The following is a 72,089-nucleotide window of genomic DNA, read 5'->3' as shown; positions in this document are numbered from 1 at the left end:
CCAGATTTCATCTGAGGATATTTCCTTTTTCACCATAGCCCTCTATGGCCTTCCAAATATCACTTTGCCAATTCCACAAGAACTGTCTTAGCGAAAGGCTTCTTGAGGAGAAAGCTGTAACTCTGTGAGATGATTTCACAGAACACAAAGAAGTTTCTCAGAAAGCTTCTTTCTCTTTGTTATCGGAGGATATTTCCTTTGGCCCTATAGTCTTCAATGGGATCCGAAATATCTGTTCTCAGATTCCAAAGAAATAAGGCTAGCAAAGAGATCCACGAAATGCAGATGTAACTCTGTGAGATGAATTAACAGAACACTCAGCAGTTTCTCAGAAAGCTTCTTTCCAGATTTCATCTGAGGATATTTCCTTTTTCACCATAGCCCTCTATGGGCTTCCAAATATCGCTTTGCCAATTCCACAAGAACTGTCTTAGCGAAAGGCTTCTTGAGGGGAGAGCTCTAACTCTGTGAGATGATTTCACAGAACACAAAGAAGTTTCTCAGAAGGCTTCTTTCTCTTTGTTATCGGACATTATTTCCTTTGGCCCTATAGTCTTCAAAGGGATCCGAAATATCTGTTCTCAGATTCCACAGAAATAAGGCTAGCAAAGAGATCCACGAAATACAGATGTAACTCTGTGAGATGAATTAACAGAACACTAAGCAGTTTCTCAGAAAGCTTCTTTCCAGATTTCATCTGAGGATATTTCCTTTTTCACCATAGCTCTCTATGGGCTTCCAAATATCACTTTGCCAATTCCACAAGAACTGTCTTAGCGAAAGGCTTCTTGAGGGGAAAGCTGTAACTCTGTGAGATGATTTCACAGAACACAAAGAAGTTTCTCAGAAAGCTTCTTTCTCTTTGTTATCGGAGGATATTTCCTTTGGCCCTAAAGTCTTCAAAGGGATCCGAAATATCTGTTCTCAGATTCCACAGAAATAAGTCTAGCAAAGAGATCCACGAAATGCAGATGTAACTCTGTGAGATGAATTAACAGAACACTAAGCAGTTTCACAGAAAGCTTCTTTCCAGATTTCATCTGAGGATATTTCTTTTTTCACCATAGCCCTCTATGGGCTTCCAAATATCTCTTTGCCAATTCCACAAGAACTGTCTTAGCGAAAGGCTTCTTGAGGGGAAAGCTGTAACTCTGTGACATGATTTCACAGAACACAAAGAAGTTTCTCAGAAAGCTTCTTTCTCTTTTTTATCGGAGGATATTTCCTTTGGCCCTATAGTCTTCAATGGGATCCGAAATATCTGGTCTCAGATTCCACAGAAATAAGGCTAGCAAAGAGATCCACGAAATACAGATGTAACTCTGTGAGATGAATTAACAGAACACTAAGCAGTTTCACAGAAAGCTTCTTTCCAGATTTCATCTGAGGATATTTCCTTTTTCACCATAGCCCTCTATGGCCTTCCAAATATCACTTTGCCAATTCCACAAGAACTGTCTTAGCGAAAGGCTTCTTGAGGAGAAAGCTGTAACTCTGTGAGATGATTTCACAGAACACAAAGAAGTTTCTCAGAAAGGTTCTTTCTCTTTGTTATCGGAGGATATTTCCTTTGGCCCTATAGTCTTCAATGGGATCCGAAATATCTGTTCTCAGATTCCAAAGAAATAAGGCTAGCAAAGAGATCCACGAAATGCAGATGTAACTCTGTGAGATGAATTAACAGAACACTCAGCAGTTTCTCAGAAAGCTTCTTTCCAGATTTCATCTGAGGATATTTCCTTTTTCACCATAGCCCTCTATGGCCTTCCAAATATCACTTTGCCAATTCCACAAGAACTGTCTTAGCGAAAGGCTTCTTGAGGAGAAAGCTGTAACTCTGTGAGATGATTTCACAGAACACAAAGAAGTTTCTCAGAAAGGTTCTTTCTCTTTGTTATCGGAGGATATTTCCTTTGGCCCTATAGTCTTCAATGGGATCCGAAATATCTGTTCTCAGATTCCAAAGAAATAAGGCTAGCAAAGAGATCCACGAAATGCAGATGTAACTCTGTGAGATGAATTAACAGAACACTAAGCAGTTTCTCAGAAAGCTTCTTTCCAGATTTCATCTGAGGATATTTCCTTTTTCACCATAGCCCTCTAGGGGTTCCAAATATCGCTTTGCCAATTCCACAAGAACTGTCTTAGCGAAAGGCTTCTTGAGGGAAAGATGTAACTCTGTGAGATGATTTCACAGAACACAAAGAAGTTTCTCAGAAAGCTTCTGTCTCTTTGTTATTGGAGGATATTTCCTTTGGCCCTATAGTCTTCAATGGGATCCGAAATATCTGTTCTCAGATTCCACAGGAATAAGGCTAGCAAAGAGATCCACGAAATACAGATGTAACTCTGTGAGATGAATTAACAGAACACTCAGCAGTTTCTCAGAAAGCTTCCTTCCAGATTTCATCTGAGGATATTTCCTTTTTCACCATAGCCCTCTATGGGCTTCCAAATATCACTTTGCCAATTCCACAAGAACTGTCTTAGCGAAAGGCTTCTTGAGGGGAAAGCTGTAACTCTGTGAGCTGATTTCACAGAACACAAAGAAGTTTCTCAGAAAGCTTCTTTCTCTTTGTTATCGGAGGATATTTCCTTTGGCCCTATAGTCTTCAAAGGGATCCGAAATATCTGTTCTCAGATTCCACAGAAAGAAGGCTAGCAAAGAGATCCACGAAATACAGATGTAACTCTGTGAGATGAATTAACAGAACACTAAGCAGTTTCTCAGAAAGCTTCCTTCCAGATTTCATCTGAGGATATTTCCTTTTTCACCATAGCCCTCTATGGGCTTCCAAATATCACCTTGCCAATTCCACAAGAACTGTCTTAGCGAAAGGCTTCTTGAGGGGAAAGCTGTAACTCTGTGAGATGATTTCACAGAACACAAAGAAGTTTCTCAGAAAGCTTCTTTCTCTTTGTTATCGGAGGATATTTCCTTTGTCCCTATAGTCTTCAATGGGATCCGAAATATCTGTTCTCAGATTCCACAGAGATAAGGCCAGCAAAGAGATCCACGAAATACAGATGTAACTCTGTGAGATGAATTAACAGAACACTCAGCAGTTTCTCAGTAAGTTTCTTTCCAGATTTCATCTGAGGATATTTCCTTTTTCACCATAGCCCTCTATGGGCTTCCAAATATCACTTGGCCAATTCCACAAGAACTGTCTTAGCGAAAGGCTTCTTGAGGGGAAAGCTGTAACTCTGTGAGATGATTTCACAGAACACAAAGAAGTTTCTCAGAAAGCTTCTTTCTCTTTGTTATCGGAGGATATTTCCTTTGGCCCTATAGTCTTCAAAGGGATCCGAAATATCTGTTCTCAGATTCCACAGTAATAAGTCTAGCAAAGAGATCCACGAAATACAGATGTAACTCCGTGAGATGAATTAACAGAACACTCAGCAGTTTCTCAGAAAGCTTCCTTCCAGATTTCATCTGAGGATATTTCCTTTTTCACCATAGCCCTCTTTGGGCTTCCAAATATCACTTTGCCAATTCCACAAGAACTGTCTTAGCGAAAGGCTTCTTGAGGGGAAAGCTGTAACTCTGTGAGATGATTTCACAGAACACAAAGAAGTTTCTCAGAAAGCTTCTTTCTCTTTGTTATGGGAGGATATTTCCTTTGGCCCTATAGTCCTCAATGGGATCCGAAATATCTGTTCTCAGATTCCAAAGTAATAAGGCTAGCAAAGAGATCCACGAAATACAGATTTAACTCTGTGAGTTGAATTAACAGAACACTAAGCAGTTTCTCAGAAAGCTTCTTTCCAGATTTCATCTGAGGATATTTCCTTTTTCACCATAGCCCTCTAAGGGCTTCCAAATATCACTTTGCCAATTCCACAGGAACTGTCTTAGCGAAAGGCTTCTGAGGGGAAAGCTGTAACTCTGTGAGATGATTTCACAGAACACAAAGAAGTTTCTCAGTAAGCTTCTTTCTCTTTGTTATCGGAGGATATTTCCTTTGGCCCTATAGTCTTCAATGGGATCCGAAATATCTGTTCTCAGATTCCACAGAAATAAGTCTAGCAAAGAGATCCACGAAATACAGATGTAACTCTGTGAGATGAATTAACAGAACGCTAAGCAGTTTCTCAGAAAGCTTCTTTCCAGATTTCATCTGAGGATATTTCCTTTTTCACCATAGCCCTCTATGGGCTTCCAAATATCGCTGCCAATTCCACAAGAACTGTCTTAGCGAAAGGCTTCTTGAGGGAAAGATGTAACTCTGTGAGATGATTTCACAGAACACAAAGAAGGTTCTCAGAAAGCTTCTGTCTCTTTGTTATTGGAGGATATTTCCTTTGGCCCTATAGTCTTCAATGGGATCCGAAATATCTGTTCTCAGATTCCACAGAAATAAGGCTAGCAAAGAGATCCACGAAATACAGATGTAACTCTGTGAGATGAATTAACAGAACACTCAGCAGTTTCTCAGAAAGCTTCCTTCCAGATTTCATCTGAGGATATTTCCTTTTTCACCGTAGCCTTCTATGGGCTTCCAAATATCACTTTGCCAATTCCACAAGAACTGTCTTAGCGAAAGGCTTCTTGAGGGGAAAGCTGTAACTCTGTGAGATGATTTCACAGAACACAAAGAAGTTTCTCAGAAAGCTTCTTTCTCTTTGTTATCGGAGGATATTTCCTTTGGCCCTATAGTCTTCAATGGGATCCGAAATATCTGTTCTCAGATTCCAAAGAAATAAGGCTAGCAAAGAGATCCACGAAATACAGATGTAACTCTGTGAGATGAATTAACAGAACACTAAGCAGTTTCTCAGAAAGCTTCTTTCCAGATTTCATCTGAGGATATTTCCTTTTTCAGCATAGCCCTCTAAGGGCTTCCAAATATCACTTTGCCAATTCGACAAGAACTGTCTTTGCGAAAGGCTTCTTGAGGGGAAAGCTGTAACTCTGTGAGATGATTTCACAGAACACAAAGAAGTTTCTCAGAAAGCTTCTTTCTCTTTGTTATCGGAGGATATTTCCTTTGGCCCTGTAGTCTTCAAAGGGATCCGAAATATCTGTTCTCAGATTCCACAGAAATAAGTCTAGCAAAGAGATCCACGAAATACAGATGTAACTCTGTGAGATGAATTAACAGAACACTAAGCAATTTCACAGAAAGCTTCTTTCCAGATTTCATCTGAGGATATTTCCTTTTTCACCATAGCCCTCTATGGGCTTCCAAATATCACTTTGCCAATTCCACAAGAACTGTCTTAGCGAAAGGCTTCTTGAGGGGAAAGCTGTAACTCTGTGAGATGATTTCACAGAACACAAAGAAGTTTCTCAGAAAGCTTCTTTCTCTTTTTTATCGGAGGATATTTCCTTTGGCCCTATAGTCTTCAATGGGTTCCGAAATATCTGTTCTCAGATTCCACAGAAATAAGGCCAGCAAAGAGATCCACGAAATACAGATGTAACTCTGTGAGATGAATTAACAGAACGCTAAGCAGTTTCTCAGAAAGCTTCTTTCCAGATTTCATCTGAGGATATTTCCTTTTTCACACTAGCCCTCTATGGGCTTCCAAATATCACTTTGCCAATTCCACAAGAACTGGCTTAGCGAAAGGCTTCTTGAGGGGAAAGCTGTAACTCTGTGACATGATTTCACAGAACACAAAGAAGTTTCTCTGAAAGCTTCTTTCTCTTTTTTATCGGAGGGTATTTCCTTTGGCCCTATAGTCCTCAAAGGGATCTGAAATATCTGTTCTCAGATTCCGCAGAAATAAGTCTAGCAAAGTGATCCACGAAATACAGATGTAACTCGGTGAGATGAATTAACAGAACACTCAGCAGTTTCTCAGAAAGCTTCTTTCCAGATTTCATCTGAGGATATTTCCTTTTTCACCATAACCCTCTATGGGCTTCCAAATATCACTTGGCCAATTCCACAAGAACTGTCTTAGCGAAAGGCTTCTTGACGGGAAAGCTGTAACTCTGTGAGATGATTTCACAGAACACAAAGAAGTTTCTCAGAAAGCTTCTTTCTCTTTTTTATCGGAGGGTATTTCCTTTGGCCCTATAGTCTTCAATGGGATCCGAAATATCTGGTCTCAGATTCCACAGAAATAAGGCTAGCAAAGAGATCCATGAAATACAGATGTAACTCTGTGAGATGAATTAACAGAACACTAAGCAGTTTCACAGAAAGCTTCTTTCCAGATTTCATCTGAGGATATTTCCTTTTTCACCATAGCCCTCTATGGCCTTCCAAATATCACTTTGCCAATTCCACAAGAACTGTCTTAGCGAAAGGCTTCTTGAGGGGAAAGCTGTAACTCTGTGAGATGATTTCACAGAACACAAAGAAGTTTCTCAGAAAGCTTCTTTCTCTTTGTTATCGGAGGATATTTCCTTTGGCCCTATAGTCTTCAATGGGATCCGAAATATCTGTTCTCAGATTCCAAAGAAATAAGGCTAGCAAAGAGATCCACGAAATACAGATGTAACTCTGTGAGATGAATTAACAGAACACTAAGCAGTTTCTCAGAAAGCTTCTTTCCAGATTTCATCTGAGGATATTTCCTTTTTCAGCATAGCCCTCTAAGGGCTTCCAAATATCACTTTGCCAATTCCACAAGAACTGTCTTTGCGAAAGGCTTCTTGAGGGGAAAGCTGTAACTCTGTGAGATGATTTCACAGAACACAAAGAAGTTTCTCAGAAAGCTTCTTTCTCTTTGTTATCGGAGGATATTTCCTTTGGCCCTGTAGTCTTCAAAGGGATCCGAAATATCTGTTCTCAGATTCCACAGAAATAAGTCTAGCAAAGAGATCCACGAAATACAGATGTAACTCTGTGAGATGAATTAACAGAACACTAAGCAATTTCACAGAAAGCTTCTTTCCAGATTTCATCTGAGAATATTTCCTTTTTCACCATAGCCCTCTATGGGCTTCCAAATATCACTTTGCCAATTCCACAAGAACTGTCTTAGCGAAAGGCTTCTTGAGGGGAAAGCTGTAACTCTGTGAGATGATTTCACAGAACACAAAGAAGTTTCTCAGAAAGCTTCTTTCTCTTTTTTATCGGAGGATATTTCCTTTGGCCCTATAGTCTTCAATGGGTTCCGAAATATCTGTTCTCAGATTCCACAGAAATAAGGCCAGCAAAGAGATCCACGAAATACAGATGTAACTCTGTGAGATGAATTAACAGAACACTCAGCAGTTTCTCAGAGAGCTTCTTTCCAGATTTCATCTGAGGATATTTCCTTTTTCACCATAGCCCTCTATGGGCTTCCAAATATCACTTTGCCAATTCCACAAGAACTGTCTTAGCGAAAGGCTTCTTGAGGGTAAAGCTGTAACTCTGTGAGATGATTTCACAAAATACAAAGAAGTTTCTCAGAAAGCTTCTTTCTCTTTGTTATGGGAGGATATTTCCTTTGGCCCTATAGTCTTCAAAGGGATCCGAAATATCTGTTCTCAGATTCCACAGAAATAAGGCTAGCAAAGAGATCCACGAAATACAGATGTAACTCTGTGAGATGAATTAACAGAACGCTAAGCAGTTTCTCAGAAAGCTTCTTTCCAGATTTCATCTGAGGATATTTCCTTTTTCACACTAGCCCTCTATGGGCTTCCAAATATCACTTTGCCAATTCCACAAGAACTGGCTTAGCGAAAGGCTTCTTGAGGGGAAAGCTGTAACTCTGTGACATGATTTCACAGAACACAAAGAAGTTTCTCTGAAAGCTTCTTTCTCTTTTTTATCGGAGGGTATTTCCTTTGGCCCTATAGTCCTCAAAGGGATCTGAAATATCTGTTCTCAGATTCCGCAGAAATAAGTCTAGCAAAGTGATCCACGAAATACAGATGTAACTCGGTGAGATGAATTAACAGAACACTCAGCAGTTTCTCAGAAAGCTTCTTTCCAGATTTCATCTGAGGATATTTCCTTTTTCACCATAACCCTCTATGGGCTTCCAAATATCACTTGGCCAATTCCACAAGAACTGTCTTAGCGAAAGGCTTCTTGACGGGAAAGCTGTAACTCTGTGAGATGATTTCACAGAACACAAAGAAGTTTCTCAGAAAGCTTCTTTCTCTTTTTTATCGGAGGGTATTTCCTTTGGCCCTATAGTCTTCAATGGGATCCGAAATATCTGGTCTCAGATTCCACAGAAATAAGGCTAGCAAAGAGATCCATGAAATACAGATGTAACTCTGTGAGATGAATTAACAGAACACTAAGCAGTTTCACAGAAAGCTTCTTTCCAGATTTCATCTGAGGATATTTCCTTTTTCACCATAGCCCTCTATGGCCTTCCAAATATCACTTTGCCAATTCCACAAGAACTGTCTTAGCGAAAGGCTTCTTGAGGAGAAAGCTGTAACTCTGTGAGATGATTTCACAGAACACAAAGAAGTTTCTCAGAAAGCTTCTTTCTCTTTGTTATCGGAGGATATTTCCTTTGGCCCTATAGTCTTCAATGGGATCCGAAATATCTGTTCTCAGATTCCAAAGAAATAAGGCTAGCAAAGAGATCCACGAAATGCAGATGTAACTCTGTGAGATGAATTAACAGAACACTCAGCAGTTTCTCAGAAAGCTTCTTTCCAGATTTCATCTGAGGATATTTCCTTTTTCACCATAGCCCTCTATGGGCTTCCAAATATCGCTTTGCCAATTCCACAAGAACTGTCTTAGCGAAAGGCTTCTTGAGGGGAGAGCTCTAACTCTGTGAGATGATTTCACAGAACACAAAGAAGTTTCTCAGAAGGCTTCTTTCTCTTTGTTATCGGACATTATTTCCTTTGGCCCTATAGTCTTCAAAGGGATCCGAAATATCTGTTCTCAGATTCCACAGAAATAAGGCTAGCAAAGAGATCCACGAAATACAGATGTAACTCTGTGAGATGAATTAACAGAACACTAAGCAGTTTCTCAGAAAGCTTCTTTCCAGATTTCATCTGAGGATATTTCCTTTTTCACCATAGCTCTCTATGGGCTTCCAAATATCACTTTGCCAATTCCACAAGAACTGTCTTAGCGAAAGGCTTCTTGAGGGGAAAGCTGTAACTCTGTGAGATGATTTCACAGAACACAAAGAAGTTTCTCAGAAAGCTTCTTTCTCTTTGTTATCGGAGGATATTTCCTTTGGCCCTAAAGTCTTCAAAGGGATCCGAAATATCTGTTCTCAGATTCCACAGAAATAAGTCTAGCAAAGAGATCCACGAAATGCAGATGTAACTCTGTGAGATGAATTAACAGAACACTAAGCAGTTTCACAGAAAGCTTCTTTCCAGATTTCATCTGAGGATATTTCTTTTTTCACCATAGCCCTCTATGGGCTTCCAAATATCTCTTTGCCAATTCCACAAGAACTGTCTTAGCGAAAGGCTTCTTGAGGGGAAAGCTGTAACTCTGTGACATGATTTCACAGAACACAAAGAAGTTTCTCAGAAAGCTTCTTTCTCTTTTTTATCGGAGGATATTTCCTTTGGCCCTATAGTCTTCAATGGGATCCGAAATATCTGGTCTCAGATTCCACAGAAATAAGGCTAGCAAAGAGATCCACGAAATACAGATGTAACTCTGTGAGATGAATTAACAGAACACTAAGCAGTTTCACAGAAAGCTTCTTTCCAGATTTCATCTGAGGATATTTCCTTTTTCACCATAGCCCTCTATGGCCTTCCAAATATCACTTTGCCAATTCCACAAGAACTGTCTTAGCGAAAGGCTTCTTGAGGAGAAAGCTGTAACTCTGTGAGATGATTTCACAGAACACAAAGAAGTTTCTCAGAAAGGTTCTTTCTCTTTGTTATCGGAGGATATTTCCTTTGGCCCTATAGTCTTCAATGGGATCCGAAATATCTGTTCTCAGATTCCAAAGAAATAAGGCTAGCAAAGAGATCCACGAAATGCAGATGTAACTCTGTGAGATGAATTAACAGAACACTCAGCAGTTTCTCAGAAAGCTTCTTTCCAGATTTCATCTGAGGATATTTCCTTTTTCACCATAGCCCTCTATGGCCTTCCAAATATCACTTTGCCAATTCCACAAGAACTGTCTTAGCGAAAGGCTTCTTGAGGAGAAAGCTGTAACTCTGTGAGATGATTTCACAGAACACAAAGAAGTTTCTCAGAAAGGTTCTTTCTCTTTGTTATCGGAGGATATTTCCTTTGGCCCTATAGTCTTCAATGGGATCCGAAATATCTGTTCTCAGATTCCAAAGAAATAAGGCTAGCAAAGAGATCCACGAAATGCAGATGTAACTCTGTGAGATGAATTAACAGAACACTAAGCAGTTTCTCAGAAAGCTTCTTTCCAGATTTCATCTGAGGATATTTCCTTTTTCACCATAGCCCTCTAGGGGTTCCAAATATCGCTTTGCCAATTCCACAAGAACTGTCTTAGCGAAAGGCTTCTTGAGGGAAAGATGTAACTCTGTGAGATGATTTCACAGAACACAAAGAAGTTTCTCAGAAAGCTTCTGTCTCTTTGTTATTGGAGGATATTTCCTTTGGCCCTATAGTCTTCAATGGGATCCGAAATATCTGTTCTCAGATTCCACAGGAATAAGGCTAGCAAAGAGATCCACGAAATACAGATGTAACTCTGTGAGATGAATTAACAGAACACTCAGCAGTTTCTCAGAAAGCTTCCTTCCAGATTTCATCTGAGGATATTTCCTTTTTCACCATAGCCCTCTATGGGCTTCCAAATATCACTTTGCCAATTCCACAAGAACTGTCTTAGCGAAAGGCTTCTTGAGGGGAAAGCTGTAACTCTGTGAGCTGATTTCACAGAACACAAAGAAGTTTCTCAGAAAGCTTCTTTCTCTTTGTTATCGGAGGATATTTCCTTTGGCCCTATAGTCTTCAAAGGGATCCGAAATATCTGTTCTCAGATTCCACAGAAAGAAGGCTAGCAAAGAGATCCACGAAATACAGATGTAACTCTGTGAGATGAATTAACAGAACACTAAGCAGTTTCTCAGAAAGCTTCCTTCCAGATTTCATCTGAGGATATTTCCTTTTTCACCATAGCCCTCTATGGGCTTCCAAATATCACCTTGCCAATTCCACAAGAACTGTCTTAGCGAAAGGCTTCTTGAGGGGAAAGCTGTAACTCTGTGAGATGATTTCACAGAACACAAAGAAGTTTCTCAGAAAGCTTCTTTCTCTTTGTTATCGGAGGATATTTCCTTTGTCCCTATAGTCTTCAATGGGATCCGAAATATCTGTTCTCAGATTCCACAGAGATAAGGCCAGCAAAGAGATCCACGAAATACAGATGTAACTCTGTGAGATGAATTAACAGAACACTCAGCAGTTTCTCAGTAAGTTTCTTTCCAGATTTCATCTGAGGATATTTCCTTTTTCACCATAGCCCTCTATGGGCTTCCAAATATCACTTGGCCAATTCCACAAGAACTGTCTTAGCGAAAGGCTTCTTGACGGGAAAGCTGTAACTCTGTGAGATGATTTCACAGAACACAAAGAAGTTTCTCAGAAAGCTTCTTTCTCTTTGTTATCGGAGGATATTTCCTTTGGCCCTATAGTCTTCAAAGGGATCCGAAATATCTGTTCTCAGATTCCACAGTAATAAGTCTAGCAAAGAGATCCACGAAATACAGATGTAACTCCGTGAGATGAATTAACAGAACACTCAGCAGTTTCTCAGAAAGCTTCCTTCCAGATTTCATCTGAGGATATTTCCTTTTTCACCATAGCCCTCTATGGGCTTCCAAATATCACTTTGCCAATTCCACAAGAACTGTCTTAGCGAAAGGCTTCTTGAGGGGAAAGCTGTAACTCTGTGAGATGATTTCACAGAACACAAAGAAGTTTCTCAGAAAGCTTCTTTCTCTTTGTTATGGGAGGATATTTCCTTTGGCCCTATAGTCCTCAATGGGATCCGAAATATCTGTTCTCAGATTCCAAAGAAATAAGGCTAGCAAAGAGATCCACGAAATACAGATTTAACTCTGTGAGTTGAATTAACAGAACACTAAGCAGTTTCTCAGAAAGCTTCTTTCCAGATTTCATCTGAGGATATTTCCTTTTTCACCATAGCCCTCTAAGGGCTTCCAAATATCACTTTGCCAATTCCACAGGAACTGTCTTAGCGAAAGGCTTCTTGAGGGGAAAGCTGTAACTCTGTGAGATGATTTCACAGAACACAAAGAAGTTTCTCAGTAAGCTTCTTTCTCTTTGTTATCGGAGGATATTTCCTTTGGCCCTATAGTCTTCAATGGGATCCGAAATATCTGTTCTCAGATTCCACAGAAATAAGTCTAGCAAAGAGATCCACGAAATACAGATGTAACTCTGTGAGATGAATTAACAGAACGCTAAGCAGTTTCTCAGAAAGCTTCTTTCCAGATTTCATCTGAGGATATTTCCTTTTTCACCATAGCCCTCTATGGGCTTCCAAATATCGCTGCCAATTCCACAAGAACTGTCTTAGCGAAAGGCTTCTTGAGGGAAAGATGTAACTCTGTGAGATGATTTCACAGAACACAAAGAAGGTTCTCAGAAAGCTTCTGTCTCTTTGTTATTGGAGGATATTTCCTTTGGCCCTATAGTCTTCAATGGGATCCGAAATATCTGTTCTCAGATTCCACAGAAATAAGGCTAGCAAAGAGATCCACGAAATACAGATGTAACTCTGTGAGATGAATTAACAGAACACTCAGCAGTTTCTCAGAAAGCTTCCTTCCAGATTTCATCTGAGGATATTTCCTTTTTCACCGTAGCCTTCTATGGGCTTCCAAATATCACTTTGCCAATTCCACAAGAACTGTCTTAGCGAAAGGCTTCTTGAGGGGAAAGCTGTAACTCTGTGAGATGATTTCACAGAACACAAAGAAGTTTCTCAGAAAGCTTCTTTCTCTTTGTTATCGGAGGATATTTCCTTTGGCCCTATAGTCTTCAATGGGATCCGAAATATCTGTTCTCAGATTCCAAAGAAATAAGGCTAGCAAAGAGATCCACGAAATACAGATGTAACTCTGTGAGATGAATTAACAGAACACTAAGCAGTTTCTCAGAAAGCTTCTTTCCAGATTTCATCTGAGGATATTTCCTTTTTCAGCATAGCCCTCTAAGGGCTTCCAAATATCACTTTGCCAATTCGACAAGAACTGTCTTTGCGAAAGGCTTCTTGAGGGGAAAGCTGTAACTCTGTGAGATGATTTCACAGAACACAAAGAAGTTTCTCAGAAAGCTTCTTTCTCTTTGTTATCGGAGGATATTTCCTTTGGCCCTGTAGTCTTCAAAGGGATCCGAAATATCTGTTCTCAGATTCCACAGAAATAAGTCTAGCAAAGAGATCCACGAAATACAGATGTAACTCTGTGAGATGAATTAACAGAACACTAAGCAATTTCACAGAAAGCTTCTTTCCAGATTTCATCTGAGAATATTTCCTTTTTCACCATAGCCCTCTATGGGCTTCCAAATATCACTTTGCCAATTCCACAAGAACTGTCTTAGCGAAAGGCTTCTTGAGGGGAAAGCTGTAACTCTGTGAGATGATTTCACAGAACACAAAGAAGTTTCTCAGAAAGCTTCTTTCTCTTTTTTATCGGAGGATATTTCCTTTGGCCCTATAGTCTTCAATGGGTTCCGAAATATCTGTTCTCAGATTCCACAGAAATAAGGCCAGCAAAGAGATCCACGAAATACAGATGTAACTCTGTGAGATGAATTAACAGAACACTCAGCAGTTTCTCAGAGAGCTTCTTTCCAGATTTCATCTGAGGATATTTCCTTTTTCACCATAGCCCTCTATGGGCTTCCAAATATCACTTTGCCAATTCCACAAGAACTGTCTTAGCGAAAGGCTTCTTGAGGGTAAAGCTGTAACTCTGTGAGATGATTTCACAAAATACAAAGAAGTTTCTCAGAAAGCTTCTTTCTCTTTGTTATGGGAGGATATTTCCTTTGGCCCTATAGTCTTCAAAGGGATCCGAAATATCTGTTCTCAGATTCCACAGAAATAAGTCTAGCAAAGAGATCCACGAAATACAGATGTAACTCTGTGAGATGAATTAACAGAACGCTAAGCAGTTTCTCAGAAAGCTTCTTTCCAGATTTCATCTGAGGATATTTCCTTTTTCACACTAGCCCTCTATGGGCTTCCAAATATCACTTTGCCAATTCCACAAGAACTGGCTTAGCGAAAGGCTTCTTGAGGGGAAAGCTGTAACTCTGTGACATGATTTCACAGAACACAAAGAAGTTTCTCTGAAAGCTTCTTTCTCTTTTTTATCGGAGGGTATTTCCTTTGGCCCTATAGTCCTCAAAGGGATCTGAAATATCTGTTCTCAGATTCCGCAGAAATAAGTCTAGCAAAGTGATCCACGAAATACAGATGTAACTCGGTGAGATGAATTAACAGAACACTCAGCAGTTTCTCAGAAAGCTTCTTTCCAGATTTCATCTGAGGATATTTCCTTTTTCACCATAACCCTCTATGGGCTTCCAAATATCACTTGGCCAATTCCACAAGAACTGTCTTAGCGAAAGGCTTCTTGACGGGAAAGCTGTAACTCTGTGAGATGATTTCACAGAACACAAAGAAGTTTCTCAGAAAGCTTCTTTCTCTTTTTTATCGGAGGGTATTTCCTTTGGCCCTATAGTCTTCAATGGGATCCGAAATATCTGGTCTCAGATTCCACAGAAATAAGGCTAGCAAAGAGATCCATGAAATACAGATGTAACTCTGTGAGATGAATTAACAGAACACTAAGCAGTTTCACAGAAAGCTTCTTTCCAGATTTCATCTGAGGATATTTCCTTTTTCACCATAGCCCTCTATGGCCTTCCAAATATCACTTTGCCAATTCCACAAGAACTGTCTTAGCGAAAGGCTTCTTGAGGAGAAAGCTGTAACTCTGTGAGATGATTTCACAGAACACAAAGAAGTTTCTCAGAAAGCTTCTTTCTCTTTGTTATCGGAGGATATTTCCTTTGGCCCTATAGTCTTCAATGGGATCCGAAATATCTGTTCTCAGATTCCAAAGAAATAAGGCTAGCAAAGAGATCCACGAAATGCAGATGTAACTCTGTGAGATGAATTAACAGAACACTCAGCAGTTTCTCAGAAAGCTTCTTTCCAGATTTCATCTGAGGATATTTCCTTTTTCACCATAGCCCTCTATGGGCTTCCAAATATCGCTTTGCCAATTCCACAAGAACTGTCTTAGCGAAAGGCTTCTTGAGGGGAGAGCTCTAACTCTGTGAGATGATTTCACAGAACACAAAGAAGTTTCTCAGAAGGCTTCTTTCTCTTTGTTATCGGACATTATTTCCTTTGGCCCCATAGTCTTCAAAGGGATCCGAAATATCTGTTCTCAGATTCCACAGAAATAAGGCTAGCAAAGAGATCCACGAAATACAGATGTAACTCTGTGAGATGAATTAACAGAACACTAAGCAGTTTCTCAGAAAGCTTCTTTCCAGATTTCATCTGAGGATATTTCCTTTTTCACCATAGCTCTCTATGGGCTTCCAAATATCACTTTGCCAATTCCACAAGAACTGTCTTAGCGAAAGGCTTCTTGAGGGGAAAGCTGTAACTCTGTGAGATGATTTCACAGAACACAAAGAAGTTTCTCAGAAAGCTTCTTTCTCTTTGTTATCGGAGGATATTTCCTTTGGCCCTAAAGTCTTCAAAGGGATCCGAAATATCTGTTCTCAGATTCCACAGAAATAAGTCTAGCAAAGAGATCCACGAAATGCAGATGTAACTCTGTGAGATGAATTAACAGAACACTAAGCAGTTTCACAGAAAGCTTCTTTCCAGATTTCATCTGAGGATATTTCCTTTTTCACCATAGCCCTCTATGGGCTTCCAAATATCTCTTTGCCAATTCCACAAGAACTGTCTTAGCGAAAGGCTTCTTGAGGGGAAAGCTGTAACTCTGTGACATGATTTCACAGAACACAAAGAAGTTTCTCAGAAAGCTTCTTTCTCTTTTTTATCGGAGGATATTTCCTTTGGCCCTATAGTCTTCAATGGGATCCGAAATATCTGGTCTCAGATTCCACAGAAATAAGGCTAGCAAAGAGATCCATGAAATACAGATGTAACTCTGTGAGATGAATTAACAGAACACTAAGCAGTTTCACAGAAAGCTTCTTTCCAGATTTCATCTGAGGATATTTCCTTTTTCACCATAGCCCTCTATGGCCTTCCAAATATCACTTTGCCAATTCCACAAGAACTGTCTTAGCGAAAGGCTTCTTGAGGAGAAAGCTGTAACTCTGTGAGATGATTTCACAGAACACAAAGAAGTTTCTCAGAAAGGTTCTTTCTCTTTGTTATCGGAGGATATTTCCTTTGGCCCTATAGTCTTCAATGGGATCCGAAATATCTGTTCTCAGATTCCAAAGAAATAAGGCTAGCAAAGAGATCCACGAAATGCAGATGTAACTCTGTGAGATGAATTAACAGAACACTCAGCAGTTTCTCAGAAAGCTTCTTTCCAGATTTCATCTGAGGATATTTCCTTTTTCACCATAGCCCTCTATGGGCTTCCAAATATCGCTTTGCCAATTCCACAAGAACTGTCTTAGCGAAAGGCTTCTTGAGGGGAGAGCTCTAACTCTGTGAGATGATTTCACAGAACACAAAGAAGTTTCTCAGAAGGCTTCTTTCTCTTTGTTATCGGACATTATTTCCTTTGGCCCTATAGTCTTCAAAGGGATCCGAAATATCTGTTCTCAGATTCCACAGAAATAAGGCTAGCAAAGAGATCCACGAAATACAGATTTAACTCTGTGAGTTGAATTAACAGAACACTAAGCAGTTTCTCAGAAAGCTTCTTTCCAGATTTCATCTGAGGATATTTCCTTTTTCACCATAGCCCTCTAAGGGCTTCCAAATATCACTTTGCCAATTCCACAGGAACTGTCTTAGCGAAAGGCTTCTTGAGGGGAAAGCTGTAACTCTGTGAGATGATTTCACAGAACACAAAGAAGTTTCTCAGTAAGCTTCTTTCTCTTTGTTATCGGAGGATATTTCCTTTGGCCCTATAGTCTTCAATGGGATCCGAAATATCTGTTCTCAGATTCCACAGAAATAAGTCTAGCAAAGAGATCCACGAAATACAGATGTAATTCTGTGAGATGAATTAACAGAACGCTAAGCAGTTTCTCAGAAAGCTTCTTTCCAGATTTCATCTGAGGATATTTCCTTTTTCACCATAGCCCTCTATGGGCTTCCAAATATCGCTGCCAATTCCACAAGAACTGTCTTAGCGAAAGGCTTCTTGAGGGAAAGATGTAACTCTGTGAGATGATTTCACAGAACACAAAGAAGGTTCTCAGAAAGCTTCTGTCTCTTTGTTATTGGAGGATATTTCCTTTGGCCCTATAGTCTTCAATGGGATCCGAAATATCTGTTCTCAGATTCCACAGAAATAAGGCTAGCAAAGAGATCCACGAAATACAGATGTAACTCTGTGAGATGAATTAACAGAACACTCAGCAGTTTCTCAGAAAGCTTCCTTCCAGATTTCATCTGAGGATATTTCCTTTTTCACCGTAGCCTTCTATGGGCTTCCAAATATCACTTTGCCAATTCCACAAGAACTGTCTTAGCGAAAGGCTTCTTGAGGGGAAAGCTGTAACTCTGTGAGATGATTTCACAGAACACAAAGAAGTTTCTCAGAAAGCTTCTTTCTCTTTGTTATCGGAGGATATTTCCTTTGGCCCTATAGTCTTCAATGGGATCCGAAATATCTGTTCTCAGATTCCAAAGAAATAAGGCTAGCAAAGAGATCCACGAAATACAGATGTAACTCTGTGAGATGAATTAACAGAACACTAAGCAGTTTCTCAGAAAGCTTCTTTCCAGATTTCATCTGAGGATATTTCCTTTTTCAGCATAGCCCTCTAAGGGCTTCCAAATATCACTTTGCCAATTCGACAAGAACTGTCTTTGCGAAAGGCTTCTTGAGGGGAAAGCTGTAACTCTGTGAGATGATTTCACAGAACACAAAGAAGTTTCTCAGAAAGCTTCTTTCTCTTTGTTATCGGAGGATATTTCCTTTGGCCCTGTAGTCTTCAAAGGGATCCGAAATATCTGTTCTCAGATTCCACAGAAATAAGTCTAGCAAAGAGATCCACGAAATACAGATGTAACTCTGTGAGATGAATTAACAGAACACTAAGCAATTTCACAGAAAGCTTCTTTCCAGATTTCATCTGAGAATATTTCCTTTTTCACCATAGCCCTCTATGGGCTTCCAAATATCACTTTGCCAATTCCACAAGAACTGTCTTAGCGAAAGGCTTCTTGAGGGGAAAGCTGTAACTCTGTGAGATGATTTCACAGAACACAAAGAAGTTTCTCAGAAAGCTTCTTTCTCTTTTTTATCGGAGGATATTTCCTTTGGCCCTATAGTCTTCAATGGGTTCCGAAATATCTGTTCTCAGATTCCACAGAAATAAGGCCAGCAAAGAGATCCACGAAATACAGATGTAACTCTGTGAGATGAATTAACAGAACACTCAGCAGTTTCTCAGAGAGCTTCTTTCCAGATTTCATCTGAGGATATTTCCTTTTTCACCATAGCCCTCTATGGGCTTCCAAATATCACTTTGCCAATTCCACAAGAACTGTCTTAGCGAAAGGCTTCTTGAGGGTAAAGCTGTAACTCTGTGAGATGATTTCACAAAATACAAAGAAGTTTCTCAGAAAGCTTCTTTCTCTTTGTTATGGGAGGATATTTCCTTTGGCCCTATAGTCTTCAAAGGGATCCGAAATATCTGTTCTCAGATTCCACAGAAATAAGGCTAGCAAAGAGATCCACGAAATACAGATGTAACTCTGTGAGATGAATTAACAGAACGCTAAGCAGTTTCTCAGAAAGCTTCTTTCCAGATTTCATCTGAGGATATTTCCTTTTTCACACTAGCCCTCTATGGGCTTCCAAATATCACTTTGCCAATTCCACAAGAACTGGCTTAGCGAAAGGCTTCTTGAGGGGAAAGCTGTAACTCTGTGACATGATTTCACAGAACACAAAGAAGTTTCTCTGAAAGCTTCTTTCTCTTTTTTATCGGAGGGTATTTCCTTTGGCCCTATAGTCCTCAAAGGGATCTGAAATATCTGTTCTCAGATTCCGCAGAAATAAGTCTAGCAAAGAGATCCACGAAATACAGATGTAACTCTGTGAGATGAATTAACAGAACACTAAGCAGTTTCTCAGAAAGCTTCTTTCCAGATTTCATCTGAAGATATTTCATTTTTCACCATAGCCCTCTAAGGGCTTCGAAATATCACTTTGCCAATTCCACAAGAACTGTCTTAGCGAAAGGCTTCTTGAAGGGAAAGCTGTAACTCTGTGAGATGATTTCACAGTACACAAAGAAGTTTCTCAGAAAGCTTCTTTCTCTTTGTTATCGGAGGATATTTCCTTTGCCCCTGTAGTCTTTAATGGGATCCGAAATATCTGTTCTGAGATTCCACAGAAATAAGGCTAGCAAAGAGATCCACGAAATACAGATGTAACTCTGTGAGATGAATTAACAGAACACTCAGCAGTTTCTCAGAAAGCTTCCTTCCAGATTTCATCTGAGGATATTTCCTTTTTCACCATAGCCCTCTATGGGCTTCCAAATATCACTTTGCCAATTCCACAAGAACTGTCTTAGCGAAAGGCTTCTTGAGGGGAAAGCTGTAACTCTGTGAGATGATTTCACAGAACACAAAGAAGTTTCTCAGAAAGCTTCTTTCTCTTTGTTATCGGAGGATATTTCCTTTGGCCCTATAGTCTTCAATAGGATCCGAAATATCTTTTCTCAGATTCCACAGAAATAAGTCTAGCAAAGAGATCCATGAAATACAGATTTAACTCTGTGAGATGAATTAACAGAACACTAAGCAGTTTCTCAGAAAGCTTCTTTCCAGATTTCATCTGAGGATATTTCCTTTTTCACCATAGCCCTCTATCGGCTTCCAAATATCACTTTGCCAATTCCACAAGAACTGTCTTAGCGAAAGGCTTCTTGAGGGGAAAGCTGTAACTCTGTGAGATGATTTCACAGAACACAAAGAAGTTTCTCAGAAAGCTTCTTTCTCTTTGTTAACGGAGGATATTTCCTTTGGCCCTATAGTCTTCAAAGGGATCCGAAATATCTGTTCTCAGATTCCACAGAAATAAGTCTAGGAAAGAGATCCACGAAATACAGATGTAACTCTGTGAGATGAATTAACAGAACACTAAGCAGTTTCTCAGAAAGCTTCTTTCCAGATTTCATCCGAGGATATTTCCTTTTTCACCATAGCCCTCTAAGGGCTTCGAAATATCACTTTGCCAATTCCACAAGAACTGTCTTAGCGAAAGGCTTCTTGAGGGGAAAGCTGTAACTCTGTGAGATGATTTCAGAGAACACAAAGAAGTTTCTCAGAAAGCTTCTTTCTCTTTGTTATCGGAGGATATTTCCTTTGGCCCTATAGTCGTCAAAGGGATCCGAAATATCTGTTCTGAGATTCCACAGAAATAAGGCTAGCAAAGAGATCCACGAAATACAGATGTAACTCTGTGAGATGAATTAACAGAACACTCAGCAGTTTCTCAGAAAGCTTCCTTCCAGATTTCATCTGAGGATATTTCCTTTTTCACCATAGCCCTCTATGGGCTTCCAAATATCACTTTGCCAATTCCACAAGAACTGTCTTAGCGAAAGGCTTCTTGAGGGGAAAGCTGTAACTCTGTGAGATGATTTCACAGAACACAAAGAAGTTTCTCAGAAAGCTTCTTTCTCTTTGTTATCGGACATTATTTCCTTTGGCCCTATAGTCTTCAATGGGATCCGAAATATCTGTTCTCAGATTCCAAAGAAATAAGGCTAGCAAAGAGATCCACGAAATACAGATGTAACTCTGTGAGATGAATTAACAGAACACTAAGCAGTTTCTCAGAAAGCTTCTTTCCAGATTTCATCTGAGGATATTTCCTTTTACACCATAGCCCTCTAAGGGCTTCCAAATATCACTTTGCCAATTCCACAGGAACTGTCTTAGCGAAAGGCTTCTTGAGGGGAAAGCTGTAACTCTGTGGGATGATTTCACAGAACACAAAGAAGTTTCTCAGAAAGCTTCTTTCTCTTTGTTATCGGAGGATATTTCCTTTGGCCCTATAGTTTTCAATGGGATCCGAAATATCTGTTCTCAGATTCCACAGAAATAAGGCTAGCAAAGAGATCCACGAAATACAGATGTAACTCTGTGAGATGAATTAACAGAACACTCAGCAGTTTCTCAGAAAGCTTCTTTCCAGATTTCATCTGAGGATACTTTCTTTTTCACCATAGCCCTCTATGGGCTTCCAAATATCACTTTGCCAATTCCACAAGAACTGTCTTAGCGAAAGGCTTCTTGAGGGGAAAGCTGTAACTCTGTGAGTTGATTTCACATAACACAAAGAAGTTTCTCAGAAAGCTTCTTTCTCTTTGTTATCGGAGGATATTTCCTTTGGCCCTATAGTCTTCAAAGGGATCCGAAATATCTGTTCTCAGATTCCACAGAAATAAGTCTAGCAAAGAGATCCACGAAATACAGATGTAACTCTGTGAGATGAATTAACAGAACACAGCAATTTCTCAGAAAGCTTCTTTCCAGATTTCATCTGAGGATATATCCTTTTTCACCATAGCCCTCTATAGGCTTCCAAATATCACTTTGCCAATTCCACAAGAACTGTCTTAGCGAAAGGCTTCTTGAGGGGAGAGCTCTAACTCTGTGAGATGATTTCACAGAACACAAAGAAGTTTCTCAGAAAGCTTCTTTCTCTTTGTTATCGGACATTATTTCCTTTGGCCCTATAGTCTTCAATGGGATCCGAAATATCTGTTCTCAGATTCCACAGAAATAAGGCTAGCAAAGAGATCCACGAAATACAGATGTCACTCTGTGAGATGAATTAACAGAACACTCATCAGTTTCTCAGAAAGCTTCTTTCCAGATTTCATCTGAGGATATTTCCTTTTTCACCATAGCCCTCTATGGGCTTCCAAATATCACTTTGCCAATTCCACAGGAACTGTCTTAGCGAAAGGCTTCTTGAGGGGAAAGCTGTAACTCTGTGAGATGATTTCACAGAACACAAAGAAGTTTCTCAGTAAGCTTCTTTCTCTTTCTTATCGGAGGATATTTCCTTTGGCCCTATAGTCTTCAATGGGATCCGAAATATCTGTTCTCAGATTCCACAGAAATAAGTCTAGCAAAGAGATCCACGAAATACAGATGTAACTCTGTGAGATGAATTAACAGAACGCTAAGCAGTTTCTCAGAAAGCTTCTTTCCAGATTTCATCTGAGGATATTTCGTTTTTCACCATAGCCCTCTATGGGCTTCCAAATATCACTTTGCCAATTCCACAAGAACTGTCTTAGCGAAAGGCTTCTTGAGGGGAAAGCTGTAACTCTGTGACATGATTTCACAGAACACAAAGAAGTTTCTCTGAAAGCTTCTTTCTCTTTTTTATCGGAGGGTATTTCCTTTGGCCCTATAGTCCTCAAAGGGATCCGATATATCTGTTCTCAGATTCCACAGAAATAAGTCTAGCAAAGAGATCCACGAAATACAGATGTAACTCTGTGAGATGAATTAACAGAACCCTAAGCAGTTTCTCAGAAAGCTTCTTTCCAGATTTCATCTGAGGATATTTCCTTTTTCACCATAGCCCTCTAAGGGCTTCGAAATATCACTTTGCCAATTCCACAAGAACTGTCTTAGCGAAAGGCTTCTTGAGGGGAAAGCTGTAACTCTGTGAGATGATTTCACAGAACACAAAGAAGTTTCTCAGAAAGCTTCTTTCTCTTTGTTATCGGAGGATATTTCCTTTGCCCCTATAGTCTTCAATGGGATCCGAAATATCTGTTCTCAGATTCCACAGAAATAAGGCTAGCAAAGAGATCCACGAAATACAGATGTAACTCTGTGAGATGAATTAACAGAACACTAAGCAGTTTCTCAGAAAACTTCCTTACAGATTTCATCTGAGGATATTTCCTTTTTCACCCTAGCCCTCTATGGGCTTCCAAATATCACTTTGCCAATTCCACGAGAACTGTCTTAGCGAAAGGCTTCTTGAGGGGAAAGCTGTAACTCTGTGAGATGATTTCACAGAACACAATGAAGTTTCTCAGAAAGCTCCTTTCTCTTTGTTATCGGAGGATATTTCCTTTGGCCCTATAGTCTTGAATAGGATCCGAAATATCTGTTCTCAGATTCCACAGAAATAAGTCTAGCAAAGAGATCCACGAAATACAGGTGTAACTCTTTGAGATGAATTAACAGAACATTAAGCAGTTTCTCAGAAAGCTTCTTTCCAGATTTCATCTGAGGATATTTCCTTTTTCACCATAGCCCTCTAAGGGCTTCCAAATATCACTTTGCCAATTCCACAAGAACTGTCTTAGCGAAAGGCTTCTTGAGGGGAAAGCTGTAACTCTGTGAGATGATTTCACCGAACACAAAGAAGTTTCTCAGAAAGCTTCTTTCTCTTTGTTATCGGAGGATATTTCCTTTGGCCCTATAGTCTTCAATGGGATCCGAAATATCTGTTCTCAGATTCCAAAGAAATAAGGCTAGCAAAGAGATCCACGAAATACACATGTAACTCTGTGAGATGAATTAACAGAACACTAAGCAGTTTCTCAGAAAGCTTCTTTCCAGATTTCATCTGAGGATATTTCCTTTTTCACCATAGCCCTCTATGGGCTTCCAAATATCACTTTGCCAATTCCACAAGAACTGTCTTAGCGAAAGGCTTCTTGAGGGGAAAACTGTAACTCTGTGAGATGATTTCACAGAACACAAAGAAGTTTCTCAGAAAGCTTCTTTCTCTTTTTTATCGGAGGATATTTCCTTTGGCCCTATAGTCTTCAATGGGATCCGAAATATCTGTTCTCAGATTCCACAGAAATAAGGCCAGCAAAGAGATCCACGAAATACAGATGTAACTCTGTGAGACGAATTAACAGAACACTCAGCAGTTTCTCAGAAAGCTTCTTTCCAGATTTCATCTGAGGATATTTCCTTTTTCACCATAGCCCTCTATGGGCTTCGAAATATCACTTTGCCAATTCCACAAGAACTGTCTTTGCGAAAGGCTTCTTGAGGGGAAAGCTGTAACTCTGTGAGATGATTTCACAGAACACAAAGAAGTTTCTCAGAAAGCTTCTTTCTCTTTGTTATCGGAGGATATTTCCTTTGGCCCTATAGTCTTCAATGGGATCCGAAATATCTGTTCTCAGATACCAAAGAAATAAGGCTAGCAAAGAGATCCACGAAATACAGATGTAACTCTGTGAGATGAATTAACAGAACACTAAGTAGTTTCACAGAAAGCTTCTTTCCAGATTTCATCTGAGGATATTTCCTTTTTCACCATAGCCCTCTATGGGCTTCCAAATATCACTTTGCCAATTCCACAGGAACTGTCTTAGCGAAAGGCTTCTTGAGGGGAAAGCTGTAACTCTGTGAGATGATTTCACAGAACACAAAGAAGTTTCTCAGTAAGCTTCTTTCTCTTTGTTATGGGAGGATATTTCCTTTGGCCCTATAGTCCTCAATGGGATCCGAAATATCTGTTCTCAGATTCCAAAGAAATAAGGCTAGCAAAGAGATCCACGAAATACAGATGTAACTCTGTGAGATGAATTAACAGAACACTAAGCAGTTTCTCAGAAAGCTTCTTTCCAGATTTCTTCTGAGGATATTTCCTTTTTCACCGTAGTCCTCTATGGGCTTCCAAATATCGCTTTGCCAATTCCACAAGAACTGTCTTAGCGAAAGGCTTCTTGAGGGGAAAGCTGTAACTCTGTGAGATGATTTCACAGAACACAAAGAAGTTTCTCAGAAAGCTTCTTTCTCTTTGTTATCGGAGGATATTTCCTTTGTCCCTATAGTCTTCAATGGGATCCGAAATATCTGTTCTCAGATTCCACAGAAATAAGGCTAGCAAAGAGATCCACTATATACAGATGTAACTCTGTGAGATGAATTAACAGAACACTAAGCAGTTTCTCAGAAAGCTTCTTTCCAGATTTCATCTGAGGATATTTCCTTTTTCACCATAGCCCTCTATGGGCTTCCAAATATCACTTTGCCAATTCCACAAGAACTGTCTTAGCGAAAGGCTTCTTGAGGGGAAAGCTGTAACTCTGTGAGATGATTTCACAGAACACAAAGAAGTTTCTCAGAAAGCTTCTTTCTCTTTTTTATCGGAGGATATTTCCTTTGGCCCTGTAGTCTTCAATGGGATCCGAAATATCTGTTCTCAGATTCCACAGAAATAAGTCTATCAAAGAGATCCACGAAATACAGATGTAACTCTGTGAGATGAATTAACAGAACACTAAGTAGTTTCACAGAAAGCTTCTTTCCAGATTTCATCTGAGGATATTTCCTTTTTCACCATAGCCCTCTATGGGCTTCCAAATATCACTTTGCCAATTCCACAAGAACTGTCTTAGCGAAAGGCTTGTTGAGGGGAAAGCTATAACTCTGTGAGATGATTTCACAGAACACAAAGAAGTTTCTCAGAAAGCTTCTTTCTCTTTCTTATCGGAGGATATTTCCTTTGCCCCTATAGTCTTCATAGGAATCCGAAATATCTGTTCTCAGATTCCACAGAAATAAGGCTAGCAAAGAGATCCACGAAATACAGATGTAACTCTGTGAGATGAATTAACAGAACACTAAGCAGTTTCTCAGAAAGCTTCTTTCCAGATTTCAACTGAGGATATTTCGTTTTTCACCGTAGCCCTCTAAGGGCTTCCAAATATCACTTTGCCAATTCCACAAGAACTGTCTTAGAGAAAGGCTTCTTGAGGGGAAAGCTGTAACTCTGTGAGATGATTTCACAGAACACAAAGAAGTTTCTCAGAAAGCTTCTTTCTCTTTGTTATCGGAGGATATTTCCTTTGGCCCTATAGTCTTCAAAGGGATCCGAAATATCTGTTCTCAGATTCCACAGAAATAAGGCTAGCAAAAAGATCCACGAAATACAGATGTAACTCTGTGAGATGAATTAACAGAACGCTAAGCAGTTTCTCAGAAAGCTTCTTTCCAGATTTCATCTGAGGATATTTCGTTTTTCACCATAGCCCTCTATGGGCTTCCAAATATCACTTTGCCAATTCCACAAGAACTGTCTTAGCGAAAGGCTGCTTGAGGGGAAAGCTGTAACTCTGTGACATGATTTCACAGACACAAAGAAGTTTCTCTGAAAGCTTCTTTCTCTTTTTTATCGGAGGGTATTTCCTTTGGCCCTATAGTCCTCAAAGGGATCCGAAATATCTGTTCTCAGATTCCACAGAAATAAGTCTAGCAAAGAGATCCACGAAATACAGATGTAACTCTGTGAGATGAATTAACAGAACCCTAAGCAGTTTCTCAGAAAGCTTCTTTCCAGATTTCATCTGAGGATATTTCCTTTTTCACCATAGCTCTCTAAGGGCTTCCAAATATCACTTTTCCAATTCCACAGGAACTGTCTTAGCGAAAGGCTTCTTGAGGGGAACGCTGTAACTCTGTGAGATGATTTCACAGAACACAAAGAAGTTTCTCAGAAAGCTTCTTTCTCTTTGTTATCGGCGGATATTTCCTTTGTCCCTGTAGTCTTCAATGGGATCCGAAATATCTGTTCTCAGATTCCACAGAAATAAGGCTAGCAAAGAGATCCACTATATACAGATGTAACTCTGTGAGATGAATTAACAGAACACTAAGCAGTTTCTCAGAAAGCTTCTTTCCAGATTTCATCTGAGGATATTTCCTTTTTCACCATAGCCCTCTATGGGCTTCCAAATATCACTTTGCCAATTCCACAAGAACTGTCTTAGCGAAAGGCTTCTTGAGGGGAAAGCTGTAATTCTGTGAGATGATTTCACAGAACACAAAGAAGTTTCTCAGAAAGCTTCTTTCTCTTTGTTATCGGAGGATATTTCCTTTGGCCCTATAGTCTTCAATGGGATCCGAAATATCTGTTCTCAGATTCCAAAGAAATAAGGCTAGCAAAGAGATCCACGAAATACACATGTAACTCTGTGAGATGAATTAACAGAACACTAAGCAGTTTCTCAGAAAGCTTCTTTCCAGATTTCATCTGAGGATATTTCCTTTTTCACCATAGCCCTCTATGGGCTTCCAAATATCACTTTGCCAATTCCACAAGAACTGTCTTAGCGAAAGGCTTTTTGAGGGGAAAACTGTAACTCTGTGAGATGATTTCACAGAACACAAAGAAGTTTCTCAGAAAGCTTCTTTCTCTTTGTTATCGGAGGATATTTCCTTTGGCCCTATAGTCTTCAATGGGATCCGAAATATCTGTTCTCAGATTCCACAGGAATAAGGCTAGCAAAGAGATCCACGAAATACAGATGTAACTCTGTGAGATGAATTAACAGAACACTCAGCAGTTTCTCAGAAAGCCTACTTCCAGATTTCATCTGAGGATATTTCCTTTTTCACCATAGCCCTCTATGTTCTTCCAAATATCACTTTGCCAATTCCACAAGAACTGTCTTAGCGAAAGGCTTTTTGAGGGGAAAGCTGTAACTCTGTGAGATGATTTCACAGAACACAAAGAAGTTTCTCAGAAAGCTTCTTTCTCTTTGTTATCGGAGGATATTATCTTTGGCCCTATAGTCTTCAATGGGATCCGAAATATCTGTTCTCAGGTTCCACAGAAATAAGGGTAGCAAAGAGATCCACGAAATACAGATGTAACTCGGTGAGATGAATTAACAGAACACTAAGCAGTTTCTCAGAAAGCTTCTTTCCAGATTTCATCTGAGGATATTTCCTTTTTCACCATAACCCTCTATGGGCTTCCAAATATCACTTGGCCAATTCCACAAGAACTGTCTTAGCGAAAGGCTTCTTGACGGGAAAGCTGTAACTCTGTGAGATGATTTCACAGAACACAAAGAAGTTTCTCAGAAAGCTTCTTTCTCTTTTTTATCGGAGGGTATTTCCTTTGGCCCTATAGTCTTCAATGGGATCCGAAATATCTGGTCTCAGATTCCACAGAAATAAGGCTAGCAAAGAGATCCATGAAATACAGATGTAACTCTGTGAGATGAATTAACAGAACACTAAGCAGTTTCACAGAAAGCTTCTTTCCAGATTTCATCTGAGGATATTTCCTTTTTCACCATAGCCCTCTATGGCCTTCCAAATATCACTTTGCCAATTCCACAAGAACTGTCTTAGCGAAAGGCTTCTTGAGGAGAAAGCTGTAACTCTGTGAGATGATTTCACAGAACACAAAGAAGTTTCTCAGAAAGCTTCTTTCTCTTTGTTATCGGAGGATATTTCCTTTGGCCCTATAGTCTTCAATGGGATCCGAAATATCTGTTCTCAGATTCCAAAGAAATAAGGCTAGCAAAGAGATCCACGAAATGCAGATGTAACTCTGTGAGATGAATTAACAGAACACTCAGCAGTTTCTCAGAAAGCTTCTTTCCAGATTTCATCTGAGGATATTTCCTTTTTCACCATAGCCCTCTATGGGCTTCCAAATATCGCTTTGCCAATTCCACAAGAACTGTCTTAGCGAAAGGCTTCTTGAGGGGAGAGCTCTAACTCTGTGAGATGATTTCACAGAACACAAAGAAGTTTCTCAGAAGGCTTCTTTCTCTTTGTTATCGGACATTATTTCCTTTGGCCCTATAGTCTTCAAAGGGATCCGAAATATCTGTTCTCAGATTCCACAGAAATAAGGCTAGCAAAGAGATCCACGAAATACAGATGTAACTCTGTGAGATGAATTAACAGAACACTAAGCAGTTTCTCAGAAAGCTTCTTTCCAGATTTCATCTGAGGATATTTCCTTTTTCACCATAGCTCTCTATGGGCTTCCAAATATCACTTTGCCAATTCCACAAGAACTGTCTTAGCGAAAGGCTTCTTGAGGGGAAAGCTGTAACTCTGTGAGATGATTTCACAGAACACAAAGAAGTTTCTCAGAAAGCTTCTTTCTCTTTGTTATCGGAGGATATTTCCTTTGGCCCTAAAGTCTTCAAAGGGATCCGAAATATCTGTTCTCAGATTCCACAGAAATAAGTCTAGCAAAGAGATCCACGAAATGCAGATGTAACTCTGTGAGATGAATTAACAGAACACTAAGCAGTTTCACAGAAAGCTTCTTTCCAGATTTCATCTGAGGATATTTCCTTTTTCACCATAGCCCTCTATGGGCTTCCAAATATCTCTTTGCCAATTCCACAAGAACTGTCTTAGCGAAAGGCTTCTTGAGGGGAAAGCTGTAACTCTGTGACATGATTTCACAGAACACAAAGAAGTTTCTCAGAAAGCTTCTTTCTCTTTTTTATCGGAGGATATTTCCTTTGGCCCTATAGTCTTCAATGGGATCCGAAATATCTGGTCTCAGATTCCACAGAAATAAGGCTAGCAAAGAGATCCATGAAATACAGATGTAACTCTGTGAGATGAATTAACAGAACACTAAGCAGTTTCACAGAAAGCTTCTTTCCAGATTTCATCTGAGGATATTTCCTTTTTCACCATAGCCCTCTATGGCCTTCCAAATATCACTTTGCCAATTCCACAAGAACTGTCTTAGCGAAAGGCTTCTTGAGGAGAAAGCTGTAACTCTGTGAGATGATTTCACAGAACACAAAGAAGTTTCTCAGAAAGGTTCTTTCTCTTTGTTATCGGAGGATATTTCCTTTGGCCCTATAGTATTCAATGGGATCCGAAATATCTGTTCTCACATTCCAAAGAAATAAGGCTAGCAAAGAGATCCACGAAATGCAGATGTAACTCTGTGAGATGAATTAACAGAACACTAAGCAGTTTCTCAGAAAGCTTCTTTCCAGATTTCATCTGAGGATATTTCCTTTTTCACCATAGCCCTCTAGGGGTTCCAAATATCGCTTTGCCAATTCCACAAGAACTGTCTTAGCGAAAGGCTTCTTGAGGGAAAGATGTAACTCTGTGAGATGATTTCACAGAACACAAAGAAGTTTCTCAGAAAGCTTCTGTCTCTTTGTTATTGGAGGATATTTCCTTTGGCCCTATAGTCTTCAATGGGATCCGAAATATCTGTTCTCAGATTCCACAGGAATAAGGCTAGCAAAGAGATCCACGAAATACAGATGTAACTCTGTGAGATGAATTAACAGAACACTCAGCAGTTTCTCAGAAAGCTTCCTTCCAGATTTCATCTGAGGATATTTCCTTTTTCACCATAGCCCTCTATGGGCTTCCAAATATCACTTTGCCAATTCCACAAGAACTGTCTTAGCGAAAGGCTTCTTGAGGGGAAAGCTGTAACTCTGTGAGCTGATTTCACAGAACACAAAGAAGTTTCTCAGAAAGCTTCTTTCTCTTTGTTATCGGAGGATATTTCCTTTGGCCCTATAGTCTTCAAAGGGATCCGAAATATCTGTTCTCAGATTCCACAGAAAGAAGGCTAGCAAAGAGATCCACGAAATACAGATGTAACTCTGTGAGATGAATTAAGAGAACACTAAGCAGTTTCTCAGAAAGCTTCCTTCCAGATTTCATCTGAGGATATTTCCTTTTTCACCATAGCCCTCTATGGGCTTCCAAATATCACCTTGCCAATTCCACAAGAACTGTCTTAGCGAAAGGCTTCTTGAGGGGAAAGCTGTAACTCTGTGAGATGATTTCACAGAACACAAAGAAGTTTCTCAGAAAGCTTCTTTCTCTTTGTTATCGGAGGATATTTCCTTTGTCCCTATAGTCTTCAATGGGATCCGAAATATCTGTTCTCAGATTCCACAGAGATAAGGCCAGCAAAGAGATCCACGAAATACAGATGTAACTCTGTGAGATGAATTAACAGAACACTCAGCAGTTTCTCAGTAAGTTTCTTTCCAGATTTCATCTGAGGATATTTCCTTTTTCACCATAGCCCTCTATGGGCTTCCAAATATCACTTGGCCAATTCCACAAGAACTGTCTTAGCGAAAGGCTTCTTGACGGGAAAGCTGTAACTCTGTGAGATGATTTCACAGAACACAAAGAAGTTTCTCAGAAAGCTTCTTTCTCTTTGTTATCGGAGGATATTTCCTTTGGCCCTATAGTCTTCAAAGGGATCCGAAATATCTGTTCTCAGATTCCACAGTAATAAGTCTAGCAAAGAGATCCACGAAATACAGATGTAACTCTGTGAGATGAATTAACAGAACACTCAGCAGTTTCTCAGAAAGCTTCCTTCCAGATTTCATCTGAGGATATTTCCTTTTTCACCATAGCCCTCTATGGGCTTCCAAATATCACTTTGCCAATTCCACAAGAACTGTCTTAGCGAAAGGCTTCTTGAGGGGAAAGCTGTAACTCTGTGAGATGATTTCACAGAACACAAAGAAGTTTCTCAGAAAGCTTCTTTCTCTTTGTTATGGGAGGATATTTCCTTTGGCCCTATAGTCCTCAATGGGATCCGAAATATCTGTTCTCAGATTCCAAAGAAATAAGGCTAGCAAAGAGATCCACGAAATACAGATTTAACTCTGTGAGTTGAATTAACAGAACACTAAGCAGTTTCTCAGAAAGCTTCTTTCCAGATTTCATCTGAGGATATTTCCTTTTTCACCATAGCCCTCTAAGGGCTTCCAAATATCACTTTGCCAATTCCACAGGAACTGTCTTAGCGAAAGGCTTCTTGAGGGGAAAGCTGTAACTCTGTGAGATGATTTCACAGAACACAAAGAAGTTTCTCAGTAAGCTTCTTTCTCTTTGTTATCGGAGGATATTTCCTTTGGCCCTATAGTCTTCAATGGGATCCGAAATATCTGTTCTCAGATTCCACAGAAATAAGTCTAGCAAAGAGATCCACGAAATACAGATGTAACTCTGTGAGATGAATTAACAGAACGCTAAGCAGTTTCTCAGAAAGCTTCTTTCCAGATTTCATCTGAGGATATTTCCTTTTTCACCATAGCCCTCTATGGGCTTCCAAATATCGCTGCCAATTCCACAAGAACTGTCTTAGCGAAAGGCTTCTTGAGGGAAAGATGTAACTCTGTGAGATGATTTCACAGAACACAAAGAAGGTTCTCAGAAAGCTTCTGTCTCTTTGTTATTGGAGGATATTTCCTTTGGCCCTATAGTCTTCAATGGGATCCGAAATATCTGTTCTCAGATTCCACAGAAATAAGGCTAGCAAAGAGATCCACGAAATACAGATGTAACTCTGTGAGATGAATTAACAGAACACTCAGCAGTTTCTCAGAAAGCTTCCTTCCAGATTTCATCTGAGGATATTTCCTTTTTCACCGTAGCCTTCTATGGGCTTCCAAATATCACTTTGCCAATTCCACAAGAACTGTCTTAGCGAAAGGCTTCTTGAGGGGAAAGCTGTAACTCTGTGAGATGATTTCACAGAACACAAAGAAGTTTCTCAGAAAGCTTCTTTCTCTTTGTTGTCGGAGGATATTTCCTTTGGCCCTATACTCTTCAATGGGATCCGAAATATCTGTTCTCAGATTCCAAAGAAATAAGGCTAGCAAAGAGATCCACGAAATACAGATGTAAATCTGTGAGATGAATTAACAGAACACTAAGCAGTTTCTCAGAAAGCTTCTTTCCAGATTTCATCTGAGGATATTTCCTTTTTCAGCATAGCCCTCTAAGGGCTTCCAAATATCACTTTGCCAATTCGACAAGAACTGTCTTTGCGAAAGGCTTCTTGAGGGGAAAGCTGTAACTCTGTGAGATGATTTCACAGAACACAAAGAAGTTTCTCAGAAAGCTTCTTTCTCTTTGTTATCGGAGGATATTTCCTTTGGCCCTGTAGTCTTCAAAGGGATCCGAAATATCTGTTCTCAGATTCCACAGAAATAAGTCTAGCAAAGAGATCCACGAAATACAGATGTAACTCTGTGAGATGAAATAACAGAACACTAAGCAATTTCACAGAAAGCTTCTTTCCAGATTTCATCTGAGAATATTTCCTTTTTCACCATAGCCCTCTATGGGCTTCCAAATATCACTTTGCCAATTCCACAAGAACTGTCTGAGCGAAAGGCTTCTTGAGGGGAAAGCTGTAACTCTGTGAGATGATTTCACAGAACACAAAGAAGTTTCTCAGAAAGCTTCTTTCTCTTTTTTATCGGAGGATATTTCCTTTGGCCCTATAGTCTTCAATGGGTTCCGAAATATCTGTTCTCAGATTCCACAGAAATAAGGCCAGCAAAGAGATCCACGAAATACAGATGTAACTCTGTGAGATGAATTAACAGAACACTCAGCAGTTTCTCAGAGAGCTTCTTTCCAGATTTCATCTGAGGATATTTCCTTTTTCACCATAGCCCTCTATGGGCTTCCAAATATCACTTTGCCAATTCCACAAGAACTGTCTTAGCGAAAGGCTTCTTGAGGGTAAAGCTGTAACTCTGTGAGATGATTTCACAAAATACAAAGAAGTTTCTCAGAAAGCTTCTTTCTCTTTGTTATGGGAGGATATTTCCTTTGGCCCTATAGTCTTCAAAGGGATCCGAAATATCTGTTCTCAGATTCCACAGAAATAAGGCTAGCAAAGAGATCCACGAAATACAGATGTAACTCTGTGAGATGAATTAACAGAACGCTAAGCAGTTTCTCAGAAAGCTTCTTTCCAGATTTCATCTGAGGATATTTCCTTTTTCACACTAGCCCTCTATGGGCTTCCAAATATCACTTTGCCAATTCCACAAGAACTGGCTTAGCGAAAGGCTTCTTGAGGGGAAAGCTGTAACTCTGTGACATGATTTCACAGAACACAAAGAAGTTTCTCTGAAAGCTTCTTTCTCTTTTTTATCGGAGGGTATTTCCTTTGGCCCTATAGTCCTCAAAGGGATCTGAAATATCTGTTCTCAGATTCCGCAGAAATAAGTCTAGCAAAGAGATCCACGAAATACAGATGTAACTCTGTGAGATGAATTAACAGAACACTAAGCAGTTTCTCAGAAAGCTTCTTTCCAGATTTCATCTGAAGATATTTCATTTTTCACCATAGCCCTCTAAGGGCTTCGAAATATCACTTTGCCAATTCCACAAGAACTGTCTTAGCGAAAGGCTTCTTGAAGGGAAAGCTGTAACTCTGTGAGATGATTTCACAGAACACAAAGAAGTTTCTCAGAAAGCTTCTTTCTCTTTGTTATCGGAGGATATTTCCTTTGCCCCTGTAGTCTTTAATGGGATCCGAAATATCTGTTCTGAGATTCCACAGAAATAAGGCTAGCAAAGAGATCCACGAAATACAGATGTAACTCTGTGAGATGAATTAACAGAACACTCAGCAGTTTCTCAGAAAGCTTCCTTCCAGATTTCATCTGAGGATATTTCCTTTTTCACCATAGCCCTCTATGGGCTTCCAAATATCACTTTGCCAATTCCACAAGAACTGTCTTAGCGAAAGGCTTCTTGAGGGGAAAGCTGTAACTCTGTGAGATGATTTCACAGAACACAAAGAAGTTTCTCAGAAAGCTTCTTTCTCTTTGTTATCGGAGGATATTTCCTTTGGCCCTATAGTCTTCAATGGGATCCGAAATATCTGTTCTCAGATTCCACAGAGATAAGGCCAGCAAAGAGATCCACGAAATACAGATGTAACTCTGTGAGATGAATTAACAGAACACTCAGCAGTTTCTCAGTAAGTTTCTTTCCAGATTTCATCTGAGGATATTTCCTTTTTCACCATAGCCCTCTATGGGCTTCCAAATATCACTTGGCCAATTCCACAAGAACTGTCTTAGCGAAAGGCTTCTTGACGGGAAAGCTGTAACTCTGTGAGATGATTTCACAGAACACAAAGAAGTTTCTCAGAAAGCTTCTTTCTCTTTGTTATCGGAGGATATTTCCTTTGGCCCTATAGTCTTCAAAGGGATCCGAAATATCTGTTCTCAGATTCCACAGTAATAAGTCTAGCAAAGAGATCCACGAAATACAGATGTAACTCTGTGAGATGAATTAACAGAACACTCAGCAGTTTCTCAGAAAGCTTCCTTCCAGATTTCATCTGAGGATATTTCCTTTTTCACCATAGCCCTCTATGGGCTTCCAAATATCACTTTGCCAATTCCACAAGAACTGTCTTAGCGAAAGGCTTCTTGAGGGGAAAGCTGTAACTCTGTGAGATGATTTCACAGAACACAAAGAAGTTTCTCAGAAAGCTTCTTTCTCTTTGTTATGGGAGGATATTTCCTTTGGCCCTATAGTCCTCAATGGGATCCGAAATATCTGTTCTCAGATTCCAAAGAAATAAGGCTAGCAAAGAGATCCACGAAATACAGATTTAACTCTGTGAGTTGAATTAACAGAACACTAAGCAGTTTCTCAGAAAGCTTCTTTCCAGATTTCATCTGAGGATATTTCCTTTTTCACCATAGCCCTCTAAGGGCTTCCAAATATCACTTTGCCAATTCCACAGGAACTGTCTTAGCGAAAGGCTTCTTGAGGGGAAAGCTGTAACTCTGTGAGATGATTTCACAGAACACAAAGAAGTTTCTCAGTAAGCTTCTTTCTCTTTGTTATCGGAGGATATTTCCTTTGGCCCTATAGTCTTCAATGGGATCCGAAATATCTGTTCTCAGATTCCACAGAAATAAGTCTAGCAAAGAGATCCACGAAATACAGATGTAACTCTGTGAGATGAATTAACAGAACGCTAAGCAGTTTCTCAGAAAGCTTCTTTCCAGATTTCATCTGAGGATATTTCCTTTTTCACCATAGCCCTCTATGGGCTTCCAAATATCGCTGCCAATTCCACAAGAACTGTCTTAGCGAAAGGCTTCTTGAGGGAAAGATGTAACTCTGTGAGATGATTTCACAGAACACAAAGAAGGTTCTCAGAAAGCTTCTGTCTCTTTGTTATTGGAGGATATTTCCTTTGGCCCTATAGTCTTCAATGGGATCCGAAATATCTGTTCTCAGATTCCACAGAAATAAGGCTAGCAAAGAGATCCACGAAATACAGATGTAACTCTGTGAGATGAGTTAACAGAACACTCAGCAGTTTCTCAGAAAGCTTCCTTCCAGATTTCATCTGAGGATATTTCCTTTTTCAGCATAGCCCTCTAAGGGCTTCCAAATATCACTTTGCCAATTCGACAAGAACCGTCTTTGCGAAAGGCTTCTTGAGGGGAAAGCTGTAACTCTGTGAGATGATTTCACAGAACACAAAGAAGTTTCTCAGAAAGCTTCTTTCTCTTTGTTATCGGAGGATATTTCCTTTGGCCCTGTAGTCTTCAAAGGGATCCGAAATATCTGTTCTCAGATTCCACAGAAATAAGTCTAGCAAAGAGATCCACGAAATACAGATGTAACTCTGTGAGATGAATTAACAGAACACTAAGCAATTTCACAGAAAGCTTCTTTCCAGATTTCATCTGAGAATATTTCCTTTTTCACCATAGCCCTCTATGGGCTTCCAAATATCACTTTGCCAATTCCACAAGAACTGTCTTAGCGAAAGGCTTCTTGAGGGGAAAGCTGTAACTCTGTGAGATGATTTCACAGAACACAAAGAAGTTTCTCAGAAAGCTTCTTTCTCTTTTTTATCGGAGGATATTTCCTTTGGCCCTATAGTCTTCAATGGGTTCCGAAATATCCGTTCTCAGATTCCACAGAAATAAGGCCAGCAAAGAGATCCACGAAATACAGATGTAACTCTGTGAGATGAATTAACAGAACACTCAGCAGTTTCTCAGAGAGCTTCTTTCCAGATTTCATCTGAGGATATTTCCTTTTTCACCATAGCCCTCTATGGGCTTCCAAATATCACTTTGCCAATTCCACAAGAACTGTCTTAGCGAAAGGCTTCTTGAGGGTAAAGCTGTAACTCTGTGAGATGATTTCACAAAATACAAAGAAGTTTCTCAGAAAGCTTCTTTCTCTTTGTTATGGGAGGATATTTCCTTTGGCCCTATAGTCTTCAAAGGGATCCGAAATATCTGTTCTCAGATTCCACAGAAATAAGGCTAGCAAAGAGATCCACGAAATACAGATGTAACTCTGTGAGATGAATTAACAGAACGCTAAGCAGTTTCTCAGAAAGCTTCTTTCCAGATTTCATCTGAGGATATTTCCTTTTTCACACTAGCCCTCTATGGGCTTCCAAATATCACTTTGCCAATTCCACAAGAACTGGCTTAGCGAAAGGCTTCTTGAGGGGAAAGCTGTAACTCTGTGACATGATTTCACAGAACACAAAGAAGTTTCTCTGAAAGCTTCTTTCTCTTTTTTATCGGAGGGTATTTCCTTTGGCCCTATAGTCCTCAAAGGGATCTGAAATATCTGTTCTCAGATTCCGCAGAAATAAGTCTAGCAAAGAGATCCACGAAATACAGATGTAACTCTGTGAGATGAATTAACAGAACACTAAGCAGTTTCTCAGAAAGCTTCTTTCCAGATTTCATCTGAAGATATTTCATTTTTCACCATAGCCCTCTAAGGGCTTCGAAATATCACTTTGCCAATTCCACAAGAACTGTCTTAGCGAAAGGCTTCTTGAAGGGAAAGCTGTAACTCTGTGAGATGATTTCACAGAACACAAAGAAGTTTCTCAGAAAGCTTCTTTCTCTTTGTTATCGGAGGATATTTCCTTTGCCCCTGTAGTCTTTAATGGGATCCGAAATATCTGTTCTGAGATTCCACAGAAAAAAGGCTAGCAAAGAGATCCACGAAATACAGATGTAACTCTGTGAGATGAATTAACAGAACACTCAGCAGTTTCTCAGAAAGCTTCCTTCCAGATTTCATCTGAGGATATTTCCTTTTTCACCATAGCCCTCTATGGGCTTCCAAATATCACTTTGCCAATTCCACAAGAACTGTCTTAGCGAAAGGCTTCTTGAGGGGAAAGCTGTAACTCTGTGAGATGATTTCACAGAACACAAAGAAGTTTCTCAGAAAGCTTCTTTCTCTTTGTTATCGGAGGATATTTCCTTTGGCCCTATAGTCTTCAATAGGATCCGAAATATCTGTTCTCAGATTCCACAGAAATAAGTCTAGCAAAGAGATCCATGAAATACAGGTTTAACTCTGTGAGATGAATTAACAGAACACTAAGCAGTTTCTCAGAAAGCTTCTTTCCAGATTTCATCTGAGGATATTTCCTTTTTCACCATAGCCCTCTATCGGCTTCCAAATATCACTTTGCCAATTCCACAAGAACTGTCTTAGCGAAAGGCTTCTTGAGGGGAAAGCTGTAACTCTGTGAGATGATTTCACAGAACACAAAGAAGTTTCTCAGAAAGCTTCTTTCTCTTTGTTAACGGAGGATATTTCCTTTGGCCCTATAGTCTTCAAAGGGATCCGAAATATCTGTTCTCAGATTCCACAGAAATAAGTCTAGGAAAGAGATCCACGAAATACAGATGTAACTCTGTGAGATGAATTAACAGAACACTAAGCAGTTTCTCAGAAAGCTTCTTTCCAGATTTCATTCGAGGATATTTCCTTTTTCAACATAGCCCTCTAAGGGCTTCGAAATATCACTTTGCCAATTCCACAAGAACTGTCTTAGCGAAAGGCTTCTTGAGGGGAAAGCTGTAACTCTGTGAGATGATTTCACAGAACACAAAGAAGTTTCTCAGAAAGCTTCTTTCTCTTTGTTATCGGAGGATATTTCCTTTGGCCCTATAGTCTTCAAAGGGATCCGAAATATCTGTTCTGAGATTCCACAGAAATAAGGCTAGCAAAGAGATCCACGAAATACAGATGTAACTCTGTGAGATGAATTAACAGAACACTCAGCAGTTTCTCAGAAAGCTTCCTTCGAGATTTCATCTGAGGATATTTCCTTTTTCACCATAGCCCTCTATGGGCTTCCAAATATCACTTTGCCAATTCCACAAGAACTGTCTTAGCGAAAGGCTTCTTGAGGGTAAAGCTGTAACTCTGTGAGATGATTTCACAGAACACAAAGAAGTTTCTCAGAAAGCTTCTTTCTCTTTGTTATCGGACATTATTTCCTTTGGCCCTATAGTCTTCAATGGGATCCGAAATATCTGTTCTCAGATTCCAAAGAAATAAGGCTAGCAAAGAGATCCACGAAATACAGATGTAACTCTGTGAGATGAATTAACAGAACACTAAGCAGTTTCTCAGAAAGCTTCTTTCCAGATTTCATCTGAGGATATTTCCTTTTTCACCATAGCCCTCTATGGGCTTCCAAATATCACTTTGCCAATTCCACAAGAACTGTCTTAGCGAAAGGCTTCTTGAGGGGAAAACTGTAACTCTGTGAGATGATTTCACAGAACACAAAGAAGTTTCTCAGAAAGCTTCTTTCTCTTTTTTATCGGAGGATATTTCCTTTGGCCCTATAGTCTTCAATGGGATCCGAAATATCTGTTCTCAGATTCCACAGAAATAAGGCCAGCAAAGAGATCCACGAAATACAGATGTAACTCTGTGAGACGAATTAACAGAACACTCAGCAGTTTCTCAGAAAGCTTCTTTCCAGATTTCATCTGAGGATATTTCCTTTTTCACCATAGCCCTCTATGGGCTTCGAAATATCACTTGGCCAATTCCACAAGAACTGTCTTTGCGAAAGGCTTCTTGAGGGGAAAGCTGTAACTCTGTGAGATGATTTCACAGAACACAAAGAAGTTTCTCAGAAAGCTTCTTTCTCTTTGTTATCGGAGGATATTTCCTTTGGCCCTATAGTCTTCAATGGGATCCGAAATATCTGTTCTCAGATTCCAAAGAAATAAGGCTAGCAAAGAGATCCACGAAATACAGATGTAACTCTGTGAGATGAATTAACAGAACACTAAGCAGTTTCTCAGAAAGCTTCTTTCCAGATTTCATCTGAGGATATTTCCTTTTTCACCATAGCCCTCTATGGGCTTCCAAATATCACTTTGCCAATTCCACAAGAACTGTCTTAGCGAAAGGCTTCTTGAGGGGAAAACTGTAACTCTGTGAGATGATTTCACAGAACACAAAGAAGTTTCTCAGAAAGCTTCTTTCTCTTTTTTATCGGAGGATATTTCCTTTGGCCCTATAGTCTTCAATGGGATCCGAAATATCTGTTCTCAGATTCCACAGAAATAAGGCCAGCAAAGAGATCCACGAAATACAGATGTAACTCTGTGAGACGAATTAACAGAACACTCAGCAGTTTCTCAGAAAGCTTCTTTCCAGATTTCATCTGAGGATATTTCCTTTTTCACCATAGCCCTCTATGGGCTTCGAAATATCACTTTGCCAATTCCACAAGAACTGTCTTTGCGAAAGGCTTCTTGAGGGGAAAGCTGTAACTCTGTGAGATGATTTCACAGAACACAAAGAAGTTTCTCAGAAAGCTTCTTTCTCTTTGTTATCGGAGGATATTTCCTTTGGCCCTATAGTCTTCAATGGGATCCGAAATATCTGTTCTCAGATACCAAAGAAATAAGGCTAGCAAAGAGATCCACGAAATACAGATGTAACTCTGTGAGATGAATTAACAGAACACTAAGTAGTTTCACAGAAAGCTTCTTTCCAGATTTCATCTGAGGATATTTCCTTTTTCACCATAGCCCTCTATGGGCTTCCAAATATCACTTTGCCAATTCCACAGGAACTGTCTTAGCGAAAGGCTTCTTGAGGGGAAAGCTGTAACTCTGTGAGATGATTTCACAGAACACAAAGAAGTTTCTCAGTAAGCTTCTTTCTCTTTGTTATGGGAGGATATTTCCTTTGGCCCTATAGTCCTCAATGGGATCCGAAATATCTGTTCTCAGATTCCAAAGAAATAAGGCTAGCAAAGAGATCCACGAAATACAGATGTAACTCTGTGAGATGAATTAACAGAACACTAAGCAGTTTCTCAGAAAGCTTCTTTCCAGATTTCTTCTGAGGATATTTCCTTTTTCACCGTAGTCCTCTATGGGCTTCCAAATATCGCTTTGCCAATTCCACAAGAACTGTCTTAGCGAAAGGCTTCTTGAGGGGAAAGCTGTAACTCTGTGAGATGATTTCACAGAACACAAAGAAGTTTCTCAGAAAGCTTCTTTCTCTTTGTTATCGGAGGATATTTCCTTTGTCCCTATAGTCTTCAATGGGATCCGAAATATCTGTTCTCAGATTCCACAGAAATAAGGCTAGCAAAGAGATCCACTATATACAGATGTAACTCTGTGAGATGAATTAACAGAACACTAAGCAGTTTCTCAGAAAGCTTCTTTCCAGATTTCATCTGAGGATATTTCCTTTTTCACCATAGCCCTCTATGGGCTTCCAAATATCACTTTGCCAATTCCACAAGAACTGTCTTAGCGAAAGGCTTCTTGAGGGGAAAGCTGTAACTCTGTGAGATGATTTCACAGAACACAAAGAAGTTTCTCAGAAAGCTTCTTTCTCTTTTTTATCGGAGGATATTTCCTTTGGCCCTGTAGTCTTCAATGGGATCCGAAATATCTGTTCTCAGATTCCACAGAAATAAGTCTATCAAAGAGATCCACGAAATACAAATGTAACTCTGTGAGATGAATTAACAGAACACTAAGTAGTTTCACAGAAAGCTTCTTTCCAGATTTCATCTGAGGATATTTCCTTTTTCACCATAGCCCTCTATGGGCTTCCAAATATCACTTTGCCAATTCCACAAGAACTGTCTTAGCGAAAGGCTTGTTGAGGGGAAAGCTATAACTCTGTGAGATGATTTCACAGAACACAAAGAAGTTTCTCAGAAAGCTTCTTTCTCTTTCTTATCGGAGGATATTTCCTTTGCCCCTATAGTCTTCATAGGAATCCGAAATATCTGTTCTCAGATTCCACAGAAATAAGGCTAGCAAAGAGATCCACGAAATACAGATGTAACTCTGTGAGATGAATTAACAGAACACTAAGCAGTTTCTCAGAAAGCTTCTTTCCAGATTTCATCTGAGGATATTTCGTTTTTCACCGTAGCCCTCTAAGGGCTTCCAAATATCACTTTGCCAATTCCACAAGAACTGTCTTAGAGAAAGGCTTCTTGAGGGGAAAGCTGTAACTCTGTGAGATGATTTCACAGAACACAAAGAAGTTTCTCAGAAAGCTTCTTTCTCTTTGTTATCGGAGGATATTTCCTTTGGCCCTATAGTCTTCAAAGGGATCCGAAATATCTGTTCTCAGATTCCACAGAAATAAGGCTAGCAAAAAGATCCACGAAATACAGATGTAACTCTGTGAGATGAATTAACAGAACGCTAAGCAGTTTCTCAGAAAGCTTCTTTCCAGATTTCATCTGAGGATATTTCGTTTTTCACCATAGCCCTCTATGGGCTTCCAAATATCACTTTGCCAATTCCACAAGAACTGTCTTAGCGAAAGGCTGCTTGAGGGGAAAGCTGTAACTCTGTGACATGATTTCACAGACACAAAGAAGTTTCTCTGAAAGCTTCTTTCTCTTTTTTATCGGAGGGTATTTCCTTTGGCCCTATAGTCCTCAAAGGGATCCGAAATATCTGTTCTCAGATTCCACAGAAATAAGTCTAGCAAAGAGATCCACGAAATACAGATGTAACTCTGTGAGATGAATTAACAGAACCCTAAGCAGTTTCTCAGAAAGCTTCTTTCCAGATTTCATCTGAGGATATTTCCTTTTTCACCATAGCTCTCTAAGGGCTTCCAAATATCACTTTTCCAATTCCACAGGAACTGTCTTAGCGAAAGGCTTCTTGAGGGGAACGCTGTAACTCTGTGAGATGATTTCACAGAACACAAAGAAGTTTCTCAGAAAGCTTCTTTCTCTTTGTTATCGGCGGATATTTCCTTTGTCCCTGTAGTCTTCAATGGGATCCGAAATATCTGTTCTCAGATTCCACAGAAATAAGGCTAGCAAAGAGATCCACTATATACAGATGTAACTCTGTGAGATGAATTAACAGAACACTAAGCAGTTTCTCAGAAAGCTTCTTTCCAGATTTCATCTGAGGATATTTCCTTTTTCACCATAGCCCTCTATGGGCTTCCAAATATCACTTTGCCAATTCCACAAGAACTGTCTTAGCGAAAGGCTTCTTGAGGGGAAAGCTGTAACTCTGTGAGATGATTTCACAGAACACAAAGAAGTTTCTCAGAAAGCTTCTTTCTCTTTGTTATCGGAGGATATTTCCTTTGGCCCTATAGTCTTCAATGGGATCCGAAATATCTGTTCTCAGATTCCAAAGAAATAAGGCTAGCAAAGAGATCCACGAAATACACATGTAACTCTGTGAGATGAATTAACAGAACACTAAGCAGTTTCTCAGAAAGCTTCTTTCCAGATTTCATCTGAGGATATTTCCTTTTTCACCATAGCCCTCTATGGGCTTCCAAATATCACTTTGCCAATTCCACAAGAACTGTCTTAGCGAAAGGCTTTTTGAGGGGAAAACTGTAACTCTGTGAGATGATTTCACAGAACACAAAGAAGTTTCTCAGAAAGCTTCTTTCTCTTTGTTATCGGAGGATATTTCCATTGGCCCTATAGTCTTCAATGGGATCCGAAATATCTGTTCTCAGATTCCACAGGAATAAGGCTAGCAAAGAGATCCACGAAATACAGATGTAACTCTGTGAGATGAATTAACAGAACACTCAGCAGTTTCTCAGAAAGCCTACTTCCAGATTTCATCTGAGGATATTTCCTTTTTCACCATAGCCCTCTATGGGCTTCCAAATATCACTTTGCCAATTCCACAAGAACTGTCTTAGCGAAAGGCTTTTTGAGGGGAAAGCTGTAACTCTGTGAGATGATTTCACAGAACACAAAGAAGTTTCTCAGAAAGCTTCTTTCTCTTTGTTATCGGAGGATATTTCCTTTGGCCCTAAAGTCTTCAATGGGAGCCGAAATATCTGTTCTCAGATTCCACAGAAATAAGCCTAGCAAAGAGATCCACGAAATACAGATGTAACTCTGTGAGATGAATTAACAGAACACTAAGCAGTTTCTCAGAAAGCTTCTTTCCAGATTTCATCTGAGGATATTTCCTTTTACACCATAGCCCTCTAAGGGCTTCCAAATATCACTTTGCCAATTCCACAAGAACTGTCTTAGCGAAAGTCTTCTTCAGGGGAGAGCTCTAACTCTGTGAGATGATTTCAGAGAACACAAAGAAGTTTCTCCGAAAGCTTCTTTCTCTTTGTTATCGGACATTATTTCCTTTGGCCCTATAGTCTTCAATGGGATCCGAAATATCTGTTCTCAGATTCCACAGAAATAAGGCTAGCAAAGAGATCCAAGAAATACAGATGTAACACTGTGAGATGAATTAACAGAACACTAAGCAGTTTCTCAGAAAGCTTCTTTCCAGATTTCATCTGAGGATATTTCCTTTTTCACCATAGCCCTCTATGGGCTTCCAAATATCACTTTGCCAATTCCACAGGAACTGTCTTAGCGAAAGGCTTCTTGAGGGGAAAGCTGTAACTCTGTGAGATGATTTCACAGAACACAAAGAAGTTTCTCAGAAAGCTTCTTTCTCTTTGTTATCGGAGGATATTTCCTTTGGCCCTAAAGTCTTCAATGGGAGCCGAAATATCTGTTCTCAGATTCCACAGAAATAAGCCTAGCAAAGAGATCCACGAAATACAGATGTAACTCTGTGAGATGAATTAACAGAACACTAAGCAGTTTCTCAGAAAGCTTCTTTCCAGATTTCATCTGAGGATATTTCCTTTTACACCATAGCCCTCTAAGGGCTTCCAAATATCACTTTGCCAATTCCACAAGAACTGTCTTAGCGAAAGTCTTCTTCAGGGGAGAGCTCTAACTCTGTGAGATGATTTCAGAGAACACAAAGAAGTTTCTCAGAAAGCTTCTTTCTCTTTGTTATCGGACATTATTTCCTTTGGCCCTATAGTCTTCAATGGGATCCGAAATATCTGTTCTCAGATTCCACAGAAATAAGGCTAGCAAAGAGATCCAAGAAATACAGATGTAACTCTGTGAGATGAATTAACAGAACACTAAGCAGTTTCTCAGAAAGCTTCTTTCCAGATTTCATCTGAGGATATTTCCTTTTTCACCATAGCCCTCTATGGGCTTCCAAATATCACTTTGCCAATTCCACAGGAACTGTCTTAGCGAAAGGCTTCTTGAGGGGAAAGCTGTAACTCTGTGAGATGATTTCACAGAACACAAAGAAGTTTCTCAGTAAGCTTCTTTCTCTTTGTTATCGGAGGATATTTCCTTTGGCCCTATAGTCTTCAATGGGATCCGAAATATCTGTTCTCAGATTCCACAGAAATAAGTCTAGCAAAGAGATCCACGAAATACAGATGTAACTCTGTGAGATGAATTAACAGAACGCTAAGCAGTTTCTCAGAAAGCTTCTTTCCAGATTTCATCTGAGGATATTTCGTTTTTCACCATAGACCTCTATGGGCTTCCAAATATCACTTTGCCAATTCCACAAGAACTGTCTTAGCGAAAGGCTTCTTGAGGGGAAAGCTGTAACTCTGTGACATGATTTCACAGAACACAAAGAAGTTTCTCTGAAAGCTTCTTTCTCTTTTTTATCGGAGGGTATTTCCTTTGGCCCTATAGTCCTCAAAGGGATCCGAAATATCTCTTCTCAGATTCCACAGAAATAAGTCTAGCAAAGAGATCCACGAAATACAGATGTAACTCTGTGAGATGAATTAACAGAACCCTAAGCAGTTTCTCAGAAAGCTTCTTTCCAGATTTCATCTGACGACATTTCCTTTTTCACCATAGCCCTCTAAGGGCTTCGAAATATCACTTTGCCAATTCCACAAGAACTGTCTTAGCGAAAGGCTTCTTGAGGGGAAAGCTGTAACTCTGTGAGATGATTTCACAGAACACAAAGAAGTTTCTCAGAAAGCTTCTTTCTCTTTGTTATCGGAGGATATTTCCTTTGCCCCTATAGTCTTCAATGGGATCCGAAATATCTGTTCTCAGATTCCACAGAAAAAAGTCTAGCAAAGAGATCCACGAAATACAGATGTAACTCTGTGAGGTGAATTAACAGAACACAGCAATTTCTCAGAAAGCTTCTTTCCAGATTTCATCTGAGGATATATCCTTTTTCACCATAGCCCTCTATGGGCTTCCAAATATCACTTTGCCAATTCCACAAGAACCGTCTTAGCGAAAGGCTTTTTGAGGGGAGAGCTCTAACTCTGTGAGATGATTTCACAGAACACAAAGAAGTTTCTCAGAAAGCTTCTTTCTCTTTGTTATCGGACATTATTTCCTTTGGCCCTATAGTCTTCAATGGGATCCGAAATATCTGTTCTCAGATTCCACAGAAATAAGGCTAGAAAAGAGATCCACGAAATACAGATGTAACTCTGTGAGATGAATTAACAGAACACTAAGCAGTTTCTCAGAAAGCTTCTTTCTAGATTTCATCTGAGGATATTTCCTTTTTCACCATAGCCCTCTATGGGCTTCCAAATATCACTTTGCCAATACCACAGGAACTGTCTTAGCGAAAGGCTTCTTGAGGGGAAAGCTGTAACTCTGTGAGATGATTTCACAGAACACAAAGAAGTTTCTCAGTAAGCTTCCTTCTCTTTGTTATCGGAGGATATTACCTTTGGCCCTATAGTCTTCAAAGGGATCAGAAATATCTGTTCTCAGTTTCCACAGAAATAAGGCTAGCAAAGAGATCCACGAAATACAGATGTAACTCTGTGAGATGAATTAACAGAACACTAAGCAGTTTCACCGAAAGCTTCTTTCCAGATTTCATCTGAGGATATTTCCTTTTTCACCAAAGCCCTTTATGGGCTTCCAAATATCACTTTGCCAATTCCACAAGAACTGTCTTAGCGAAAGGCTTCTTGAGGGGAAAACTGTAACTCTGTGAGATGATTTCACAGAACACAAAGAAGTTTCTCAGAATGCTTCTTTCTCTTTTTTATCGGAGGATATTTCCTTTGGCCCTAAAGTCTTCAATGGGAGCCGAAATATCTGTTCTCAGATTCCACAGAAATAAGGCTAGCAAAGAGATCCACGAAATAGAGATGTAACTCTGTGAGATGAATTAACAGAACACTAAGCAGTTTCTCAGAAAGCTTCTTTCCAGATTTCATCTGAGGATATTTCCTTTTACACCATAGCCCTCTAAGGGCTTCCAAATATCACTTTGCCAATTCCACAAGAACTGTCTTAGCGAAAGGCTTCTTGAGGGGAAAGCTGTAACTCTGTGGGATGATTTCACAGAACACAAAGAAGTTTCTCAGAAAGCTCCTTTCTCTTTGTTATCGGAGGATATTTCCTTTGGCCCTATAGTCTTCAATGGGATCCGAAATATCTGTTCTCAGATTCCACAGAAATAAGGCTAGCAAAGAGATCCACGAAATACAGATGTAACTCTGTGAGATGAATTAACAGAACACCAAGCAGTTTCTCAGAAATCTTCTTTCCAGATTTCATCTGAGGATATTTTCTTTTTCACCATAGCCCTCTATGGGCTTCCAAATATCACTTTGCCAATTCCACAAGAACTGTCTTAGCGAAAGGCTTCTTGAGGGGAAAGCTGTAACTCTGTGAGTTGATTTCACATAACACAAAGAAGTTTCTCAGAAAGCTTCTTTCTCTTTGTTATCGGAGGATATTTCCTTTGGCCCTATAGTCTTCAAAGGGATCCGAAATATCTGTTCTCAGATTCCACAGAAATAAGTCTAGCAAAGAGATCCACGAAATACAGATGTAACTCTGTGGGATGAATTAACAGAACACAGCAATTTCTCAGAAAGCTTCTTTCCAGATTTCATCTGAGGATATATCCTATCTCACCATAGCCCTCTATAGGCTTCCAAATATCACTTTGCCAATTCCACAAGAACTGTCTTAGCGAAAGGCTTCTTGAGGGGAGAGCTCTAACTCTGTGAGATGATTTCAGAGAACACAAAGAAGTTTCTCAGAAAGCTTCTTTCTCTTTGTTATCGGACATTATTTCCTTTGGCCCTATAGTCTTCAATGGGATCCGAAATATCTGTTCTCAGATTCCACAGAAATAAGGCTAGCAAAGAGATCCACGAAATACAGATGTAACTCTGTGAGATGAATTAACAGAACACTAAGCAGTTTCTCAGAAAGCTTCTTTCCAGATTTCATCTGAGGATATTTCCTTTTTCACCATAGCCCTCTATGGGCTTCCAAATATCACTTTGCCAATTCCACAGGAACTGTCTTAGCGAAAGGCTTCTTGAGGGGAAAGCTGTAACTCTGTGAGATGATTTCACAGAACACAAAGAAGTTTCTCAGTAAGCTTCTTTCTCTTTGTTATCGGAGGATATTTCCTTTGGCCCTATAGTCTTCAATGGGATCCGAAATATCTGTTCTCAGATTCCACAGAAATAAGTCTAGCAAAGAGATCCACGAAATACAGATGTAACTCTGTGAGATGAATTAACAGAACGCTAAGCAGTTTCTCAGAAAGCTTCTTTCCAGATTTCATCTGAGGATATTTCGTTTTTCACCATAGCCCTCTATGGGCTTCCAAATATCACTTTGCCAATTCCACAAGAACTGTCTTAGCGAAAGGCTTCTTGAGGGGAAAGCTGTAACTCTGTGACATGATTTCACAGAACACAAAGAAGTTTCTCTGAAAGCTTCTTTCTCTTTTTTATCGGAGGGTATTTCCTTTGGCCCTATAGTCCTCAAAGGGATCCGAAATATCTCTTCTCAGATTCCACAGAAATAAGTCTAGCAAAGAGATCCACGAAATACAGATGTAACTCTGTGAGATGAATTAACAGAACCCTAAGCAGTTTCTCAGAAAGCTTCTTTCCAGATTTCATCTGACGACATTTCCTTTTTCACCATAGCCCTCTAAGGGCTTCGAAATATCACTTTGCCAATTCCACAAGAACTGTCTTAGCGAAAGGCTTCTTGAGGGAAAAGCTGTAACTCTGTGAGATGATTTCACAGAACACAAAGAAGTTTCTCAGAAAGCTTCTTTCTCTTTGTTATCGGAGGATATTTCCTTTGCCCCTATAGTCTTCAATGGGATCCGAAATATCTGTTCTCAGATTCCACAGAAAAAAGGCTAGCAAAGAGATCCACGAAATACAGATGTAACTCTGTGAGATGAATTAACAGAACACTAAGCAGTTTCTCAGAAAGCTTCCTTCCAGATTTCATCTGAGGATATTTCCTTTTTCACCCTATCCCTCTATGGGCTTCCAAATATCACTTTGCCAATTCCACGAGAACTGTCTTAGCGAAAGGCTTCTTGAGGGGAAAGCTGTAACCCTGTGAGATGATTTCACAGAACACAATGAGGTTTCTCAGAAAGCTTCTTTCTCTTTGTTATCGGAGGATATTTCCTTTGGCCCTATAGTCTTCAATAGGATCCGAAATATCTGTTCTCAGATTCCACAGAAATAAGTCTAGCAAAGAGATCCACGAAATACAGGTGTAACTCTGTGAGATGAATTAACAGAACATTAAGCAGTTTCTCAGAAAGCTTCTTTCCAGATTTCATCTGAGGGTATTTCCTTTTTCACCATAGCCCTCTATGGGCTTCCAAATATCACTTTGCCAATTCCACAAGAACTGTCTTAGCGAAAGGCTTTTTGAGGGGAAAGCTGTAACTCTGGGAGATGATTTCACCGAACACAAAGAAGTTTCTCAGAAAGCTTCTTTCTCTTTGTTATCGGAGGATATTTCCTTTGGCCCTATAGTCTCCAATGGGATCCGAAATATCTGTTCTCAGATTCAACAGAAATAAGGCTAGCAAAGAGATCCACGAAATACACATGTAACTCTGTGAGATGAATTAACAGAACACTAAGCAGTTTCTCAGAAAGCTTCTTTCTAGATTTCATCTGAGGATATTTCCTTTTTCACCATAGCCCTCTATGGGCTTCCAAATATCACTTTGCCAATTCCACAAGAACTGTCTTAGCGAAAGGCTTCTTGAGGGGAAAACTGTAACTCTGTGAGATGATTTCACAGAACACAAAGAAGTTTCTCAGAAAGCTTCTTTCTCTTTTTTATCGGAGGATATTTCCTTTAGCCCTATAGTCTTCAATGGGATCCGAAATATCTGTTCTCAGATTCCACAGAAATAAGGCCAGCAAAGAGATCCACGAAATACAGATGTAACTCTGTGAGATGAATTAACAGAACACTCAGCAGTTTCTCAGAAAGCTTCTTTCCAGATTTCATCTGAGGATATTTCCTTTTTCACCATAGCCCTCTATGGGCTTCGAAATATCACTTTGCCAATTCCACAAGAACTGTCTTTGCGAAAGGCTTCTTGAGGGGAAAGCTGTAACTCTGTGAGATGATTTCACAGAACACAAAGAAGTTTCTCAGAAAGCTTCTTTCTCTTTGTTATCGGAGGATATTTCCTTTGGCCCTATAGTCTTCAATGGGATCCGAAATATCTGTTCTCAGATTCCACAGAAATAAGTCTATCAAAGAGATCCACGAAATACAGATGTAACTCTGTGAGACGAATTAACAGAACACTAAGCAGTTTCACAGAAAGCTTCTTTCCAGATTTCATCTGAGGATATTTCCTTTTTCACCATAGCCCTCTATGGGCTTCCAAATATCACTTTGCCAATTCCACAAGAACTGTCTTAGCGAAAGGCTTGTTGAGGGGAAAGCTGTAACTCTGTGAGATGATTTCACAGAACACAAAGAAGTTTCTCAGAAAGCTTCTTTCTCTTTTTTATCGGAGGATATTTCCTTTGGCCCTATAGTCTTCAAAGGGATCCGAAATATCTGTTCTCAGATTCCAAAGAAATAAGGCTAGCAAAGAGAACCACGAAATACACATGTAACTCTGTGAGATGAATTAACAGAACACTAAGCAGTTTCTCAGAAAGCTTCTTTCCAGATTTCATCTGAGGATATTTCCTTTTTCACCATAGCCCTCTAAGGGCTTCCAAATATCACTTTGCCAATTCCACAAGAACTGTCTTAGCGAAAGGCTTCTTGAGGGGAAAGCTGTAACTCTGTGAGATGATTTCACAGAACACAAAGAAGTTTCTCAGAAAGCTTCTTTCTCTTTGTTATCGGAGGATATTTCCTTTGACCCTATAGTCTTCAAATGGATCCGAAATATCTGTTCTCAGATTCCACAGAAATAAGTCTAGCAAAGAGATCCACGAAATACAGATGTAACTCTGTGAGGTGAATTAACAGAACACAGCAATTTCTCAGAAAGCTTCTTTCCAGATTTCATCTGAGGATATATCCTTTTTCACCATAGCCCTCTATGGGCTTCCAAATATCACTTTGCCAATTCCACAAGAACTGTCTTAGCGAAAGGCTTTTTGAGGGGAGAGCTCTAACTCTGTGAGATGATTTCACAGAACACAAAGAAGTTTCTCAGAAAGCTTCTTTCACTTTGTTATCGGACATTATTTCCTTTGGCCCTATAGTCTTCAATGGGATCCGAAATATCTGTTCTCAGATTCCACAGAAATAAGGCTAGAAAAGAGATCCACGAAATACAGATGTAACTCTGTGAGATGAATTAACAGAACACTAAGCAGTTTCTCAGAAAGCTTCTTTCCAGATTTCATCTGAGGATATTTCCTTTTTCACCATAGCCCTCTATGGGCTTCCAAATATCACTTTGCCAATACCACAGGAACTGTCTTAGCGAAAGGCTTCTTGAGGGGAAAGCTGTAACTCTGTGAGATGATTTCACAGAACACAAAGAAGTTTCTCAGTAAGCTTCCTTCTCTTTGTTATCGGAGGATATTACCTTTGGCCCTATAGTCTTCAAAGGGATCAGAAATATCTGTTCTCAGTTTCCACAGAAATAAGGCTAGCAAAGAGATCCACGAAATACAGATGTAACTCTGTGAGATGAATTAACAGAACACTAAGCAGTTTCACAGAAAGCTTCTTTCCAGATTTCATCTGAGGATATTTCCTTTTTCACCAAAGCCCTTTATGGGCTTCCAAATATCACTTTGCCAATACCACAAGAACTGTCTTAGCGAAAGGCTTCTTGAGGGGAAAACTGTAACTCTGTGAGATGATTTCACAGAACACAAAGAAGTTTCTCAGAATGCTTCTTTCTCTTTTTTATCGGAGGATATTTCCTTTGGCCCTATAGTCTCCAATGGGATCCGAAATATCTGTTCTCAGATTCCACAGAAATAAGGCCAGCAAAGAGATCCACGAAATACATATGTAACTCTGTGAGATGAATTAACAGAACACTCAGCAGTTTCTCAGAAAGTTTCTTTCCAGATTTCATCTGAGGATATCTCCTTTTTCACCATAGCCCTCTATGGGCTTCCAAATATCACTTGGCCAATTCCACAAGAACTGTCTTAGCGAAAGGCTTCTTGAGGGGAAAGCTGTAACTCTGTGAGATGATTTCACAGAACACAAAGAAGTTTCTCAGAAAGCTTCTTTCTCTTTGTTATGGGAGGATATTTCCTTTGGCCCTATAGTCTTCAATGGGATCCGAAATATCTGTTCTCAGATTCAACAGAAATAAGGCTAGCAAAGAGATCCACGAAATACACATGTAACTCTGTGAGATGAATTAACAGAACACTAAGCAGTTTCTCAGAAAGCTTCTTTCCAGATTTCATCTGAGGATATTTCCTTTTTCACCATAGCCCTCTATGGGCTTCCAAATATCACTTGGCCAATTCCACAAGAACTGTCTTAGCGAACGGCTTCTTGAGGGGAAAGCTGTAACTCTGTGAGATGATTTCACGGAACACAAAGAAGTTTCTCAGAAAGCTTCTTTCTCTTTGTTATCGGAGGATATTTCCTTTGGCCCTATAGTCTTCAAAGGGATCCGAAATATCTGTTCTCAGATTCCACAGTAATAAGTCTAGCAAAGAGATCCACAAAATACAGATGTAACTCTGTGAGATGATTTAACAGAACACTCAGCAGTTTTTCAGAAAGCTTCTTTCCAGATTTCATCTGAGGATATTTCCTTTTTCACCATAGCCCTCTATGGGCTTCCAAATATCACTTGGCCAATTCCACAAGAACTGTCTTAGCGAACGGCTTCTTGAGGGGAAAGCTGTAACTCTGTGAGATGATTTCAGGAACACAAAGAAGTTTCTCAGAAAGCTTCTTTCTCTTTGTTATGGGAGGATATTTCCTTTGGCCCTATAGTCCTCAATGGGATCCGAAATATCTGTTCTCAGATTCCAAAGAAATAAGGCTAGCAAAGAGATCCACGAAATACAGATTTAACTCTGTGAGATGAATTAACAGAACACTAAGCAGTTTCTCAGAAAGCTTCTTTCCAGATTTCATCTGAGGATATTTCCTTTTTCACCATAGTCCTCTAAGGGCTTCCAAATATCACTTTGCCAATTCGACAAGAACTGTCTTTGCGAAAGGCTTCTTGAGGGGAAAGCTGTAACTCTGTGAGATGATTTCACAGAACACAAAGAAGTTTCTCAGAAAGCTTCTTTCTATTTGTCATCGGAGGATATTTCCTTTGGCCCTATAGTCTTCAATGGGATCCGAAATATCTGTTCTCAGATTCCACAGAAATAAGGCTAGCAAAGAGATCCACGAAATACAGATGTAATTCTGTGAGATGAATTAACAGAACACTCAGCAGTTTCTCAGAAAGCTTCCTTCCAGATTTCATCTGAGGATATTTCCTTTTTCACCATAGCCCTCTATGGGCTTCGGAATATCACGTTGCCAATTCCACAAGAACTGTCGTAGTGAAAGGCTTCTTGAGGGGAAAGCTGTAACTCTGTGAGATGATCTCACAGAACACAAAGAAGTTTCTCAGAAAGCTTCTTTCTCTTTGTTATCGGAGGATATTTCCTTTGGCCCTATAGTCTTCAATGGGATCCGAAATATCTGTTCTCAGATTCAACAGAAATAAGGCTAGCAAAGAGATCCACGAAATACAGATGTAACTCTGTGAGGTGAATTAACAGAACACTAAGCAGTTTCTCTGAAAGCTTCTTTCCAGATTTCATCTGAGGATATTTCATTCTTCACCATAGCCCTCTAAGGGCTTCCAAATATCACTTTGCCAATTCCACAAGAACTGATTTAGCGAAAGGCTTCTTGAGGGGAAAGCTGTAACTCTGTGAGATGATTTCACAGAACACAAAGAAGTTTCTCAGAAAGCTTCTTTCTCTTTGTTATCGGAGGATATTTCCTTTGACCCTATAGTCTTCAAAGGGATCCGAAATATCTGTTCTCAGATTCCACAGAAATAAGTCTAGCAAAGAGATCCACGAAATACAGATGTAACTCTGTGAGATGAATTAACAGAACACAGCAATTTCTCAGAAAGCTTCTTTCCAGATTTCATCTGGGGATATAACCTTTTTCACCATAGCCCTCTATGGGCTTCCAAATATCACTTTGCCAATTCCACAAGAACTGTCTTAGCGAAAGGCTTCTTGAGGGGAGAGCTCTAACTCTGTGATATGATTTCACAGAACACAAAGAATTTTCTCAGAAAACTTCTTTCTATTTGTTATCGGACATTATTTCCTTTGGCCCTATAGTCTTCAATGGGATCCGAACTATCTGTTCTCAGATTCCACAGAAATAAGGCTAGCAAAGAGATCCACGAAATACAGATGTAACTCTGTGAGATGAATTAACAGAACACTAAGCAGTTTCTCAGAAAGCTTCTTTCCAGATTTCATCTGAGGATATTTCCTTTTTCACCATAGCGCTCTATGGGCTTCCAAATATCACTTTGCCAATTCCACAGGAACTGTCTTAGCGAAAGGCTTCTTGAGGGGAAAGCTGTAACTCTGTGAGATGATTTCACAGAACACAAAGAAGTTTCTCAGTAAGCTTCTTTCTCTTTGTTATCGGAGGATATTTCCTTTGGCCCTATAGTCTTCAAAGGGATCCGAAATATCTGTTCTCAGATTCCACAGAAATAAGTCTAGCAAAGAGATCCACGAAATACAGATGTAACTCTGTGAGATGAATTAACAGAACACTAAGCAGTTTCACAGAAAGCTTCTTTCCAGATTTCATCTGAGGATATTTCCTTTTTCACCATAGCCCTCTATGGGCTTCCAAATATCACTTTGCCAATTCCACAAGAACTGTCTTAGCGAAAGGCTTCTTGAGGGGAAAGCTGTAACTCTGTGAGATGATTTCACAGAACACAAAGAAGTTTCTCAGAAAGCTTCTTTCTCTTTTTTATCGGAGGATATTTCCTTTGGCCCTATAGTCTTCAATGGGATCCGAAATATCTGTTCTCAGATTCCACAGAAATAAGGCCAGCAAAGAGATCCACGAAATACATATGTAACTCTGTGAGATGAATTAACAGAACACTCAGCAGTTTCTCAGAAAGCTTCTTTCCAGATTTCATCTGAGGATATTTCCTTTTTCACCATAGCCCTCTTTGGGCTTCCAAATATCACTTTGCCAATTCCACAAGAACTGTCTTAGCGAAAGGCTTCTTGAGGGGAAAGCTGTAACTCTGTGAGATGATTTCACAGAACACAAAGAAGTTTCTCAGAAAGCTTCTTTCTCTTTGTTATGGGAGGATATTTCCTTTGGCCCTATAGTCTTCAATGGGATCCGAAATATCTGTTCTCAGATTCCACAGAAATAAGGCTAGCGAAGAGATCCACGAAATACAGATGTAATTCTGTGAGATGAATTAACAGAACACTCAGCAGTTTCTCAGAAAGCTTCCTTCCAGATTTCATCTGAAGATATTTCCTTTTTCACCATAGCCCTCTATGGGCTTCGAAATATCACGTTGCCAATTCCACAAGAACTGTCGTAGTGAAAGGCTTCTTGAGGGGAAAGCTGTAACTCTGTGAGATGATTTCACAGAACACAAAGAAGTTTCTCAGAAAGCTTCTTTCTCTTTGTTATCGGAGGATATTTCCTTTGCCCCTATAGTCTTCAATGGGATCCGAAATATCTGTTCTCAGATTCAACAGAAATAAGGCTAGCAAAGAGATCCACGAAATACAGATGTAACTCTGTGAGTTGAATTAACAGAACACTAAGCAGTTTCTCAGAAAGCTTCTTTCCAGAATTCATCTGAGGATATTTCCTTTTTCACTGTAGCCCTCTAAGGGCTTCCAAATATCACTTTGCCAATTCCACAAGAACTGTCTTAGCGAAAGGCTTCCTGAGGGGAAAGCTGTAACTCTGTGAGATGATTTCACAGAACACAAAGAAGTTTCTCAGAAAGCTTCTTTCTCTTTGTTATCGGAGGATATTATCTTTGGCCCTATAGTCTTCAATGGGATCCGAAATATCTGTTCTCAGGTTCCACAGAAATAAGGCTAGCAAAGAGATCCACGAAATACAGATGTAACTCTGTGAGATGAATTAACAGAACACTCAGCAGTTTCTCAGAAAGCTTCTTTCCAGATTTCATCTGAGTATACTTCCTTTTTCACCATAACCCTCTATGGGCTTCCAAATATCACTTTGCCAATTCCACAAGAACTGACTTAGCGAAAGGCTTCTTGAGGGGAAAGCTGTAACTCTGTGAGATGATTTCACAGAACACAAAGAAGTTTCTCAGAAAGCTTCTTTCTCTTTGTTATCGGAGGATATTTCCTTTGACCCTATAGTCTTCAAAGGGATCCGAAATATCTGTTCTCAGATTCCACAGAAATAAGTCTAGCAAAGAGATCCACGAAATACAGATGTAACTCTGTGAGATGAATTAACAGAACACAGCAATTTCTCAGAAAGCTTCTTTCCAGATTTCATCTGGGGATATATCCTTTTTCACCATAGCCCTCTGTGGGCTTCCAAATATCACTTTGCCAATTACACAAGAACTGTCTTAGCGAAAGGCTTCTTGAGGGGAGAGCTCTAACTCTGTGAGATGATTTCACAGAACACAAAGAAGTTTCTCAGAAAACTTCTTTCTCTTTGTTATCGGACATTATTTCCTTTGGCCCTATAGTCTTCAATGGGATCCGAAATATCTGTTCTCAGATTCCACAGAAATAAGGCTAGCAAAGAGATCCACGAAATACAGATGTAATTCTGTGAGATGAATTAACAGAACACTCAGCAGTTTCTCAGAAAGCTTCCTTCCAGGTTTCATCTGAGGATATTTCCTTTTTCACCATAGCCCTCTATGGGCTTCCAAATATCACCTTGCCAATTCCAAAGGAACTGTCTTAGCGAAAGGCTTCTTGAGGGGAAAACTGTAACTCTGTGAGATGATTTCACAGAACACAAAGAAGTTTCTCAGAAAGCTTCTTTCTCTTTGTTATCGGAGGATATTTCCTTTAGCCCTATAGTCTTCAAAGGGATCCGAAATATCTGTTCTCAGATTCCACAGAAATAAGGCTAGCAAAGAGATCCACGAAATACAGATGTAACTCTGTGAGATGAATTAACAGAACACTAACCAGTTTCACAGAAAGCTTCTTTCCAGATTTCATCTGAGGATATTTCCTTTTTCACCATAGCCCTCTATGGGCTTCCAAATATCACTTTGCCAATTCCACAAGAACTGTCTTAGCGAAAGGCTTCTTGAGGGGAAAACTGTAACTCTGTGAGATGATTTCACAGAACACAAAGAAGTTTCTCAGAAAGCTTCTTTCTCTTTGTTATCGGAGGATATTTCCTTTGGCCCTATAGTCTTCAATGGGATCCGAAATATCTGTTCTCAGATTCCACAGAAATAAGGCCAGCAAAGAGATCCACGAAATACAGATGTAACTCTGTGAGATGAATTAACAGAACACTCAGCAGTTTCTCAGAAAGCTTCTTTCCAGATTTCATCTGAGGATATTTCCTTTTTCACCATAGCCCTCTATGGGCTTCAAATATCACTTTGCCAATTCCACAAGAAGTGTCTTAGCGAAAGGCTTCTTGAGGGGAAAGCTGTAACTCTGTGAGATGATTTCACAGAACACAAAGAAGTTTCTCAGAAAGCTTCTTTCTCTTTGATATAGGAGGATATTTCCTTTGGCCCTATAGTCTTCAATGGGATCCGAAATGTCTGTTCTCAGATTCAACAGAAATAAGGCTAGCAAAGAGATCCACGAAATACAGATGTAACTCTGTGAGATGAATTAACAGAACACTAAGCAGTTTCTCAGAAAGCTTCTTTCCAGAATTCATCTGAGGATATTTCCTTTTTCACTGTAGCCCTCTACGGGCTTCCAAATATCACTTTGCCAATTCCACAAGAACTGTCTTAGCGAAAGGCTTCTTGAGGGGAAAGCTGTAACTCTGTGATCTGATTTCACAGAACACAAAGAAGTTTCTCAGAAAGCTTCTTTCTCTTTGTTATCGGAGGATATTTCCTTTGGCCCTGTAGTCTTCAAAGGGATCCGAAATATCTGTTCTCAGATTCCAAAGAAATAAGGCCAGCAAAGAGATCCACGAAATACACATGTAACTCTGTGAGATGAATTAACAGAACACTAAGCAGTTTCTCTGAAAGCTTCTTTCCAGATTTCATCTGAGGATATTTCCTTCTTCACCATAGCCCTCTAAGGGCTTCCAAATATCACTTTGCCAATTCCACAAGAACTGACTTAGCGAAAGGCTTCTTGAGGGGAAAGCTGTAACTCTGTGAGATGATTTCACAGAACACAAAGAAGTTTCTCAGAAAGCTTCTTTCTCTTTGTTATCGGAGGATATTTCCTTTGACCCTATAGTCTTCAATGGGATCCGAAATATCTGTTCTCAGATTCCACAGAAATAAGTCTAGCAAAGAGATCCACGAAATACAGATGTAACTCTGTGAGATGAATTAACAGAACACAGCAATTTCTCAGAAAGCTTCTTTCCAGATTTCATCTGGGGATATTTCCTTTTTCACCATAGCCCTCTATGGGCTTCCAAATATCACTTTGCCAATTCCACAAGAACTGTCTTAGCGAAAGGCTTCTTGAGGGGAGAGCTCTAACTCTGTGAGATGATTTCACAAAACACAAAGAAGTTTCTCAGAAAACTTCTTTCTCTTTGTTATCGGACATTATTTCCTTTGGCCCTATAGTCTTCAATGAGATCCGAAATATCTGTTCTCAGATTCCACAGAAATAAGGCTAGCAAAGAGATCCACGAAATACAGATGTAACTCTGTGAGATGAATTAACAGAACACTAAGCAGCTTCTCAGAAATCTTCTTTCCAGATTTCATCTGAGGATATTTCCTTTTTCACCATAGCCCTCTATGGGCTTCCAAATATCACTTTGCCAATTCCACAGGAACTGTCTTAGCGAAAGGCTACTTGAGGGGAAAGCTGTAACTCTGTGAGATGATTTCACAGAACACAAAGAAGTTTCTCAGAAAGCTTCTTTCTCTTTGTTATCGGAGGATATTTCCTTTGGCCCTATAGTCTTCAAAGGGATCCGAAATATCTGTTCTCAGATTCCACAGAAATAAGTCTAGCAAAGAGATCCACGAAATACAGATGTAACTCTGTGAGATGAATTAACAGAACACTAAGCAGTTTCACACAAAGCTTCTTTCCAGATTTCATCTGAGGATATTTCCTTTTTCACCATAGCCCTCTAAGGGCTTCCAAATATCACTTTGCCAATTCCACAAGAACTGTCTTAGCGAAAGTCTTCTTGAGGGGAAAGCTGTAACTCTGTGAGATGATTTCACAGAACACAAAGAAGTTTCTCAGAAAGCTTCTTTCTCTTTTTTATCAGAGGATATTTCCTTTGGCCCTATAGTCTTCAATGGGATCCGAAATATCTGTTCTCAGATTCCACAGAAATAAGGCCAGCAAAGAGATCCACGAAATACAGATGTAACTCTGTGAGATGAATTAACAGAACACTCAGCAGTTTCTCAGAAAGCTTCTTTCCAGATTTCATCTGAGGATATTTCCTTTTTCACCATAGCCCTCTATGGGCTTCCAAATATCACTTGGCCAATTCCACTAGAGCTGTCTTAGCGAAAGGCTTCTTGAGGGGAAAGCTGTAACTCTGTGAGATGATTTCACAGAATACAAAGAAGTTTCCCAGAAAGCTTCTTTCTCTTTGTTATGGGAGGATATTTCCTTTGGCCCTATAGTCTTCAATGGGATCCGAAATATCTGTTCTCAGATTCCAAAGAAATAAGGCTAGCAAAGAGATCCACGAAATACGGATGTAACTCTGTGAGATGAATTAACAGAACACTAAGCAGTTTCTCAGAAAGCTTCTTTCCAGATTTCTTCTGAGGATATTTCCTTTTTCACCATAGCCCTCTATGGGCTTCCAAATATCGCTTTGCCAATTCCACAAGAACTGTCTTAGCGAAAGGCTTCTTGAGGGGAAAGCTGTAACTCTGTGAGATGATTTCACAGAACACAAAGAAGTTTCTCAGAAAGCTTCTTTCTCTTTGTTATCGGAGGATATTTCCTTTGGCCCTATAGTCTTCAATGGGATCCGAAATATCTGTTCTCAGATTCCACAGGAATAAGGCTAGCAAAGAGATCCAAGAAATACAGATGTAACTCTGTGAGATGAATTAACAGAACACTCAGCAGTTTCTCAGAAAGCTTCCTTCCAGATTTCATCTGAGGATATTTCCTTTTTCACCATAGCCCTCTATGGTCTTCCAAATATCACCTTGCCAATTCCAAAGGAACTGTCTTAGCGAAAGGCTTCTTGAGGGGAAAACTGTAACTCTGTGAGATGATTTCACAGAACACAAAGAAGTTTCTCAGAAAGCTTCTTTCTCTTTGTTATCGGAGGATATTTCCTTTGGCCCTATAGTCTTCAATGGGATCCGAAATATCTGTTCTCAGATTCCACAGAAATAAGGCTAGCAAAGAGATCCACTAAATACAGATGTAACTCTGTGAGATGAATTAACAGAACACTAAGCAGTTTCTCAGAAACCTTCTTTCCAGATTTCATCTGAGGATATTTCCTTTTTCACCATAGCCCTCTATGGGCTTCCAAATATCACTTTGCCAATTCCACAAGAACTGTCTTAGCGAAAGGCTTCTTGAGGGGAAAGCTGTAACTCTGTGAGATGATTTCACAGAACACAAAGAAGTTTCTCAGAAAGCTTCTTTCTCTTTGTTATCGGAGGATATTTCCTTTGGCCCTATAGTCTTCAATGGGATCCGAAATATCTGTTCTCAGATTCCACAGAAATAAGGCTAGCAAAGAGATCCACGAAATACAGATGTAACTCTGTGAGATGAATTAACAGAACACTCAGCAGTTTCTCAGAAAGCTTCTTTCCAGATTTCATCTGAGGATATTTCCTTTTTCACCATAGCCCTCTATGGGCTTCCAAATATCACTTTGCCAATTCCACAAGAACTGTCTTAGCGAAAGGCTTCTTGAGGGGAAAGCTGTAACTCTGTGAGATGATTTCACAGAACACAAAGAAGTTTCTCAGAAAGCTTCTTTCTCTTTGTTATAGGAGGATATTTCCTTTGGCCCTATAGTCTTCATAGGAATGCGAAATATCTGTTCTCAGATTCCAAAGAAATAAGGCTAGCAAAGAGATCCACGAAATACAGATGTAACTCTGTGAGATGAATTAACAGAACACTAAACAGTTTCTCAGAAAGCTTCTTTCCAGATTTCATCTGAGGATATTTCCTTTTTCACCATAGCCCTCTATGGGCTTCCAAATATCACTTTGCCAATTCCACAAGAACTGTCTTAGCGAAAGGCTTCTTGAGGGGAAAGCTGTAACTCTGTGAGATGATTTCACAGAACACAAAGAAGTTTCTCAGAAAGCTTCTTTCTCTTTGTTATTGGACATTATTTCCTTTGGCCCTATAGTCTTCAATGGGATCCGAAATATCTGTTCTCAGATTCCAAAGAAATAAGGCTAGCAAAGAGATCCACGAAATACAGATGTAACTCTGTGAGATGAATTAACAGAACACTCAGCAGTTTCTCAGAAAGCTTCTTTCCAGATTTCATCTGAGGATATTTCCTTTTTCACCATAGCCCTCTATGGGCTTCCAAATACCGCTTTGCCAATTCCACAAGAACTGTCTTAGCGAAAGGCTTCTTGAGGGGAAAGCTGTAACTCTGTGGGATGATTTCACAGAACACAAAGAAGTTTCTCAGAAAGCTTCTTTCTCTTTGTTATCGGAGGATATTTCCTTTGACGCTATAGTCTTCAAAGGGATCCGAAATATCTGTTCTCAGATTCCAAAGAAAGAAGGCCAGCAAAGAGATCCACGAAATACACATGTAACTTTGTGAGGTGAATTAACAGAACACTAAGCAGTTTCTCTTAAAGCTTCTTTCCAGATTTCATCTGAGGATATTTCCTTCTTCACCATAGCCCTCTAAGGGCTTCCAAATATCACTTTGCCAATTCCACAAGAACTGACTTAGCGAAAGGCTTCTTGAGGGGAAAGCTGTAACTCTGTGAGATGATTTCACAGAACACAAAGAAGTTTCTCAGAAAGCTTCTTTCTCTTTGTTATCGGAGGATATTTCCTTTGACCCTATAGTCTTCAAAGGGATCCGAAATATCTGTTCTCAGACTCCACAGAAATAAGTCTAGCAAAGAGATCCACGAAATACAGATGTAACTCTGTGAGATGAATTAACGGAACACAGCAATTTCTCAGAAAGCTTCTTTCCAGATTTCATCTGGGGATATAACCTTTTTCACCATAGCCCTCTATGGGCTTCCAAATATCACTTTGCCAATTCCACAAGAACTGTCTTAGCGAAAGGCTTCTTGAGGGGAGAGCTCTAACTCTGTGAGATGATTTCACAGAACACAAAGAATTTTCTCAGAAAACTTCTTTCTATTTGTTATCGGACATTATTTCCTTTGGCCCTATAGTCTTCAATGGGATCCGAAATATCTGTTCTCAGATTCCACAGAAATAAGGCTAGCAAAGAGATCCACGAAATACAGATGTAACTCTGTGAGATGAATTAACAGAACACTAAGCAGTTTCTCAGAAAGCTTCTTTCCAGATTTCATCTGAGGATATTTCCTTTTTCACCATAGCGCTCTATGGGCTTCCAAATATCACTTTGCCAATTCCACAGGAACTGTCTTAGCGAAAGGCTTCTTGAGGGGAAAGCTGTAACTCTGTGAGATGATTTCACAGAACACAAAGAAGTTTCTCAGTAAGCTTCTTTCTCTTTGTTATCGGAGGATATTTCCTTTGGCCCTATAGTCTTCAAAGGGATCCGAAATATCTGTTCTCAGATTCCACAGAAATAAGTCTAGCAAAGAGATCCACGAAATACAGATGTAACTCTATGAGATGAATTAACAGAACACTAAGCAGTTTCACAGAAAGCTTCTTTCCAGATTTCATCTGAGGATATTTCCTTTTTCACCATAGCCCTCTATGGCCTTCCAAATATCACTTTGCCAATTCCACAAGAACTGTCTTAGCGAAAGGCTTCTTGAGGGGAAAGCTGTAACTCTGTGAGATGATTTCACAGAACACAAAGAAGTTTCTCAGAAAGCTTCTTTCTCTTTTTTATCGGAGGATATTTCCTTTGGCCCTATAGTCTTCAATGGGATCCGAAATATCTGTTCTCAGATTCCACAGAAATAAGGCCAGCAAAGAGATCCACGAAATACATATGTAACTCTGTGAGATGAATTAACAGAACACTCAGCAGTTTCTCAGAAAGCTTCTTTCCAGATTTCATCTGAGGATATTTCCTTTTTCACCATAGCCCTCTATGGGCTTCCAAATATCACTTTGCCAATTCCACAAGAACTGTCTTAGCGAAAGGCTTCTTGATGGGAAAGCTGTAACTCTGTGAGATGATTTCACAGAACACAAAGAAGTTTCTCAGAAAGCTTCTTTCTCTTTGTTATCGGAGGATATTTCCTTTGGCCCTATAGTCTTCAATGGGATCCGAAATATCTGTTCTCAGATTCAACAGAAATAAGGCTAGCAAAGAGATCCACGAAATACAGATGTAACTCTGTGAGTTGAATTAACAGAACACTAAGCAGTTTCTCAGAAAGCTTCTTTCCAGAATTCATCTGAGGATATTTCCTTTTTCACTGTAGCCCTCTAAGGGCTTCCAAATATCACTTTGCCAATTCCACAAGAACTGTCTTAGCGAAAGGCTTCCTGAGGGGAAAGCTGTAACTCTGTGAGATGATTTCACAGAACACAAAGAAGTTTCTCAGAAAGCTTCTTTCTCTTTGTTATCGGAGGATATTATCTTTGGCCCTATAGTCTTCAATGGGATCCGAAATATCTGTTCTCAGGTTCCACAGAAATAAGGCTAGCAAAGAGATCCACGAAATACAGATGTAACTCTGTGAGATGAATTAACAGAACACTCAGCAGTTTCTCAGAAAGCTTCTTTCCAGATTTCATCTGAGTATACTTCCTTTTTCACCATAGCCCTCTATGGGCTTCCAAATATCACTTTGCCAATTCCACAAGAACTGTCTTAGCGAAAGGCTTCTTGAGGGGAAAGCTGTAACTCTGTGAGATGATTTCACAGAACACAAAGAAGTTTCTCAGTAAGCTTCTTTCTCTTTGTTATCGGAGGATATTTCCTTTGGCCCTATAGTCTTCAATGGGATCCGAAATATCTGTTCTCAGATTCCAAAGAAATAAGGCCAGCAAAGAGATCCACGAAATACACATGTAACTCTGTGAGATGAATTAACAGAACACTAAGCAGTTTCTCTGAAAGCTTCTTTCCAGATTTCATCTGAGGATATTTCCTTCTTCACCATAGCCCTCTAAGGGCTTCCAAATATCACTTTGCCAATTCCACAAGAACTGACTTAGCGAAAGGCTTCTTGAGGGGAAAGCTGTAACTCTGTGAGATGATTTCACAGAACACAAAGAAGTTTCTCAGAAAGCTTCTTTCTCTTTGTTATCGGAGGATATTTCCTTTGACCCTATAGTCTTCAAAGGGATCCGAAATATCTGTTCTCAGATTCCACAGAAATAAGTCTAGCAAAGAGATCCACGAAATACAGATGTAACTCTGTGAGATGAATTAACAGAACACAGCAATTTCTCAGAAAGCTTCTTTCCAGATTTCATCTGGGGATATATCCTTTTTCACCATAGCCCTCTATGGGCTTCCAAATATCACTTTGCCAATTCCACAAGAACTGTCTTAGCGAAAGGCTTCTTGAGGGGAGAGCTCTAACTCTGTGAGATGATTTCACAGAACACAAAGAAGTTTCTCAGAAAACTTCTTTCTCTTTGTTATCGGACATTATTTCCTTTGGCCCTATAGTCTTCAATGGGATCCGAAATATCTGTTCTCAGATTCCACAGAAATAAGGCTAGCAAAGAAATCCACGAAATACAGATGTAACTCTTTGAGATGAATTAACAGAACACTAAGCAGTTTCTCAGAAAGCTTCTTTCCAGATTTCATCTGAGGATATTTCCTTTTTCACCATAGCGCTCTATGGGCTTCCAAATATCACTTTGCCAATTCCACAGGAACTGTCTTAGCGAAAGGCTTCTTGAGGGGAAAGCTGTAACTCTGTGAGATGATTTCACAGAACACAAAGAAGTTTCTCAGTAAGCTTCTTTCTCTTTGTTATCGGAGGATATTTCCTTTGGCCCTATAGTCTTCAAAGGGATCCGAAATATCTGTTCTCAGATTCCACAGAAATAAGTCTAGCAAAGAGATCCACGAAATACAGATGTAACTCTGTGAGATGAATTAACAGAACACTAAGCAGTTTCACAGAAAGCTTCTTTCCAGATTTCATCTGAGGATATTTCCTTTTTCACCATAGCCCTCTATGGGCTTCCAAATATCGCTTTGCCAATTCCACAAGAACTGTCTTAGCGAAAGGCTTCTTGAGGGGAAAGCTGTAACTCTGTGAGATGATTTCACAGAACACAAAGAAGTTTCTCAGAAAGCTTCTTTCTCTTTGTTATCGGAGGATATTTCCTTTGGCCCTACAGTCTTCAATGGGATCCAAAATATCTGTTCTCAGATTCCACAGGAATAAGGCTAGCAAAGAGATCCAAGAAATACAGATGTAACTCTGTGAGATGAATTAACAGAACACTCAGCAGTTTCTCAGAAAGCTTCCTTCCAGGTTTCATCTGAGGATATTTCCTTTTTCACCATAGCCCTCTATGGGCTTCCAAATATCACCTTGCCAATTCCAAAGGAACTGTCTTAGCGAAAGGCTTCTTGAGGGGAAAACTGTAACTCTGTGAGATGATTTCACAGAACACAAAGAAGTTTCTCAGAAAGCTTCTTTCTCTTTGTTATCGGAGGATATTTCCTTTAGCCCTATAGTCTTCAAAGGGATCCGAAATATCTGTTCTCAGATTCCACAGAAATAAGGCTAGCAAAGAGATCCACGAAATACAGATGTAACTCTGTGAGATGAATTAACAGAACACTAACCAGTTTCACAGAAAGCTTCTTTCCAGATTTCATCTGAGGATATTTCCTTTTTCACCATAGCCCTCTATGGGCTTCCAAATATCACTTTGCCAATTCCACAAGAACTGTCTTAGCGAAAGGCTTCTTGAGGGGAAAACTGTAACTCTGTGAGATGATTTCACAGAACACAAAGAAGTTTCTCAGAAAGCTTCTTTCTCTTTGTTATCGGAGGATATTTCCTTTGGCCCTATAGTCTTCAATGGGATCCGAAATATCTGTTCTCAGATTCCACAGAAATAAGGCCAGCAAAGAGATCCACGAAATACAGATGTAACTCTGTGAGATGAATTAACAGAACACTCAGCAGTTTCTCAGAAAGCTTCTTTCCAGATTTCATCTGAGGATATTTCCTTTTTCACCATAGCCCTCTATGGGCTTCAAATATCACTTTGCCAATTCCACAAGAAGTGTCTTAGCGAAAGGCTTCTTGAGGGGAAAGCTGTAACTCTGTGAGATGATTTCACAGAACACAAAGAAGTTTCTCAGAAAGCTTCTTTCTCTTTGTTATGGGAGGATATTTCCTTTGGCCCTATAGTCCTCAATGGGATCCGAAATATCTGTTCTCAGATTCCAAAGAAATAAGGCTAGCAAAGAGATCCACGAAATACAGATTTAACTCTGTGAGTTGAATTAACAGAACACTAAGCAGTTTCTCAGAAAGCTTCTTTCCAGATTTCATCTGAGGATATTTCCTTTTTCACCATAGCCCTCTAAGGGCTTCCAAATATCACTTTACCAATTCGACAAGAACTGTCTTTGCGAAAGGCTTCCTGAGGGGAAAGCTGTAACTCTGTGAGATGATTTCACAGAACACAAAGAAGTTTCTCAGAAAGCTTCTTTCTCTTTGTTATCGGAGGATATTTCCTTTGGCCCTATAGTCTTCAATGGGATCCGAAATATCTGTTCTCAGATTCCACAGAAATAAGGCTAGCAAAGAGATCCACGAAATACAGATGTAATTCTGTGAGATGAATTAACAGAACACTCAGCAGTTTCTCAGAAAGCTTCCTTCCAGATTTCATCTGAGGATATTTCCTTTTTCACCATAGCCCTCTATGGGCTTCGAAATATCACCTTGCCAATTCCACAAGAACTGTCGTAGCGAAAGGCTTCTTGAGGGGAAAGCTGTAACGCTGTGAGATGATTTCACAGAACACAAAGAAGTTTCTCAGAAAGCTTCTTTCTCTTTGATATAGGAGGATATTTCCTTTGGCCCTATAGTCTTCAATGGGATCCGAAATGTCTGTTCTCAGATTCAACAGAAATAAGGCTAGCAAAGAGATCCACGAAATACAGATGTAACTCTGTGAGATGAATTAACAGAACACTAAGCAGTTTCTCAGAAAGCTTCTTTCCAGAATTCATCTGAGGATATTTCCTTTTTCACTGTAGCCCTCTATGGGCTTCCAAATATCACTTTGCCAATTCCACAAGAACTGACTTAGCGAAAGGCTTCTTGAGGGGAAAGCTGTAACTCTGTGATCTGATTTCACAGAACACAAAGAAGTTTCTCAGAAAGCTTCTTTCTCTTTGTTATCGGAGGATATTTCCTTTGGCCCTGTAGTCTTCAATGGGATCCGAAATATGTGTTCTCAGATTCCAAAGAAATAAGGCCAGCAAAGAGATCCACGAAATACACATGTAACTCTGTGAGATGAATTAACAGAACACTAAGGAGTTTCTCTGAAAGCTTCTTTCCAGATTTCATCTGAGGATATTTCCTTCTTCACCATAGCCCTCTAAGGGCTTCCAAATATCACTTTGCCAATTCCACAAGAACTGACTTAGCGAAAGGCTTCTTGAGGGGAAAGCTGTAACTCTGTGAGATGATTTCACAGAACACAAAGAAGTTTCTCAGAAAGCTTCTTTCTCTTTGTTATCGGAGGATATTTCCTTTGACCCTATAGTCTTCAAAGGGATCCGAAATATCTGTTCTCAGATTCCACAGAAATAAATCTAGCAAAGAGATCCACGAAATACAGATGTAACTCTGTGAGATGAATTAACAGAACACAGCAATTTCTCAGAAAGCTTCTTTCCAGATTTCATCTGGGGATATTTCCTTTTTCACCATAGCCCTCTATGGGCTTCCAAATATCACTTTGCCAATTCCACAAGAACTGTCTTAGCGAAAGGCTTCTTGAGGGGAGAGCTCTAACTCTGTGAGATGATTTCACAGAACACAAAGAAGTTTCTCAGAAAACTTCTTTCTCTTTGTTATCGGACATTATTTCCTTTGGCCCTGTAGTCTTCAATGAGATCCGAAATATCTGTTCTCAGATTCCACAGAAATAAGGCTAGCAAAGAGATCCACGAAATACAGATGTAACTCTGTGAGATGAATTAACAGAACACTAAGCAGTTTCTCAGAAAGCTTCTTTCCAGATTTCATCTGAGGATATTTCCTTTTTCACCATAGCCCTCTATGGGCTTCCAAATATCACTTTTCCAATTCCACAGGAACTGTCTTAGCGAAAGGCTACTTGAGGGGAAAGCTGTAACTCTGTGAGATGATTTCACAGAACACAAAGAAGTTTCTCAGAAAGCTTCTTTCTCTTTGTTATCGGAGGATATTTCCTTTGGCCCTATAGTCTTCAAAGGGATCCGAAATATCTGTTCTCAGATTCCACAGAAATAAGTCTAGCAAAGAGATCCACGAAATACAGATGTAACTCTGTGAGATGAATTAACAGAACACTAAGCAGTTTCACACAAAGCTTCTTTCCAGATTTCATCTGAGGATATTTCCTTTTTCACCATAGCCCTCTAAGGGCTTCCAAATATCACTTTGCCAATTCCACAAGAACTGTCTTAGCGAAAGTCTTCTTGAGGGGAAAGCTGTAACTCTGTGAGATGATTTCACAGAACACAAAGAAGTTTCTCAGAAAGCTTCTTTCTCTTTTTTATCAGAGGATATTTCCTTTGGCCCTATAGTCTTCAATGGGATCCGAAATATCTGTTCTCAGATTCCACAGAAATAAGGCCAGCAAAGAGATCCACGAAATACAGATGTAACTCTGTGAGATGAATTAACAGAACACTCAGCAGTTTCTCAGAAAGCTTCTTTCCAGATTTCATCTGAGGATATTTCCTTTTTCACCATAGCCCTCTATGGGCTTCCAAATATCACTTGGCCAATTCCACAAGAACTGTCTTTGCGAAAGCCTTCTTGAGGGGAAAGCTGTAACTCTTTCAGATGATTTCACAGAATACAAAGAAGTTTCCCAGAAAGCTTCTTTCTCTTTGTTATGGGAGGATATTTCCTTTGGCCCTATAGTCTTCAATGGGATCCGAAATATCTGTTCTCAGATTCCAAAGAAATAAGGCTAGCAAAGAGATCCACGAAATACGGATGTAACTCTGTGAGATGAATTAACAGAACACTAAGCAGTTTCTCAGAAGCTTCTTTCCAGATTTCTTCTGAGGATATTTCCTTTTTCACCATAGCCCTCTATGGGCTTCCAAATATCGCTTTGCCAATTCCACAAGAACTGTCTTAGCGAAAGGCTTCTTGAGGGGAAAGCTGTAACTCTGTGAGATGATTTCACAGAACACAAAGAAGTTTCTCAGAAAGCTTCTTTCTCTTTGTTATCGGAGGATATTTCCTTTGGCCCTATAGTCTTCAATGGGATCCGAAATATCTGTTCTCAGATTCCACAGGAATAAGGCTAGCAAAGAGATCCAAGAAATACACATGTAACTCTGTGAGATGAATTAACAGAACACTCAGCAGTTTCTCAGAAAGCTTCCTTCCAGATTTCATCTGAGGATATTTCCTTTTTCACCATAGCCCTCTATGGTCTTCCAAATATCACCTTGCCAATTCCAAAGGAACTGTCTTAGCGAAAGGCTTCTTGAGGGGAAAACTGTAACTCTGTGAGATGATTTCACAGAACACAAAGAAGTTTCTCAGAAAGCTTCTTTCTCTTTGTTATCGGAGGATATTTCCTTTGTCCCTATAGTCTTCAATGGGATCCGAAATATCTGTTCTCAGATTCCACAGAAATAAGGCTAGCAAAGAGATCCACTAAATACAGATGTAACTCTGTGAGATGAATTAACAGAACACTAAGCAGTTTCTCAGAAACCTTCTTTCCAGATTTCATCTGAGGATATTTCCTTTTTCACCATAGCCCTCTATGGGCTTCCAAATATCACTTTGCCAATTCCACAAGAACTGTCTTAGCGAAAGGCTTCTTGAGGGGAAAGCTGTAACTCTCTGACATGATTTCACAGAACACAAAGAAGTTTCTCAGAAAGCTTCTTTCTCTTTGTTATCGGAGGATATTTCCTTTCGCCCTATAGTCTTCAATGGGATCCGAAATATCTGTTCTCAGATTCCACAGAAATAAGGCTAGCAAAGAGATCCACGAAATACAGATGTAACTCTGTGAGATGAATTAACAGAACACTCAGCAGTTTCTCAGAAAGCTTCTTTCCAGATTTCATCTGAGGATATTTCCTTTTTCACCATAGCCCTCTATGGGCTTCCAAATATCACTTTGCCAATTCCACAAGAACTGTCTTAGCGAAAGGCTTCTTGAGGGGAAAGCTGTAACTCTGTGAGATGATTTCACAGAACACAAAGAAGTTTCTCAGAAAGCTTCTTTCTCTTTGTTATAGGAGGATATTTCCTTTGGCCCTATAGTCTTCATAGGAATGCGAAATATCTGTTCTCAGATTCCAAAGAAATAAGGCTAGCAAAGAGATCCACGAAATACAGATGTAACTCTGTGAGATGAATTAACAGAACACTAAACAGTTTCTCAGAAAGCTTCTTTCCAGATTTCATCTGAGGATATTTCCTTTTTCACCATAGCCCTCTATGGGCTTCCAAATATCACTTTGCCAATTCCACAAGAACTGTCTTAGCGAAAGTCTTCTTGAGGGGAAAGCTGTAACTCTGTGAGATGATTTCACAGAACACAAAGAAGTTTCTCAGAAAGCTTCTTTCTCTTTGTTATCGGACATTATTTCCTTTGGCCCTATAGTCTTCAATGGGATCCGAAATATCTGTTCTCAGATTCCACAGAAAAAATCTGGCAAAGAGATCCACGAAATACAGATGTAACTCTGTGAGATGTATTAACAGAACACAGCAATTTTTCAGAAAGCTTCTTTCCAGATTTCATCTGAGGATATATCCTTTTTCACCATAGTCTTCTTAGGGCTTCCAAATATCACTTTGCCAATTCCACAAGAACTGTCTTAGCGAAAGGCTTCTTGAGGGGAGAGCTCTAACTCTGTGAGATGATTTCACAGAACACAAAGAAGTTTCTCAGAAGGCTTCTTTCTCTTTGTTATCGGACATTATTTCCTTTGGCCCTATAGTCTTCAAAGGGATCCGAAATATCTGTTCTCAGATTCCACAGAAATAAGTCTAGCAAAGAGATCCACGAAATACAGATGTAACTCTGTGAGATATATTAACAGAACACAGCAATTTTTCAGAAAGCTTCTTTCCAGATTTCATCTGAGGATATATCCTTTTTCACCATAGTCTTCTAAGGGCTTCCAAATATCACTTTGCCAATTCCACAAGAACTGTCTTAGCGAAAGGCTTCTTGAGGGGAGAGCTCTAACTCTGTGAGATGATTTCACAGAACACAAAGAAGTTTCTCAGAAGGCTTCTTTCTCTTTGTTATCGGACATTATTTCCTTTGGCCCTATAGTCTTCAAAGGGATATGAAATATCTGTTCTCAGATTCCACAGAAATAAGGCTAGCAAAGAGATCCACGAAATACAGATGTAACTCTGTGAGATGAATTAACAGAACACTAAGCAGTTTCTCAGAAAGCTTCTTTCCAGATTTCTTCTGAGGATATTTCCTTTTTCACCATAGCCCTCTATGGGCTTTCAAATATCGCTTTGCCAATTCCACAAGAACTGTCTTAACGAAAGGCTTCTTCAGGGGAA

This window comes from Macaca nemestrina, chromosome 20 (assembly GCF_043159975.1).
Source record: "Macaca nemestrina isolate mMacNem1 chromosome 20, mMacNem.hap1, whole genome shotgun sequence".
NCBI classification, from domain to species: Eukaryota; Metazoa; Chordata; class Mammalia; order Primates; family Cercopithecidae; genus Macaca; species Macaca nemestrina.
Note: the sequence above shows the minus strand (reverse complement) of the source record.